This window comes from Clupea harengus, chromosome 2 (genome assembly GCF_900700415.2).
Source record: "Clupea harengus chromosome 2, Ch_v2.0.2, whole genome shotgun sequence".
In the NCBI taxonomy this organism is placed as follows: Eukaryota; Metazoa; Chordata; class Actinopteri; order Clupeiformes; family Clupeidae; genus Clupea; species Clupea harengus.
The window spans coordinates 18,916,222-18,968,942 of NC_045153.1; the positions used below are offsets into that span (position 1 = coordinate 18,916,222).

The 52,721-nt window shown below is 43.6% G+C and overlaps 1 protein-coding gene across 9 annotated transcripts; it reads right to left on the reverse strand.

Moving 5' to 3' along the window:
- Positions 1-969: 969 nt before the first annotated feature.
- LOC105899388 (R3H domain-containing protein 1) lies at positions 970-36,886 on the reverse strand. 9 transcript variants are annotated; one of them, XM_031585504.2, is made up of 27 exons: positions 36,719-36,886; positions 22,875-23,104; positions 22,298-22,508; positions 20,551-20,583; positions 20,085-20,177; positions 18,435-18,570; positions 18,204-18,282; positions 17,924-17,983; positions 17,403-17,543; positions 17,202-17,310; positions 16,958-17,053; positions 16,816-16,844; positions 16,639-16,692; positions 16,275-16,492; positions 14,770-15,033; positions 13,124-13,266; positions 12,002-12,127; positions 10,810-11,190; positions 10,344-10,476; positions 7,816-7,973; positions 7,564-7,715; positions 6,473-6,576; positions 3,607-3,782; positions 3,191-3,335; positions 2,865-2,962; positions 2,496-2,580; positions 970-2,369 (listed from the first exon to the last, which is right to left on the reverse strand). In XM_031585504.2, exons 3-27 carry the CDS (start codon positions 22,466-22,468, stop codon positions 2,287-2,289), a joined length of 3,267 nt encoding a protein of 1,088 aa, XP_031441364.1. In that variant the 5' UTR covers positions 22,469-22,508; positions 22,875-23,104; positions 36,719-36,886; the 3' UTR covers positions 970-2,286. The 9 variants fall into 9 exon arrangements, with proteins under 9 accessions (XP_031441364.1, XP_012682020.2, XP_012682017.2 ...); XM_012826566.3 differs by having other exon boundaries at positions 10,810-11,127; positions 20,551-20,586; XM_012826563.3 differs by having other exon boundaries at positions 20,551-20,586.
- Positions 36,887-52,721: the final 15,835 nt, after the last annotated feature.

Sequence of the window (52,721 nt, forward strand, 5' to 3'; positions counted from 1 at the left end):
CACTGTAGATTTTTTGATTGTGTTGTTAAAATGTTGGTGCCATTATGCAGAAACCACACATTTGTGCATATCTTGTCACTAGGCAAGCTATGTGATAACTGTACTCCACTGTGGTATAATGCATCTGACGGTTAGATCTACTTTCTTACCAATGCAACCTGTAATAGGCCTAAGTGTTTTAACACCTCCATATTGATTTCGCTCAGAACTCAATTTCGCTCACACAAGCATACCACGCTGTCAGAATGTTTGACACTGCCAAATTTACTACATAAATAAATAACTCAGCAAAGACCACAATTTCACAGGTCTAGGTCAAACCGGGCAGAATGTTCCAGATGTTGACTTAATTAGGCGTTGATAATTCTGCGGCGAGAGCAGCAACCCATCGACACCAGCGCTGGATGCGAAATAGGCTCAGTGTGAATGTGCAGATGAGAAGATGAAGTCATCCATTTTCTGGAATCACCGACTCCCTCAGGCACCACACAAAACCACAAGGCAGGTGGGGAGATTTTTCTTGCGGTAAATTGCTTTGATGTTATTAGAGGGAGGAGAGAAAAATCTAGATGAACTGCAAGGCATTTCACAAGATGAGGTTGGAGGGAGGTTAACGTTGCAGACAAATGGCCCAATAAAAGGGGAATTGAGATGAATAGCATCGACTGCGACATTAGGTAAGGCCGGGATGAAATTGACTCCCCACTGCTCCTAACCAAGCCCTGTGTCTTCAACTCACCATCTGCGACATATGCTGATATGCGCTGTAACAGCGACCCAGCGCCAGACTACCAGACCCTTGGCAATGGGCCTCCTGCTGAAACGACACCATCTACGTGTGGAAAGGAAACGCTTCGGTTGCAGTAAACATTTATTGGTTTTAAACTGAAATAAAAATGACTTGTGTTTGCAGACACAGCCATTCAATAATTCACACACATTCTTTCAGAAATAAAAGGAAAAAATATATATATTTATATATATATCTTTAATATCTCAAATTGTATAAATGTGCAAACATTTTTTTTCCAGTCACCCAGAAGGTATATAATTTATAAAGACCTCATAGTGAAGTGTTTGACACAATACACACCGTCTAAGGGTGGCATGTGTCAGGGCAGATTGAAACTGTTGAAAAATGACCAATAATATGTGCAACGCAAGGAGTCGATGGCTTTGGTGAAATGAGGTTATCTAGCGGCTGCTCCACACAAGCTTTTTGCTTGTGTTCGGGCGATTTACAAACATTCGTTGAGAAACGAAGCAATTATCTAGACATTTTTTTTTATAAATTATTTACAAAAAACACGACGTGGGTCTTCACTGTAAAACAGACACCGAGGTGTCTTCGTTTTCTTCTGTGGAGAGAAGAGAAGCAGACCTCTGGTAGAAGGCACAACAACAGAGACCCAACGTGCAGCTGCAGGCTACACTGTGTGACCACTGGCTAGTGAGATGGCGTAATCATTGCTCAGAGCACCTGTGGAGGGGGGGGGGGGGGGGTGAACGTGGCTGGGGGGGTACAGGATTAAACAATCATTGAACTGAGGTTCAGGTCTGAAAATATATTTCACAAATAAAATTTAGAAATAAAAAACCTCCTTTATAACAAACAAACAAAACAATATATGAGGCTGCATTTTGACATGTTCCTATCATTTCTGGAAGGAGAGCTGAATATTTCAGGATTCACGTTTTTTTTTTCCTGTCTATTTTTAACATTCATGTGGGTTCAGTTTTTTTTATTATTTTTTGTTCCTTTTTCAGTGGGTAGAGAAAAACCTCAACCTAACACACATCTTAAAAAAATCAAAAGGGGATAAATAATTACAAACTTATCACAGGCTAACTTTAAATGGAACAGAATGTAGATAGTCATGGCAACAGAGCATTAACAGGGCAGAGGGAGGGATCTGGTGGCTGTGTGTGTATATATATATATGTGTGATGTTGTTGTTGTTGTTGTTGTTGTTGTTGTTGTTGTTGTTGTTGTTGTTGTTGAAGGGTACTGAGGTCCCACTTATTGGGAAGCTGGCCTGCTTGAAGGTCGGGAGGCTTGCCGTGTCCTGTGCTCAGAGCCAGTCTGTAAGGACACGGGTTGGCGTGGTGAGACAGTGCCCCTCTGTGCCACCTGTCTGGAGCGACAGGTGGCCCCGACTGCTTCAGAGGTGGCCAGGGCTGCGATGGCTGGAGGACCGATGCACTGTGCTGGCCGCCAGAGCCCCCCCCCCTGGGACTTAGAGGGCCAGTCCCAACTGCCTGTCTGCCCGTGTCAGAAGTGTCAAGTCACAGCTCCCTGAACATCGGGTCTGCCTGCGTCCTGCCTATGCCTGCCGGCAAGTTCGTCACCTCCAGGACTCGTTCGTTTACTGTCAAATACACAGAGCATATAAAGAGATCAACTTTTAACAATCACAGCTGAAAAACATACAGTATGTTCATAGACTATGACAGTTGTGCTAAAAGACGGTCCAGGACAAAACCATCAGCATTACCTGTTTCACCTACACTGAGATCTGCGGAAAGCGCTTTCCTTGGCTGCTTCCGCCCCCGTCCTCCTTGCCGCATCCCTCCAGGCCCCTGCAACAGAAGACAAAGTCCTCAGCTCAAATCCTCAAGGTCTCTACAACCCAAAATTACTAAGTATGCATGACTACCACATAGCACACTTCTATTTCTGGTCCAGATCCTAACTGATGGATGAAAGCCAAAGAAGTCTGTAGACTATTCCCTGCAACTATACAAAAAGACTCGCACTACAATAGCTGTACTTTAACAGCGTCTAAACCGTACCAATCACTTATTAATTAAACAATGCTCATGCTGCAGCCACATTGTAGGACTACAGCTCTAGGTAGCCTCACCTGGTGGTTGGACATGACAGGTGGAGCGTGGAGTAGAGGAGGACGGACTTGAGGGTTGTACTGGAGGGGCTGACTAAGCAGGGGATACCTGGGGTCAGCTGGGAAGAGAGAAACAATCCAGATCTCAGGATACATCCTTACGGCCAGGTCAGCAGAATCACTGCAGACTGCTTTACAGAGCTACTTCTACAGAGGCTTGATGCCTTTTGGTTTAGGGAGCATTTATGCATTTTTTACATTTTTGTATTTAAGTATACAACGATTTGGTATCTGTTTATTTGAGATAAACACTGGTTAAGGGCCTTACTTCCTGGGACAACACCTACCTTGACCTGGACCAAAGGGTCTTGAAAACTGCTGCATGATGGGAAAGGTGGGGATGCCTGGGCGTATGCCCTTCATGTTGGTTAGGTGGGCTGGGCCAGGGGACTGGGAGGGAGAGGAGGAGGGGCTGCCCAGCTGAGGGCTACTCTGTTGGGGGAGAGAAGGAGGAAGAGCATGTCAGTATGAGTTACCCGTGCATCTTTGCTTCTTTTGGAACATGGCTATAATATTTTGAAGAGTGGCAGCTCATCTGATCAAACTAAGTAAGTCCTAACCTCAGAACAGTTAGTGCATCTATGGAAACATCTAGTCAATTTGTCACACTACGCAACAATATAGCACGAGACATGAGAGCAGCAGACTGTGGATGGTTCCCGTGCAGGTGAGTAAGCACCATCAGTGGGTAGTGAAGGCCCACCTGCGAGGTGTCCAGGCTGGAGAGGTCTGTGGTCTTGTGGTTCCTATGGTGGTCCAGGCTGAAGTACTTGTTGTTCTTCCACTGGGGAGGCGAGTGTGCCTTAGGCTGCTGGCTATGGGGCATGGTCAGCTGCATCATCACCATCCCACTGCCCGGGGGCGGAGGATGCGGCACACCTGGGCATAACAAGAACATACAGGGTAAGATTTTAGGCTAAAAGCAAATACCCATATATGAGTACAGGCCATTAATAGAAGATTTATGAGGATTTAAGACTTGATTATATCCAAATTCAAAAAGTCAGGTTTTCAGAAATACTAAAACTGTAATGCACTGTGGAACCTGTTACAACCATGGCTTGTGGGCCACACCATAAAATGAAGAGAGACAACAGAGATGACAAAATAGGGGTTTTATTTCAACAAATACATCTTTGGTTAAAATCTAGGGGCTAAAGTACCAAAGGACAATCAGCCATGAGAGCTCCAGCAGCAAGAGACTGGTGAGAATGCAAGCCTCCCCCTCTGCAGGCAAACAGCATGGCTTTTATCCACACCTTCTCAGGTGCGGACAGCCAAGCAAATTATGCCCATGCACCACCCAAAGGTTACTGCACTGCCACTGCAAGGGCAGTGGGGGTGCAGCTGGGCGTAAAACAAACCATTATGAGATGAGGGTTTGACTAGGAATTAGAAATGTCCTTGCCATTATTTCATGCGTGCTTAACTAGCTCTCTCTACTGAGACACGATCATATAACATTCATCTACCGTTTTAGGATTCAGTCATCTAATTATAAGATTTCACTTGAAAAGCTGCATGGAACACAATAGCAATCAAATTTAATAATTCAACAGAGCTTCATTGTTAGTACTCGTAACAGCATGGACATGCTGAAGTGCTTTCAGAACAGTGTAGAGGCTAGGTCTCATATTAAATTTTCACACTTGAGCATCAATTAATTAACTGAGGCTGACAATTTCTGAAGTGTTGGCAGCTAAGCCTCTGTTTGACAGGAAGGTCTCCGAGTCATACTGCAGTTACTAACGGCATGTCAAATATCCACAAATAAAAGTGCTTATTAATTGGGGTTAAACCCCTGTCCGGATAAGTGTTCTGGTTAGAATGGTAATCTAGTTCAGACTTAAAATGAACCTTTTGTTTTAACTAACCCTGTTTGTTTAACTAAATTGATCTGAAACCCTTAACATTTATTTTATAATATATATATGTATATTTTCATTTAGTCATTGTCTAAAACTGTAAAATTAAAATGATGCGCCAGATTTCAGCGCAACGATATAATGCTGATGTGCCATAATGGACAGATTTAGTATGGTTTAATAACACTTAAATTGTTCTGACATTGTAGTTTCATCAAAATAAAGACCACACAAGGACTAAGCAGGAGTCTGGAGGGTTCATTATCATCCTGTGCGTCCGTGTGTGTGTGTGTGTGTGTGTGTGTGTGTGTGTGTGTGTGTGTGTCAGTGTGTGTGCATGTGTTTATGCACGACTGTGTGTGTGTGTGTGTGTGTGTGTGTGTGTGTTGGCTGAGGCGGTGAAAATGATAATCCCAGCATGAAATTAAAACATTTCGGCCACTGACTCCAGAAGGTTGGGGGGGCGGGAGGGGTGGAGGAGAATCTCATTTCAGGATTTGAAAGGCCACTTTTGTCTCCTCTTTTAATTAGTTATTAAAGGAGAGCAAAACAGAGGAGCTTCGCCGAGACGCCTGATGATCAGAGGGACGGGCCGCGAGAGGCGATTCACATTAACCGAGGACACACATAACGGCAAATTAGAATCTGAGGACCCATGAAGGCCCTCTTTTTTTCCCAGGAAGATCGCCATAACTGGGAACAAAGCAGCACAAGGAATTACTTTTTAATTACCAGCCCCGCATCTGGCCAATAATTGGATCGTTGAGACTGGAGAGTGTAATTTTAATTAGCACCTTGCAGCCTTATTGAATGGAGGCTGGGGGAGCAAGCGAGAGGGCGTGAGTCACTGGGGCTCTTCAAAGTGTCTCTGGCGACTGCTATTTGCTCTTCTTGTTGCCGCAAGACTTGGTTTCGGTTCTTTCTCATTTTCCAGATTGAATCGGATCGATCTATTTTGATTTGTGGAGGAAACGTAAGAGGAAGTCATCCCTCTCTGCACCTCCTGGGCTTGGGCTCATTCCCCTGTGTAAATCAGCGGAGGTGGAGTGGAGTGGAGTGTGTGTGTGTGGGGGGGGGGGGTGAAACTGTGCTTAGTGGGTAAGATGTATTGTGTGGAGACGGTGAGGGGATTAAGGACGACAAAAGTGGAGGAAAACAAAACAAACTGAGAAGGAATTCAGACATATGCTATATGGGTGTTCTCAACAGAAATATATTTTAGTTATTTCTAATATCATTTTTAATATTTATTTTCATAATGGAACTTAGGGTGTTTTTAAGAGACAAGGTATTGCTTCTCAAGCATATAAAATGTCATATGAAAAAACGGCAACTTTAGGGCTGATGGCAACTTGGCTAATCACGTCCACTGAAATATCAAGGTATCTTGAACAGGCCATGCAGGAGGGATCCGGAGTTCACTCCAATTCATGGTTATGGTTATGGTTTGGGTTAGGGGATGTTCAGTGAATAATTAGAAAGACTGAACTTGAATTTCAACAAACCATCTGTAAAGACTCTGAAGGCAGACTATCCAAAATCCAAATAAAGTGTTACCAAAACACTACTGAAATGTATGAGGTGATTGCATCATGCCTTCAAACACATCTATAGGCATTCTGAATATTAAAATGACAGCTGAGGTAGAAGCTCTCTGTGGTCTGAATGCAGATTCTAGCAGTGACCTGATTTGGCCTGGCGTACCTGAACACTGCTGGGCAGGGATCTGCTGAGAGCTGCAGGGGGACGACGTGCGAGGGAAAGGCATCTGCTCTGTTCCTGGAGGAGGCAAAAACCCCACAGAGGAGCTGTGGACACACACACACACACACAGACAGAGAGAGAGAGAGAGAGAGAGTCTTTAAGCATCTCTGGTTCCATTTTTCCATTTCATACTAGAGGATCATGAAATGCATGTCCAAATTCTCCCACTCTTTTTTAAGGAGAAGTAAAAATGACAAAATACTGACTATACAAAGAGATCAGTACTGTGCAGTGGGCAATTGAAAGCAGATAAAAATCCTGTTAAAACAAAAAGAAAAAAAGACAAAAATCACTTTGAACAGATTTTTCTTTTCTCCACTAAAACATAATCCAATTAACAGCCACACCGGTCACCTGTCTCCATGGCTTACACTAACACCTGGAGACCAACGGTGCCTGCCTTGGCATTTAATAAGGGCCCGCGTGAGGCCGCCGGTGCAGGAGGGTACAGGCGATGTGCCAGAAACGGGTTCTGCACCCGCGGGACAAACCACACACACACACACACACACACACACACACACACACACACACACACACACACACACACACACACACACACACACACACACACACACACACACACACACACACACACACACACACACACACACACACACACACCACCCTCCCTCCCTCCCTCCCTCCCTCCTTCCCTTCTGCGGCGCAGCTCCTATGACAGATGATGTGGAGACAGTGAGCGGCCCTTGTGGGACCAGCACTGTTATATTAAGACTCACTGGATATCTGGCCATATAAATCATCTTGAGCATGGCCTACTAAAGTCAATGCCGCTTGGGAGGGAGGAGGTGGGGGGGAAAAAATGAAGAAGAAAAAAAAAAACATGTCAAAGTGACCTCTTCCTTATTTGGGCCGTGGTGCCCCAGCTAAAGGCAGCATGGCAAGACTGACCTGCTTTGAGATGAAAGATGGATATTTTTAACAAGCGCGGCAGAGATGCTCCTGAGGTCTTACATTTCGCTCTAACAGCAAAGAAGGGTGGCGTTCTTTAACTTCTCCTCTGTACGTACCTAATGGTGCCCTGTTGGCTTGGTGGGATAACGCTGTAGTAGACCTGAACCCCCGTGCCAGGCATGGGACCCTGGCAGGACTGGTTGGGGATGATGATCTGCTGTTGATAGGGCTGCTGGCCCACACTCTGTGAGCCTTGAGGAAGAGATACCTGGTGGGGTGAATACACACAGAGGTCAGAACTCCACACAAGCCTCATACACTATTGTAAAAGAGCTGATGGGTCGAGACTTTTTTCATGGAGTATGCACCTGATAAGATGGCATGGAGGGATACTGGACCATCATGCCCTGCATTTGGGTTCCCATATTGCTGTGCTGGCCACTGACCAGGCTCTGGCTCTGGGGCTGCTGCACCCCGACCATGTTCTGATAGCTCTGCGGTTGATTTGGCATCACAGTTTGATAACCTACAGAAACACAATTATGAGGGTTTTGTTTACATAAATATGAAAATGCCCAGTAAAATTAGTTTTCAGTTTAGCTTATCTTCAAAAAACTAGCCATCATGTTTACATGCATCAAACACAAATTTCCACTTTAATTCCTAAGATAAATAACAAAAGTCCTCCATCCATCCAACTTGCACTCCCGAGGTTGGCAGCAGTGTGGCGAGGCCGTGATGAAAGCAGGGCTGCCCTGCAGGCGCTGCGCGGGAGAGCGGCCGGAGCAGCAGAGGTGGCTGAGGGCCGAGTGCTGAGAGGCTGGGCAATTTTCAATTTCTCCTGGCTTTTGGCCAGAGCGACAGCAATCAAATCATCCCAGATGAGAAAAGAAGTGGGACAAAAGGAATGGATGGCCCGTGGCGGGTGGGAGAGGAGGAGGAGGGAGGAGGGAGGGAGAGTGACTGAAGCAGACTATTTTTAGCCCAATTCTCTCACCTCCTCTGACAATTCGAGCATGAAGGGAATATAATATGAAACACTTTGGGTTGTGGCTGGCCGAGCGCACGGAGGAGGCGCAGGCAGGAGGCGCAGGAGAGGGAGGCACGGGCCCCTGCTCCACTCGCATTGAAAAAGGTGACAGGCCTCATATCGTGTTGTGAGTTTTACATGTGCTAAACTGCATTAACTATAACAGCAGACATTTACTACAATAATGTCTTTATATTTTGTAGTGCTTGACTATCAGTTCTACAGGGCCACCATGAACCAGTCATGCATTTTTATTTGACAAATGTAACATTTTATATATGTAACTTGTCATGTAATTTATGTTTGATTGTTAATGTTTATTACACAGTTATAGCAACAAAGAGCATTTCCTTCAGTTCATACTCTTACAAAAGCCAGTGGAGACTTGACAACAAGGAAAGGGGAGAGAAGGGGCTTTCACAGGTTGCTGGAACTGTGTGGAAGATTCACCTAGGCATTGATCAAACACCTGTAGGTACGAATCTGGAAACCGCACTGCTAACAATACGTTTCGAGTGAGGTGTGTCACGCAACAAGTTCACACAAGTTCCACCAGACTGGTCCATCTCTGGCCGCCGCGATGGCTCTGAAACTCATCCTAGTCGCTCAGACGGACCGTCCTGTCGTGCCGCCAGACGAGGAGTGAGGGGCTGGAAAAGAGACCGGTTCACTGTGAGAATCATAGAGCCTCTCAGACAGTGTCCCGGCCCCACATTCAGCCACTCTGAGAAGACCTGGACACCACGCCGCGCCGCCCGCCATCCCAGGGGACTCATACAGCGGTCATCCTGTCCACCTCACTTCACATCAGGAGGACATTTCCAAACAGCTTTTTTCCCCCAGGTCTGTAATCTCCTAGACTCACCTTTTATAAGGCTCTATGAAATAAAAAATAAAAAAACACAAAATGGCCTACAAGCACAAAAGCACAAAATGGTGCTTGCTCACTGGCGATAAATGGGGCGGACTTTCACACTGAGGGGAAAAAGTGTTTAGCCTAAACATCTGTTCTTACAGTGGGGGGGAGGACCCTGATGCTAATAGTGCGCTTGATTATAAATGTTTATTGTGTGTGTTAAAGGGTGGGAGAGGCATACAATGTCCGAGCCCACGCTGGGTTGCCCCCGCCGCTGTAATCATCCCCCAGCCCCTGCTGCTCTTCCAGCGGGGAGCCTGACGCAGCACAGCGCTGTGCTCTGCTCTGCATCTGGCTCTGATGAGCGCATTGTGTGCTCAACACAGCAGCAGAGGACGGGAGAGAAACATGGTGCAGAGAGAGAGAGAGAGAGATGGGGAGAGGGAGGGAGAGAGAGAGAGGGAGAGAGAGAGAGGGATGGGGAGAGGGAGGGAGACAGAGAGAGAGAGAGAGAGGGATGGGGAGAGGGAGGGAGACAGAGAGAGAGAGAGAGAGGGAGGGAGAGAGAGAGATTGAAAAAAGGGAGAGATAGAGAGAGGGACAGATGATGAATAAGAGAGGGAAAGAGAGACAGAGAACGGGGAAAAGAGGTAGACAAAGAGAGGGAAGGGACACATTTAGAAAGGAGGCAGAGAGAGGCTGGAAGAAATGACGAGAGAGAGAGAGAGCAGAGGAGGGGGGTATATAGTTTTTCTCCCCTGCAGCACTGAGTGAATAGCTTCTAAAATAACAACACATTTAACCACAGAAGGAGGCAAGAGAGGGCTTTCAGACTAAACACTTCACTTCAATCAAGAGGCAATAAACGGTCGCTTCAGAAATCCAGGAGGGACGTCTGAGAAACAGTCGAGTCAGGCGTCTACAGTACACTCTGCTGAGTTGAGTTGAGCGGAGCGGAGTTGAGCAGAGGGAGGGTTTGGTGTTGTTCTCCTCTCCTCAGATGTTTTTACCTGGCTGCTGGGTGGGTGGGGGTGCGGCGGCCATTGTCTGGTTCTGAGGGCTGCTGTACTGCATGTTGCCCACAGGCCGGTACTGCTGGCTGGAGACGGGGTACTGGGCCGGAGCACAGTAACACGAGGCCATCTGCACATGACACACCAGTGATGAAACAATATTACCACCATCATCATCATCATCATCTTCATTATTATCATTATTATTCACACCAACTCCTCTGTGGCCAGGTAGGCACCACCACTATAACATTAAATAAGAAATATTATGTATTCTTTTCTATAACCCTAAACCTAATCCTTACATACTCAACATATATACTATATACGGTATACTACCAGCTATACGGTCCACTAACAGCATTCATACTGTACAACATCTAGCCATCCTAAAGCAGGGCGTTACCGTCACACCACTGGCTGAGGAGAATGAAACAGACGCCTCTATGAAGCACATCCCCACCTGCTGCAGTGCCTGCTGCATGTAGCCCTGCTGCTGCTGCTGCTGCTGCTGCTGCTGCTGCTGCTGCTGCTGCTGCTGCTGCTGCTGCTGCGGCAGCATGGACTGGGTGAGGGGCCCAGGGCCCTGGGCAGGGTAGGCCGCGGGGGCCACTCCGGGGGGCCCTGCTTGTGTCACCATGTAGCCCGACTGCTGCGGGGAGCCCTGCAGCATGACGGACGAGGGGTACATGGCAGTATGGGGGTGCGCGTCGCGGCCGTTGCCCAGCGGCTGGTGGTGTGCCAGGCTCATGTGGCTGAAGTGAGCTCCCAGGTTCTCTTGCTGGTGGAAGCGCAGAGGATGGACAGCCATCAGAGCATGCGTGAGAGGCGGCTTAAAGGCAGACTGTTCAAAGGCAATACGTTTCATGAGAAAGAAATTATGGTTTTGGTGAAGACATGGCACAAATATGACAAATATATCGAAAAAAAACTTTATGAATCTTAACATACAAAAAAATCATTTCGGTCCTCAGTGGGAGTTGAAAACATCGACTGTATATACAATGAAAGGTTAAGTGACTAAAGACATAAAAAAGTGCTCAATACATTCAAACCAAATCTTTCATTGTGGGGGAACAGACGAAACTACCCCCCCCAAAAATATGCTAATGGTAAGAGGCATGCATGGCTGAGCATTTAGAAGCCACTATGAAGTCAAGACAGGACTGGGGAGCTGGCGAGAAAAAAATGTCCTAGTGAATGCAAGATTAACTGAAGAGCAATGAGCACATTAAAGGAAGCAACTCGGCACCATTTGTTCTGCCCGACAGCTTCTCTATTTTTTAGTAGCTAGACCCATCCATCATGGAGTCTCCATGAAATGGCCTTACAAGGTTTGAACTTAAGCTGCTGGCATCCATCACACACTTGGCTGTCTAGTGTTTCAGGACTGAACTAAAAGGAATATACTGTATGTGTATATTATGTACACATGTATCCACACACACACACACACACAATATGGGAGACAGTAAATATATATAAAATAGAGGAGACCAACTGAGAGCATTTCCTGGAGCAAGCTGGAAATTGTTAATAAAATGACATGCAAAGGAAAACCAAAAGGAGAGTAGAAGAAAAGAGACAAACAGAGAAGAGGAAAAAGAGACACCACAAAGAGAAATAGATGGAGAGAGAGAAGAGAGAGGAAGTACCACAGTGTAGTGCTGGTTAGGAGAGGCGGAGAGGAGCGGAGGCGGGTAAGAGGCCAGGTAGTGGACAGGCTGAACGGACGGCGGCGCGGCCATCTGCAGGGGCCGGACGGGCGGAGGAGGAGCAGACTGAAGGACAGGACAGAGGGAGGGAAGGAGGTTAGACCAGAGATGGAGACACCAGCTGAGGAGGTCAAAGAGAGCCTGTCGGAGGCAGAGAGAGTGTTCTTCTCTGTAAGATGGAAAAGTAAAAGGGGCACTTGAAGACGGAGAGGCAGAAAATTAAAACACTTCAGGGACACAGAAAGAGTTTATTAAAAGCTCTAAAAAAAAGGAAAAACAAGAAGCACAGAATGAACAGTGGAATGTACGGAGGAAACTATCATTATCAGACTTTGTACTTTTTTTTTTCACGTCCTTAATAAAAAATATACATATAGCACCCTCAAGAGCTGAACTCATTAAAATGATCACATGCAGTCATTTCACCACATAGTCCTCAGAATTAGTATCATGTCTTCACACACATCCACACACACTCCATCCCAGAAGGAGAACGTACCCGCGTCTCATTTCCTGTGACCAGCGAGGGTCAAATCAATTTCACATGTAGCCCTTTCATTACGGCTCCTGAGCCCTTGTGAGGGGCGCGCCGTGAGGACTTCTAATGGCTGTGCTGGGGTTTAATTTGCTGATCAGCAGCGCTGTTTACAATTAAGGATTGGCCAGCGGTGGGACCACACTAAGGGAACCACAAACTCATTAAGCGGTGACTGGGCCAGAAATTGCATTCCTCTGGAGCTCTAGCGAAGTTTAATCTCCTTCAGGCTGCAAGGAGATGTCTGATGTTCACGGGGGGGGGGGGGGCATCTCTCTAACCATCCTTCTGACTCTCTACTGCACTATGGAGTGTCTTGATGTTCACACCCCATTACCTAAATCAAATGTATAAAATGTCTTTTTATTTTTAACCTTGCAGATAGTTTTAGCAGTTCTTGGTGTGGTCATAAACTGATCTCAAACTGAGCCTGTTTCCCCAGTGGGGTTTCAGCTTGTCTTTTTAAGCCTGAAGACAGTATCCAGTAGCCTTGCCGACCTTAGAGTCTAGACCCTTTGAGTACAGACCTGGGACATGACGTGGTTGGCAGGGCCAGACGGTGCTGGGGGAGGCGGATGGGAGAGGGAGGGCTGCTGGGCCCTGCCAGGCTGAGTGCCCAGGGTGGGGCCGTAGAGCAGAGCGCTGCCCTCCGCATTCACAAAGGGCTGGCCTGTAGGGACGGACAGAGAGACAGAGAGAGACGCTCAAAATAAGACTTGCATGCTGATGACTCATACAAAACACTCAATGGAAAAAAATATTCATACGGTCCACAAAAGAATACATCTCTGAAGGTTCCTGTTGGTACAGAAAACTTTACTTTCACTCGGCAATGTCCGCAAGGCATGGTTCAAGTCTGAGGCAATGATTGAAAAGCTTTTATTTTGACTGTCTGATCTATGGAGGAAGGAGAGAACAAGAGCGGGCGGCCGGTGTGTTGGAGAGACAGTGGACTCCAGCCCACACACAGTAGCACACAACTGACTTTAGGGCAAAAGCAGGCAATGTCAAGAGCTCACTAACAAGCAAGACATAAAACACAACGTATCTCTTTCGTGGAGAGCACTTCACTATATTCTCAGTGGGTGAACTTCCACATGTATTTTCTTGAAACCATTTTTATTGGTTATTTCATGCATTTTAAATCACATTTTATTTTTTAATAGGGTTAAAAAGTTACCAAGAAGCAGCATATTTCAGTTCAGTTTCACTGTGTGTGCAGTCCCTCTTCTAGTATGCACTGTCAACTTGCTCCATGTCCATTACACACAGTTGTTAGCTACACTATAAAATACTTATTTGCATACATATGGTAATGTGTAGACTTTAAACAGAACTCAACTTGAACGTGACTTTGGCATTCAACCCACATCAGCCCCCTGGTGACCCTATAATAACTGCCCCTCCTTGGGTCATGTGACCCTGTAATAAGTGCCCCTGTAATAACTGCCCCTCCTTGGGTCATGTGACCCAGTAATAAGTGCCCCTCCTTGGGTCATGTGACCCTGTAATAAGTGCCTCTCCTTGAATCATGAGGCAACTGGACCTGGACAGACTCCTGAGGCTTCCTCCTTCACACAGGGACAACAATTCACATTTGCCAGCTCCTTAGAAAAGGTCAATAAGCAATTAGCCACCCTGGCTGCTTCTCTAACATGTATCAGTGTCAGCCCTGTAGCCTTTCTGATTAGATGCATGCATATTTAAAAAGCCAGAGCAACGTGAATGGGGAGAGAAGTATTATGAATTAGACTCCACTATGGAAAGTTTCTACACTCAAACCTCTTCTGCATCCCTTTATCAAGCGTTCCTGAGAACTCTGGGTTACTCTGGTACTTCTTGGGACATTGGTCATTGGTTCTACTGATCTCATGTTAAAATAAGATGCTTCCATAATTCTAAGCACAAAAATCAAGACATGTCTAACATGTGCAATGATATTTTCTACCATTGCTGTACCTTTATTTTTCAAACGAGATCCATATTAAACCTAACCTTCACTTTAAAATCCATTACTGAGCAACACAAGAAAGAAGACAAGAAGACTGAAAACAACACAGGTGAGTGAAGTTAGTTTCTCAGTTAAAGAATCACAGAAACAAGACAGTTCACACACATACACATACACACACACACACACACTACAGTAAGACCCTGGCTGAGGGATACCAACCTGTGTGCGGGTTCACCAGGAAACCGCCGGGGGAGATCCCGGTGGCTTCCAGAGGAAGAAAATAGTAGCTAGGGCTAGCCATGGGCGGCGCGGAGGAGCCCCCCCGGCCTCCCTCATATGGCACGGGGCCACTGGGGCTGACGGTTGGGTAGCTGAGGGGCGCTATGGGGCCCGGCTGAGTTAGAGGCAAGGCAGGGAGGAGGGGCGGCTGGGAGAGAGGGAGTGAACCCGTGGACGAGCCTACACTACTAGACGAGTCAGAACCTGAGAGGCAGGGAAGAGGAGAGGAAGAGGAGAGGAAGAGGAAGGACAGGAGGCTTAGCCCACAGGTGTGTGTTAGACATGCAACACTATTCATGCACTGATGGTGGAAAGTGAGGTAGGTCAAAGGTCATGCTGTGTTGAGGGAAGGGGATAGGGAAGAGTGGTGCAAAAGAACATGGACAAATGGCTAAGGAGACCTTTGTACAGACGGTAGCTGGAAACTGAATTCACTGGTTGTTTGTTTTTGTTTCACTGAGCAAAATCTCATAGAAGTCCTAAATTTTTTTTAAGAATCTTTTTGAGGTACTGTATGTCTAACATCTCTGAAAGGTCAAATATAAAGAAATCAGATACATAACCAATTTTCAGCTTTAATTACCTAAGGGATCAGGGAGAGACAAAGATAATGATTTTATTAGCAATGAATGGCAATTTAATTAGCTCCTTGATTAAGATCTTGATTAATTTAGCTTCTTTTCTCATAAGTGGATATACGTTGATTGTCATTGAGCCCAAAGGACTTTAAGAGAATTGCTCTCAGTAATGTATAATATAGCACAGACACTTGGTTAAGTGTTTCTCTCACATAGATTATTATGCCTAGTACCCCAAACTAAATTAAAGATTTAAAGTTTTTAATATTTAGAATTAGAACAATTAAATGTAACAAATGCTTGTTCAATGACACCTTGAATCAAAATCTCTGCTTAAAAACTCGAAAATGGAAGGTGCATCTCATCCACTTTGCGGTTGCTTTGGACCAAAGTTTGGACAATCAGTGAATTCATTCCAGAAAAAGTACAGAAAGAAACAGGGATCTGGTAATGCGGTTGTGAGATGAGAAGACAGCACAAGCACACAGAACGCTGATGAACGCATTCAGTAGAAATAAAACATCTTCTGTTGCCCAGTAACGAGTGCTTTAGACCAGCTACTCAACACTACACATGAGCAAGTCAATACTGATGATGGCACTGAGAAGCCTACCATAGAGCCAAGAAGAGGACGATAATATACTGAATTGCCCATTGCAGGTGCAATTGCAATTTTCAGGGCATGGGTATTCATTAAGATAAACATTTGCATGAATGCATTATTATTATTAATTTTTTTAAACTCCAAATTCCTGTGTGTGCAGGTGTGTGATTCCAGACTGGGTGGAAGCTGGGGATGTTGCCTTGCGGAGAGGTGACGCCAAGCACAGGGGGGCAGTGCTGGTGCTGGAAGGGGAACGCACTCACCGGTCTTGGAGAGGCGCCCGGTGCTCCTGCTACTGCTGCAGCTGTCTCCGCGCATGAGCACGGGGATGCCGTTGAAGCTGTTGGCCTTGGTCATGGCCGGCCTGAGGTTGCGGTTGGAGCTGTCCGAGTCGGTGCTGCTCCACGGCCGCGGCTCAGAGTACTTGGGCTCATTCTCCGAGCTGCTCTGCCGGCTGTTCACAGACCGGCTGTCTTTCAACCTGAGGAAGGCATGTTTTGCAACGTCAGTTGAGTCCACATCCTCAGCTTGTACGTTAAAAGATAATTTTCATATGATGTAACTACAAGGGAATGCTGTTAGATCTAATGTAATGTGATGTGATGTAGAGGAACAGATGGTCTTCACCTAAATATCTGCCGTCTCTGCTGTATGCTGTTACAGCAATCATCTTCTTGTATCCTGAGACAAGTTCAGAGGGAGACAGGTCAAAATGACAAAAAGACAAAAGCATTTCAGATATTGGATGAGGCTTTTGCACGATAACCTTTTTGATAAACCCAAAAGACATGCAGAAATATTTACCTTTTGTCAGAAGGGAAGCTATCAGGACCCTGCAAAGGATGTGCAGTGTATTAATTGTGAGGCAATCATCAAAAACAGGTGGCAATCAAAGCAAACACTACTGCACTGCAGGACATCAGTTTCCCATCAGGCAAGGCCTTACATCTTGAGCAAATATCCTGTCCCTGGCTCGCTGATACTCCTCCTCCCGCTCTTCGATGGACTTACTCCTCCTGTCCTCCTTCAAGCGCATTCGCAGCTGAAAGACAAATGTCAGGTCCACAGAGGCCCTCAAGGAAACATAATGCCATTGACAATCAACAGCTTATGGCCATTAGGTGTATGGTTAGGTATGGCAGAGTGGAAATACGGACTAATAGTGCTGAGAGATAAGTGCTGTTTATTACCAAGTTTTCCTCTTTGTCTATGCTGGAATTGTCCCTCTTCAGAATGTAGCGTTTCTGGAAGTCATCCGTTTTATCGTCTTTGATATGCACTGAAAATTTTTGATCTGGTCTGTTGAGACAAAAGGTTTGATGAGAGATGTCATCTCCTTTCCATCAAAAATAAATCAAAGCAGCGATAGAATGCCACCAAGAAAGACTCACATTCTTGTATTGCTAGTTTTGTTGATGATGACAGATTTCCCGGTCTGGTCAACATTGTGATCGAGGCCAAAGTATGCAGCAACCCGGTGTAGCAGCATTCGATGATATGAGGTCATCGGAGGAAATTTTCTCCTCTGGCTTCTGGTGACAAATGGCAGACCCGAAGCAAATTAATAATGCATGCAAGTCGTGATTAGAATTAATCTCACAGCACATCACAGCCCACCCATGTCCCTATTAAACTTGTACATATATCCTAAAATGTCACCAGAAAGGCCTAGAGTACATTCTGTGACACATGACCACCCACAGTCAACTCTGGCGACTACGAATTGGGAAAGAACTTGAAGGTGGAGCACACGGAAATTCATTCATTCATTCATTAGATCTGTGTGTGTTTTATTTATTTGGTGTGCTGGTATGGAAGCAATGCATTAGGATTCCGTCCATGACACTGTTTTTTTTGAAGAAAGGATAACTCTAATGTAGATGGTAGACAGGTTAGTATAGTGTGTACATACTCGTTATTACTGATGAAGTCAAGAATGTCTTGTTCCAACTTTAGCAACATCATTCGGTCCCTGTAAAGGAAATGTAGAGATAATGGTTTTCTGAACAATTTGAAATCAAAATAACAACAATAATAATAATAATAATAATAATAATAATAATAATAATAAAAGAATAACATCTAGCAACCGAGTATTATCTAAAACCAATTTTCCTCACTGATGACCTTAAAGATCATATTAACGTCAGCAAAAAAAAGCAGTGTAAAGCTTATTTAGATCGATTGCAAACCTGGGATTGTTTTTCAGTGTGTTCACCAAGAACTCATGGAGATCGATGCCAGTTGAGTCTGTGTATTCTTGACTGGAATCTGAGGGGGAAAACAAAGCAAAGGGTTGTGTGAGCTGACTGCTCAAGCATGAATTCCTACATCTTTGGTCTGTCTGTATCTTCCTTTGTGCATCCCTTTGACATACCACACACAGCGCAAAGAGCAACACACACACACACACACACACACACCTCGAGACAGCATCTTCCGTGGCGTTTTCTCAGACTTCTCCAGCATGTCAGGGCATTTGTCTTCGTCGTCCTCATTCTTGGGTGGAGGCGTCTCCTCTGTGTCAAATGACTGGGAAAGCTGGATCTGGATTTCCCCCTGTGGACAGAGGACAAACACACGCTGCTGATGGCGCTCTCTGATACCCTATCAAGAGTGTCCAGCCAACCCGTTTAATGACTAAGGACATTCATACAGTGGGTCCAAACGGACCTGTTCCAATTTTAAGTTTATTTTCGGACGCTGTTCCACATTAGGGCTGCTTCTTGCTGCCCTCCTTTAGTTTTTCTACAGCACGTTTCTGTGTGATTATATAAGGTTTACTCTAGGTTCAAAAAATATATGTATTCTTAGTTAGCTAGAATAAAAAAATGCCCTCTGAGTATTGCACCCCATATTTGATCACATTCTTCCAGTTGAGGTCATTACACAGGCTTAAAATACAAAACACCATTTGGATTAACAAGACTATACAAATGTTTATGATATTCCGTATAATATTATACAGATATTAAATTCACTGGTCGACGACATGTCACTGAGTAGAAAGGAGAGCATGTTGGCAAATCAAACACACTGGCACTCAAGGGCCTCTCTTCCTAAAGCTGGGGAGGGTTTTACCAAACATCATCATCATCATCATCATCAGCCCACTAGACCATCGATCAGTTTTTGTTATTCAATCTATGTATAGCAAGAAACATCATTTGTTTTCATGTTCAGTGGTTAGAGCAATGGGCACTCGTTCAGATTCGCAAGACAGTGAGATCTCTGGAAAACTGCATGTTGCATTTTTACAGGAATTACTTTTCTTTGATTTACTCAGTAACCAGAAGAATCGACAGAGGCCGTCAATGTCAGCATGGCTACTAACAAGGGCACCCTGAGGAGAGACCTTCGGGGGAAACGCTTTTTCTTTTCAACCTTGAGCACTCTGGACTTCAGCCCCCTCCGGTGCCTAAAGCCAGACCTCCTTATTCTCAGCCTTCACCACTCTCTTTCATTAACCACGAGAGAGGACGAGAGAGCCTTTAAAAAAAAAATAACTGGGCTAAAAGCATGACAAAAGTAAGGCCTCCGCACACCAACAGGCTCACAATGTGACACCACAGGCACGGCACAGGCCCCCTCCTGTTTGCCAAATGAAGGGAAGGGAGGCCCCAACTGTGTGAGAAAGAAGCCCGCTAGAATGTCACTTGCTAATACCTCAGAGAATACCATTAAAATGGAATTGGCAGACAGAACATTGTGGGACTCCTCATTATGTTCTGCTTGCTAACGGCTTTAATTTGATCAAAGTTAAGTTTAAAAAATAAATAACATATATATATATATATACACATACACACACACATACACATACATACACACACACACACACAAATTTGAGTGTGTGTGTGTGCATGTGTCTGTGTTTCTGCTTTTGTTGTAGAAGTCTTACACAAAGCTAAAGGGGCTGTGGCGCTAACGAACAAACAAGAAAATCAGTGAAGTTCAGCTTTAAATATTAACATACACAGAAAGGATGGGGGATAACCATTTAAAGGCCAAGCTCATAGATCAGAGTGATTATTTGGTGGGTGGCAGTTAGACTTGCTGCAGTGGAGCTTTACCTGAGGTTCTCCAGGCGTTTCTGTGGAAACAGAGGGAGGAGAGGGCTCTTCGCAAATGGCCAGGCTCCGAACTAACTTAAACTTTGCATTCGACTGAGAAAGAGTTGTGAAGGTTAGAGGGACAATCAGGTTGAATGTGAACAAATGACGTGCAGAACTACTCTTGGCATGACAAAAAAAAAAAACAGCAACCAAAAAAAAGGATGCGAGATATCGGGAGGTATTAAACAACAAACCGTGCAAACTCTCATAAAAAATAAATTAAAAAAAGCCAACCAAAGGCAGGCCATGACAAAAACATAAATTCTCATCAGAAAAAAATGCTATCTGAAAAAAAAAAAAAAAAGACAGAACAAGTAAACGAAAAATGACAAAAAAAATGATGCGTGCAAAAATATGAGCGTCAAACACATGTCAAACAGGAAACCAATCAAACACATTTCAGACATGCCTCTTGCCACTGTACCTTAGGCCTGTTCTCTGTGTGTCCAGAGCCTTGCTGCTGTACGGTAGGCAATGAGACAGAATGGACGTGAGAAACGGCATTTTACCAATGAACAGACTGCCTTTCTCAATAAAAGACCTGGAACAGAAGGTTCTTTTGAGGAACACACCACAAGGCATGCATATGCAAGGATGTTCACACTTACATATTTAGACGTGAAGATGAGACACAATACTATGCACCAGAAACTATTTATTGCCAAACAGCTCGCCCAGCTACTGCACGCTGTTATTCCAGGCAAGATAAACTGCTAAGAGATGCGTCATTCATTTTTCTTGCTCATCTAACGCCTGGTAAATCTATATTGTTCCGCAAGTGAGCAGAACTATTATGGGTGTAGAGGAAGACATACTGCCTCATACGGTCGTGACAGCAACCATATAATTTTCATACAGTCATTTCTGACAGCCAACAACTTAAAAACCCTGCACTTTCATCATTTTCAGTGAAACACCTCTTTAAAGGGTTCACATATATATCATTCCATTCCATTCCATTTCATAATCAAATATATTTGTATACTGCAAACAAAACACTGAGGACTTTGAAAAACAGTTTATTTATGATGAAATAGTGCTTTAATAAACTTGTTATGAATAGTATGAATAAAAACCTCAACTTAAGCAATAGATATCTGGAATACCTCCATCTACATTCATGCCAATTTTTATAATTAATGGCACACGCACGCAGACGCACACACATAATTTGCATCTTCTAGATTAATAGACATTCTACATGAGCTTGTCAGGTAAGCCTGTGTGTGCGGTAGCGGTGTGCAGGTACCAGTGTGCCGTGTGTTCAGTCAGCCGCAACCATTTGCAAAGCAAAGGAGACAGATGGCAGCCATGGCCACTCGCTGCGCCTCCGCTCCCCAACCCCCCCCCCCCCCCCCTCTCTGCTCCTCGCTCCCTTCCCCACCCCCCTCAGCGCTCACGGGCCACACACAGGAAGTCTTGTGGATCAGCTCAGATTGCCAGGTGCCCGGCTGTTGCCTAAGCCCACAGCTTCTCGGCAAGCAGTGCATGTTGTTGGGATTTCTTTTTTATTCCACCTCACCAAACGGAATGAGTGAGAAGTGATTTGTGGAACGACATAAAAGGAGGACTGTGGGAGCGTTGCTTCAAAAAAAAAGAAAAGAAAAAACCCGAACAGGCACTGGAAAATGTCACCCGCCGTTGAGAGCCCCTCGCTGTCAAGTAACAGGAAATAAAGACACACTGGGCCAGCTTTCACAGCCCTGACCTTCACTGCTGCACAGGTGAGGCAGGACTGGGGTGCATCCACCGCTGCTTCGCACAGCACACCTATCTGACAACTGATTAGCTGTGCTAGACTAGAAACTCCCTGGGGCTTGTGCTGCTGTTCCGAACTGGCATCGCAGTTTCACTGATGCCCTAGCTGACCCCTACCTGAGCATCTGAGGTTTAACATTCGCTGTTCTGTCTGTAATGATAAAATACCAACTCCCCTGCATCTCCATTCAAAGCTGTTATTCTTCACTCCAGTCACCACACTGGTTTCAACTCCAGAGCTTGTGCAAGAGCTTTCCCTAATACGGCTCATATCAATGCATTATTTTTCACAATGTCCAATGTACTTGAAATGTGCACTCATTGCATTCGCCTGCATAATCAAGCATAGTGCCACTGGATGGTACCCACTCTTTTGGCTGAAGTGGTTGAGTGGAGAGGTGTGGGGGGTTTACCTGCGTCTCTTTCTGGTTGTCCTGGCAGCTCTCCTCCTTATATGGCTCCGGCCGGTCCTGGCTGTCGGACGAGGTCGGGACCTGGGGCTCTGGCGCAGAGTCACTCTCCTCCTCCACGACTCTCATACTTTCACTCGTCTCCTTGACAGTGACAGGATCAGACATCCTCATCAGAGAAGGCTACTTAGAGCATCTACCAAGAGCTCGGGACCTACAAGAGATCAGCATACGGAACTTTGTGTTACCAGGGTGTACTTAAAAAAAAAAAAAAAAAAAGATATTTCGATTTAATGACATTACCATACACCAAGTCTCTACTCGTGTGTCCTCATTCAAATTATCAACTGCTTCACTTAAAGAGTTTATTGGATACAACCCTCTGTTGACTAATATATATATATATGGAAATACAGTCGAACATGGTACAGGTATATGTAGTTCCTTATGTAGACGTTTTGATATTGGGATATCAACCTATGTTCTGTCAGCCATATCTACGCCATACTGGTTGGCCAACCTAAAACACCTCCAATGGTTATTACGGTGGAGCAAGTTCCTTGTTAAGAGCTACCTTTACCCAGTGCTGAATTTGTGGATGGGCCTGCGGTAGCGTGTTGTCGTGGTGACGGCCGGACCAGGCGTCCCAGTGAGCGAGGCAGCAGTGGAGCTGGTGGTGGTGGTGGTGGCGGTGGCGAGTGTGGAGCGCGGTGGAAGCCCTGAGGGAGAGGCCCATGTCCCCGTCACCAGCACTGGCTCCTGGCCGTAACAGCAGCGGGCGCCAACGAGCCACTCATGCCTCTCACGACCCTGGAGAAGAAGAGGAGAGACGGCAGGCTAGGGTTAGAGAGGAGGTTAGCTGCACGGTCACTTGTTGAGAGATTACGTCACAGTTATCGACCGATGATGCTATCTTTGTTTGCTTTTAGCATTCAACGGTGCTTCTGAAATTTCCATTAATGATCGGACTCTGCCCCTTTGAATCTAGCTCTCTCAGGGCAGAGTGATGTTGATTAATCAGATCCAATTCAAGTTTCCAGACAGAATTACAAAGACGGAAAGAGAACACTGTGGTCAACATCAGTCTTCATCATCTATACATCTATATATATCTACAAACCCTTCACAGTCTATAGCCCATCATGTGAAGGTCTTCTAAAAATCTGTCAAATCTGGTTTTGGCAACAAGAGCTGATATGCATTGAAATTCACTGTTTCCAGCACATTTGTACCAAACAAATCCTTCTCTGGTCTGGGTGCCACTTTTGACGCGCTTCAGCAGTAGAGCTTCAGTAGTCACTGTGATGTGAGCAACCCTTAATGATCAAATTAATCTTCGAACTAGACAATAATGTGGAACATGCAGACTGTCAATGGGGAACAAATAAGTGGAAAAACAAGCAAGCAAGCGAGTGAGCAAGCGACAAGGTAGTTGGAGAGAAACAAAGAGAGAGAGAGAGGCAGCGATGTGCAGTCTGGGCTCTCTGGGTACTGGGCTGGGATAAGCAAACACGGGGCCTGTGTCTGTAACGCTGTAGCGCATTTATCACGCTAATGGAGCTGTGGCGGGGGCTGCTGCATTATTTAAGCGGCTGATGGGCCAGGCTGATTGGGATTCATGAGGACTGGCACTCCAGGGTGCAGCCACGGGCTTGTCATTGGAGGGGACATCACACTCACTCTCTCTCTCTCACACACACACTCTCCCACACACACGCACAAACACGTATTTCCCCACGCACAGCACAACACTCATACATACACACCACCACACACTCTCTCTCTCAAACACACACACACACGCCACCTGACACACATGTTCATCTGTCTCGCATCATCATGCAGCGGCAGGTACCAGTGGACCCGCTCCTCCGCTGGGCCTCATTTCACGACTTCCCGCCGTCTCAGCACAAGCCTCCACCATCAAAATGACAGCCTGCCAGACCTCCGCGCACCCTCCCCCCCTCACACACACACACACAGACAGACACACACACACACACCTCCACCCACCCCCAACCTCTAAATGAATTCTGCACACTTGATCGCTGAGAGCCGCGCTCTGGACCAGCCACAGGGTGGTGAGGCGCTCTGCATATTCTGACTGCCTACGAGGAGAAAAAAAAACAAAAAACACCACTCAAGAGTGATTACGCTCTTAATGTGAAGGGAGAAGAGCTATTCTCGCCATGGAGAGAGAAAGATGGAAGATTTGCTTTGTTTCTGCGTCACTTTCAGCCCCTTGAAGTCCACCCACGCTGACCTGCCCCTGTTTGCTCCCTCTCTCCCCCACACTGGGGTCCCTGTGGATGGAGCTCCAGCAAGCTTGCCCAGACGACTTTACTGCCAAATCACTTCAGAGCTGTGCGCTGTGCGCTGTGTTGTATAGTGACTTGATGTTGGCTTGGCGTCGGTTCATCACCACCAAAAATCTATTTTGAAGAGGATCTATTTAAAAAGATCTTGAGGGGTGGGGGTTGTCAAGTAAACAGTCGGTTGGAAGCGCAGGCCTAAATGTTGTTAAAACGCCACACATCAATGTTTTAAAAAAAAGAAATCCTCCTTTTTTCTCAGCATCACAGAAGCTGAAGCGGACTGTCAGCGCCAAGCTGTCTTGTGTTTCTCTTCAGTCCCAAGGGGTATGTGTGCTTGCATGTGCGAGTATGTGTTTGTGAGTTTGTGTGAGTGTGTGTTTGCGAGTTTGTGTTTGTGAGATATGGAAACGTGTGATGTGTGCGTGTGTGTGTGTGTATATGTGTGCGTCTGTGAGATGGCGGCAGTGTGGTTTGTGTGTGTGTCTGTGAGATGGTGGTGTGTGTGTGGTTGGGGGGTGGCCGTCTCTCTTCGCTCTCCAAGAAACACGGTGCTTTTCAGTAGGCTGAGGAACAGCTGTGGTTCTGTGTCTACACTCACAGCTAATTGGGCAGTTTGTGCCAGGAGAGGCCACTGAGTTTCAGGAGAACGGCGGCTCGCCATTCACTGCCTCGCAGCCAGCAGCCCGCGCCGCTGGCAGCCAATGAAGGCAAGACCGACACATAGCCCGGCACCGTTATTAGTGCCGTGTAGGATTTTAAATCAGCGTCCCATCATTCAACATAGTACGGGTTTCGTTTGAAAGAGTACACATATTGGTGAAAAATATGTAGGCTTTAGGTTTAAGGGGAAATATCAAATGAAAATTAAAAAAAAAAAAATCACACTAGGATCTTTGTGATAATGGCAATAGACAGATGCTATGACCAAACATTATTACAAGTCAAAATAACATTCTAAATGAACAGCCCAAAATCAACAGACATTTTTGAATTTGCAAAAGAATTGCACATAATTCAAATAATAGTCATAACTTCACCGGTACAACTTGTATACTTCAAGGGCAGTTTTTCAGGATAGATAAACAATGAAAGAACAAAATGAAACGTAAAGAGAAACAATGCAAATAAATAATGAAAAAAATTCAATAGCACAAAAGACCAGATGAAGCGTCTGTTATTCGTTTTCTCATAGAGCCGCGGCTGCATTTACACACTGGGCTGGTGTCTGCTCTAATATAATCCCCATCACAGTGTTATTATTATTACTTCACAGCCAATTATATTTGTAGATGATTGACATTTGGCTAGAACGGGAGCTGAATATTAATGCTAAGGGGCGCTTAGATACCTGCTGCTTAATTCATCTTTTCATTTAACAGCAACAGAGGGACAGAGAGAGGAAGAGGGAGAGAGGGAGTGAGAGAGAAAGAAAGAGACAGACAGACAGACAGACAGACAGACAGACAGACAGACAGAGAGAGAGAGAGATAGAGAGATAGAGAGAGAAGGCAGGACACAGGATAGCGAGGTTGTTTGCCTTGACCCGTTGAATATTATGGGTAGGGAATTTGTCTTCTGTCACTGCAACTTTATACTGCTGTGTTTTTCTCTCATTCATCTGCACTTAAAGCACATGGCACCATTACAAAACACTCTCCCATCTACAGCCTTGTCCCTCCCAATCTCTATCTGTTTCTGCCCTGAAGTTCACAAACATCTCAAACTCCAAAACCATGTTTTTTATCACAGCATGTGAACACGGCTGTGCTTTTAAGGACTGCACAACAATGACATCATTACACAGCCCACTGCCCAGACTGAGGAGCACAGGAAATATGATTATTTGAAAGGTGCTCAAAAGAAAGAAAAAAAAACCTCCCCACCCCTTTCCTTCCCCTCTGAGATCCCTGATCCCCCCATTGTAAAGCCCTGCCATCTGTCTCCCGGCAGGACTTCTCTCCCATCGCTCCCACTCTCCATCCCTCAATAACACACACACACACACACACACACACACACACACACACACACACACACACACAAATGCACCCACTGCAGAAAGAAAGAGGAGAAAAAAAAATAACACACTTGCAGAACCACAAATACAACGAGATAATGAATACCGTGGCCTTTGGCAACGCCCATTTGCTAGGCTTAATGAATCAATCCCAGGTGTAACCTTGTCCCACTTTTTTTCGGGCGTTTCGATTACCCCATTTTTACAGGGCTCTGCAGAGCACACCGAGGCTACGCCAGATAATTCTACAAAGACTCGGCACAAAAACAATCCTAATCGCCCCTCAAGGTAGGCTACAGGAAACGCAATCAGGGCAATTAGCAGCGAATTATTAAGCTATTAAGAAAATAAATGCGAGAGTATAAAAAGGGGGGTTACCAGAGAGAGAGAGCGTTTTAGGACTGGCACATTAACAAGAGACCTTAATTAACCTTCGTTAAACTCTCAACAATGAGAAAGAGAAAACGTATTCATTTTTTTTTTTTTTACCTCACGAAAACTCAGCAATGCTATGAGTAACAAAAACAATTACTGTCAATAAAAACCCAGGAGAAAATCCCTGGCTCACTCAATGAAAGAAAATCTGATTTCTGCAGAACACACACACACACACACACACACACACACACACACACGCACATACACACACACAGACACACTTCACGGATCCATTTTATAATTTCCCACACCCTTGCAATTCCAATCAAACGCCCAAGTTTAGTGGAGCTCTGTGTGTGTGTGATTGAAAACAGGATAAACACCACCTTGTAGCAGCATTCTCCTCCACCTTCAAAGAACCTCTCCACCCCTACAGTCGGGAGTGGAAAGGGCAAATAAACCACGCAAAAGGAAGCCATCCGGGGGTCAGTGAGCTGCGCCTGCTCAATAGAAAAATACCATACCATTCAGACACCACAGCGCCCGCAGCAACCTCACACACACACCTCCACAATGCGTCTGCAAAACTTTTAACGAGGGCTGTCAACAGACCACCTGCTGACAATTTCTATGGAAACCAGGCTCAGGAAGAAAGAAAACTATTTAAAATACAGTTTTTGCATCTCAAGGTTTTTTTTCACTATGTTGACAAGACAGCAGTACGAAGCCAAGCCAGTACAAGATGCTGTCTTAGTTTTATTTAGCCTATTGCGTGCAGCAATGACCTCCTCACCTGAGGAAGTGCTGGAGAAGTACGGATAGGCACGCAGACAAACCATCACTCACCTGCAACATAGTCGCCTCCGTCATTTTCATTGGTCAATGCTTTAGTTTCCATAGTACCAGACGATGCATTGGCTGTAGAAGTTATTGCTGCTCGAAAACAAAAACTCCCCAAAGCAGCTTCCCCCTCCCCCCTTTTTATTGTTTCACCCTTTCTCTCTCCTCAGTTTCTCTCCCTCTCTGTCTTTATTCCTCTACCGCTCCCGCGCTCTCTTTCCCTTCCTCTCTGCAGCGGCTGCTCTGTCTGTAGCTTAACTGCCGGAGCCCATGGCTGAGACTCAAACCCCCCCAAAAAAGCTCGGAGACGGCGGCAAATCAACGGCCAGGGAGTGTGATGTCAGCAGCACTCTCAGCCAGTCAGCGCGCGTGGCTATGCTGCTGGCGCGTCACTGGCTAAATTGAGCTCTTCATTAGCGCCTGAGCCGCAGCCCGAGGCGCCAAGCAGCGGAACTGTGGGAGGCTTTACCTTCCCACCCCCATCAGAGTGTGTGCATATGCGCGTGTGTGTGTGTGTGTGTGTGTGTGTGTGTGTGTGTGTGTGTGTGAGTAGATGGGGGCGCATTTGGGAGCAGTTTGGGTCACACATGCACGCACATTCACTCTCACACACACACCCCCTCACACCTCACACCTCACAGCCAGCAGGCTTACGCAGGGTCAGGGTGCGCTGAGGCGGCTGGCTTAGGCAGGGCTTCTGAAGACACACCGCTGTGGAGTGGTCTCGCTTTCAGCTGCACCAAATTTTGTTCAGGAAACCTCAATTTCGCATTGATTACTCTTGCTTCCACTAGTCTTTTGTGTAGGATGTGCACTGAATGACCTGGAGTTTTATGAAACTAAAGGCGGGGTTTAAAGAGACAGCCTAAAGTCTAAATGTTCCTGGTTATTGGTCTTCTCTATGTTCTTCTCTTCAACAGAATCGTCTTGGATTTATCTACCAACACAGCACTTCAAGTAGCTTTTGAGCAGCTAAATTCTCCACTGAGGTAAATTTTAGGTACCAAAACAAAAAAATGAATGAACAAATGAACTAACTAGTGAATGCATGAATGAAAAATCACACCAGTAGGAGGGTTCTCTTCAAAGAGAAAAGTAAGGTGTGATTGTCATTGCTTGGACAATCGATCCACTTTTGTTCTTGTGGTATCCCACATGGAACGGCAATCATCTTACACACACACACACACACACACACACACACACACACACACACACACACACACACACACACACACACACACACACACACACACACGTATGCACGAATGCACAAATGTTGCACAAGTCTCCTGAATCACCACTTCAGCCACAGCATCCTCTCCAAATAAAGTGTCGGCTCAGGTCCTTGACACAGAGCAGCCCAGGAACAGCGCGTTCATTAAAAGTATTTACATTATTCGCCGGCAACACAGGCCGCAGAACGGGCCAGCAGAGATAGCACTCAGCAATTATGAAACGCATCGTTTCGCTGTAATAAGAATGTTTGAGGAGACTCGATTTGAGATGTGACGGTAATTGAATCGAGAGGTGTTCACAATTTCTCAGACGCCGTTTCTGCAATTGTGCTGTTGAATTAACCCAGACAGGCGTGTGGGTTCGATTAAAACCTACCCCTTGGGCCTGGCAGGAAGCATTAATATTTCGATATTACTGTTTAAATAGTGAAAAAAAAGAAAACAACATAAACCCTCAAAAAACGCATCCTAGCTGAATATTCCAGAGAGCCCTGCAAGGTTGCAGTATGGCGTCAGTTGGAGAACAGCTGGTTGAGGACTCTTCTCTGAGCGACAGAGAGGTCCACTTGTCTGAGCGCTGCCTGGGCACTGTGTTTCTGAGTTTTCTGGGCAGCAGAAGTGGCACAGCAGCCGTCTCTCTCTGCCGCAAGGGCCTCGGCGGTGAGCTTTCTCACCATTCCAACTCTGAAGTTTAGGTGACGCCATCACACTGACAAGCGGAGGCGTGAACAACGTGCGAGTGGGTGAGAGGTGTCAACACACCGAGGCACACAGATAGATATCCATCGCACCACAACCACCCAGACACTGTGTGCTTCTGATAGGCATTGCACATTCAATGTCAGAAGCTATTCACAGATGATCTTTAAATAAATAAATAATGAATTAATGAATGAATGAATTAATGAATAGAAAGGCACACCAGTTACTCCAGCACCAACACACACACACACACACACACACACACGTACACAGACAGTGAAACCACTAGCTCATTGTTACACACAGTATACACTTCGTGTGAGAGACATGCCATCACTCTAACACCATCCAACCTGTGAGATTCTGACAGTCCAATCATAGTTCTCTGGAGAGGTGTGATGATGGCGAGCAAGAAACACAGCAGATGAGCACAACTTCTCTAATTGCCCTCGCCTACTCCACCAAGAAAATGAACCTCTTACTTATTCAATTACAAAGACCAGATGTCAGAGGCAATGTAAAATAAATGTAGTCACAAATGGCAGGCCGTTTATATTGATCATCATAAATCCAAAGGAGGTGTCATGCCAGAGCTAATTACATGTCCTCTAAATCAGACACTGAAAACCTTGCAGTGAGAAAATGTCGAACTAATTCATGGCGTGACGTCCCGGCGAGGATGGAGGCGTTGCAGGCCTGCCGTTTTGCTGGAACTCATGACACCCATGTCTCCACTTGGCAAGACAAAGGTTCTCAGAGTAGGAAAGGTTCTCATAGCGACTGAGCAAGGTAAACGTTTAAATATAGATGCTTGACGTCAAACAGTTCCACCCAAAGAGTTTGTGTCCAAATGATAATCATTTGGCTGGAATTGAGGTCTGGAATAGCTCTCACAATACTTCTAAGATTCTGTCCAGTGCTAGAAGCACATGTCTTTAGTCCTATGATTTAGCAGTTCAATGATGAAAAATGGATGAGAATTATAGTGTTTTAAGAAAGTACCTCCTCCATATATTTCCAGAACTTCCACTCTATGCTCTAGCCTACTTCATGGCCCCATTGCTAAGTGTGTGGGTGTGAGTTATGTGTAAGTATGTTACTACTGGGGGCGACGCATGTGTGTGCATTTCTGTGTCTACTGTTGGGGAGGTAGGAGAGGGAGGGGGTGTACACATCAGTGCCCAAAAGCGTTGATTTCCTCCAATCCTGACGACCCATCAACCTGCCAATATGAGTGTGCACTGTTGTGTGTGCACTGAGTTTCAGTATTAATCAACCGTTAACGCCCAAATACTCTCTCACTACGTACATAGTGCACGTACAGGTTTACACAGATCCATTTCAGACAGTCTTCCCGCGGTAGCTCCCCTGAATGAGAAGGGGCCGGAATGACGGAATACAGACTATGCAGAGAGCTGTGGCTGACAGCCGTCAAATTCCCTAAATCGCCCAGCAGTTTCCATCCTGAAGTCGCGACAAAGAAAATCAAAGTGGCCCCATCACTCATGTCTCTCAGACTCTAAAGCTACAGATCAGAGAGGGGGTGGGGGAGAGGAGGGGGAAAAAATCTCAAATAATTACAGCTTGCCCTACGATTTCACAGTACAGTTGTCTTTTCTTTCTGCAGAAAGAGAGAGAGGGAAACAGAGAAAAAGCAGAAGAGGAGAAAGAAAAAGAGAGAGAGAGATAGGAACCCACCCAGCATTCAGGCAGCAAACACCTGGCACACGGCTGGTGAGACAACACTTCCAAGCACCCGTCCGCCCTACTCCCCCCCCCCCCACACCCCTCAACATTTGCATAATAAAGAAAGCGTAATGGCAGCACTTACTAATTAAGCCTCGCAATGCAATTTCTCTTCTTTTCTAGAACAAAACGGGTGGTGCATAGAGTGAAAGCGAAACAGAGAGAACGGACGAACGAGGGAGGGAGACAGAATAAGTGACAAATACGTTTATTTACATTTTTCCCTAAGGGACTCGTCGATTCCTCCACGGAGAGGGGGGGGGCCCTAATGAGGTCCCTGGAGGGGAAACGAAGGCCTGCAGTCTTAGTGCACTGAGGAACATGACAGAGCCCGTGAGGACACAAGTCCATCCTCATTAGAGCACAGGCAGGGGTGGGGAGGCGTGGGGAGTACAGCCAGCCCGACATAGCAACGTGTTACTGAAAACTTGCGCCATCAGGTAGATGTTTGTTCAGGTGTGTGTGGTTATGGGTGGATGTCTGTGAACAACAGTGGTTCTTCAAAGGTGCTCGAGAAGTAAAGCGGTTCAGTTCCAAACCCATCTGTCTATTTGAAATTACTGCCTACACCATGTAATAATCCCTCCCGAGGAGCTCAGGTTTTCCACTTTTCCACTTTAGCTCTCGCGCACATTCAATTTTCAGTTAGAGCCCTTGTGAAACAAGAGGAGAGATGGTGACAGCAGATATCATTTTTTTTTTTAAGTTCTTTGAAAAAACAGACTGTTGTTGTGATACATAAATGTGCAGCAATTGTGAGTTGAGGATGGATTTGTCAAGGATGGCTCAAACAAAGTCATTCATATATTAGACTAGGCTACTAGCCTACTCTAACATGACTAAACAAATGAATGTTACACAAGCAAATACAACTAATTTCAATGTTTTATTGGTTTAGAAAAAAACAGCTGCCATAAAAAAGAAATCCATCTTGGACTACTGTAGCATTAAAATAGTGTCCTCATCATCCATACTTCATGCGTAAGGTAAGAGCAAGACTTTTATTCAAATCATATAATTAATTTTATGCTTTGTTCTATGTGTGGAGACCAAGCCCATCACAGTTGCCTAGTCTTTTAATGGATAGACATCTCCCAAACAAACTTAACTAAACCCAAACTCCTTGGCTCTTTACAAGTTTTTGATTCATCAGTAGACACTTTTTCTTTACAAATACAAGCCAAATCATTTAAATTACTAGGCAACCTAAACTAACACTACCTACCTGTTTTTTCCGGTTTGATTGCCGCATTGTATTTAATTCCAAAAGTCCCTAATTCAGCCCAGACTCGGCCCTGGCCCACTCCATGACCAAACCGAGGCTGTTTGGGCCACAGCCCCGGTCCAGCGATGTGATGTAAACAAAAAGAGTTTGAGGCTTTCGGAAATGTGCCAATATATGAACCGCTCATGCCAAAAACCATGCCATTTGCTACCTTTGTGGCTTACTAACTTAGCAATTGTCAGCAATAAAGCCAGGGAACGTGGTGTGCAAATGCTATTACAAATAATTGATTAATATTTATTTGTTATAGCATTATAATATGTTTTTAGTTTTTCTGTGTTCATTGTACTGCAGTGGTCAGCTGAGGGTCGTAGCCTAGGAAACAAGTGTTGCCGTGCTCTCCTTGGTGGACAATCTACGCAATTACAACACTGGTAATAAAGGTGAAGGATCAATTCTCGGCTCTCCATTACTTTTTTATACGATCATTTATCTGCTTTTCCGATTTATCTGAAATTACCTCATATCGGCCGATATTATCGAGGGGGGGTGGGGGGGGGGGGGTCTTACAAGATCACACAAGACAGGCCTAGAGGTGTATTTTACTGCTCAGAAACCCTTTAACTGAAAACAGCCTATACAACACAACCACAAATTAAACAGTTTTGATGTGTTTATAAAAAATTTCATATTTCTGTTAGGTCTGTGCTTGAACTGTGGTACTCTTTTACAACATAACTACGTGTGGAACAGTGGAACGCAGACGTAATCCCAGACAAATGAATTAGAGAGAAAAAAGGGACAAGATCTCGGCAACAGAACATAACCTTTGGAGGACACCTTGTCCCATTTTTTTCCCCCAAAAAAAGAATGTCATGAACATGGCAACAGACATCTTCTGACACACAGAGCTCAGTGGAGCACAGCCTCCACCCGCTGGAAGTGAGCTTTAAAGGGATTGAACTCACAATGCTAAACTCCCTTAGTGATTGACCTTTCCATAAAGAGACATGAAAAGCCTTGCCATCACCACTCCAGAAGAGAAAGGGCAGTGGTGTTTGAAGTGTGCTACTGAACCCTGCCAGTACCCCTGTGTCTCACTCCACATATTAAACAAATCACTGATTAAGAAACTGTGTCAGGAAAGAGACCTACACTTACATACACAGGCCTATATAAACGAGTGGAAAACTTGGTCACCCCAATACTGCCATTATTATGACCAGACAGCTTCAATATTAAATATTAAGGGTCCGAAAAGACTATAAAAGAAGCAGATGAAGCTGTTATCAAGCAGTGAAAGCAACATGACGCCTTTAATTTAAACTGGCTTCTTTTTTTCAATCATCTTTTCTATGCACTGGCTGTGAGGTTTGATGCTGGAAGTCATGCTTGAAGTAAGCAGTGAATGAGCACCTTAAAAAAAACAGTGCCTTTTGTTCATTGATGGCTGAATATTTGCTAAGATGCATGTGTATGTTCAGCTACACTCAGGGCAAAGACCGGCGACTTGTCATCCACGATCGTATAATCAAAACTAGTGGTGGATCACAGCACTGACAAAAAACAGTGGTTTAGGTTGGGTAAGACATTTCTACCTGAAAGACCATTCAGTTAAATGATAAAAAGAAGTGACCTACTTGCTGGAAGCACGTGTATTAAAAACAGCCTTCTGCATTTTGTTGAATAATGTAATTGTGTTTGTGTTGGCTAATGCAAATGGTGCTTCTATCTCTTAAGCAGGGAGAGTAGGCTAGCTCCTGAGGGTGTTGATATACACCGCCATTTGTTCACCTCTTGCCAGCACTAATGCATCACCCTGATGTTATAAATATTACCTGTGACAGATACAGGCCAAGCACAAGCAGAGATTGCCAAACAATACCACATATAAAATTAGCCTTAATGTGATTAGATGGCCTGAAAAACCTGGTCTGGAAAACATTATAGTTTGACATGTTGGGAGAACAGTAGATTGTAGTTGCTAGGTATTTTTTCCTTAACACTTGGCTGTTTTTTGGCACGCAATGTTTCCCTGTGCCCCTGACCATGCCCTTATACAGACTGTACTATGTTAGACTTATTATGTCTAGCTGTTGTATTGGTGAGAATTTTCGCACTTGTTTGAACACCTTGTAGCTGAGCTGTAGCTGAGTGTTTGCAAATAGGCTTAAATCCCTAACGTCAAGATACATTAACATAGCGGCCCCTGGGCTAAGGACTTGAGGTTAGGACTGAAGCAGAAGAGAGCCTATATCGCCTCCGAAAGAGCCAAGATCTCAATCATAAACAATGTGAATTATGTTCAGGATGATTCGTTTGTTTATAAGAATGAACCTAACCAAAAGAGGAATCGTGCCACATGCTCTAACCAAGTGGAAGGACTGGTCTACAGACTTGTCCAACCTTTCACTGAAGGCAATAGCCTATATGCCAGGGACAAAGCAAAGCAAGTGGAAAGTGAATGAATAGAAGGAGGAAAGAGACTACTGTATAAGAAAGAAAAGACAGCTTTTCAAATATTTACAGGCTATTCACCAATATACACCCAATTAATATAATATGTTGTTTCAACTCTTTCACGGGAAAACGTTCTTCCGTGGATATGAACTTTACTATTAACATTACAAGGTGTATTATGCGTCCTCTAGACATAATTTCTGTTTAGACAGTAAACGGTAGGCCTAATGACGAAAGATGCAATTTTGTAACGTCAGACCCACTTGTCGAGATATGAGTGACTCGCGGTGGCTTGCTATACTAGCTAATTTATGTTGGTGAACTAACCTTAAAATAGTAGACGCTGCAGCAATGGTAGCTAACGTTAACTTCATAAGCTATGTGATTTACAACTGCCATTGATTACAAATCATCTTTCATTGCTGTGATACCACATCATAGGAATTCAAGTTCGTTCAATGCTTTGGTCTTTGATCCGATTGAACTTTATCCGCTTCGATGGCCTCACATCACAGCGTATAACCAAACTTGGCTGACGTTAGCCAGTTATCGATAACCATGAAACTTGAATTAATTTAGCAATTTAAGATTCACTAGAGAGGTTATTACGACTCACTGCAAACATGCAAGTGACTTTTCTCGGCACTGAAAACTTGTGCATGAGAGGTTTGGATGGCCGTAAAATAACATCATGAACTAACGAGTTGCACTTTAATTAACGTAACTGAACTTTAGAAATGTCCCCGGGGAATAAGGGACGTTATGGGCTCACCTTACTTGGTATGACTAGCTAATAAGCCAGACACTGAATGCAATACCTTTTTTGAATCAAATGGGAGGTGACATTAATGTAATTTACCCTCATGCTGACTTGCTTTAAAACGCGTAACGTTACGAGATAACGTACAGGCGATTCCCTGCAACAATGACCGTAACAATGAGCCATACATTATTAGCTAGCCATCTTACCTAGGATTTAAGTAGATAGAATGAATGTCATACTAGATAAGAGGGCCTCGTGAGACGGCCAGCTAGCTTACTTGCTACCTAATTTAGCTGGTGGGTTTACATTTAGCCATTCAACCTGCTAACGTTAACTAATTCGTATAGCTAACTACATAGCTATACAACTGGTTGAGGCGGTAATGAACACCATTTCCACATGAAAAGTTATCTACTCACTGTCATCAACTAACTGAATATGAACCATATATTAATGACAAGAAAGGATGCGCTTGACGGCTCAAATGTTTCATTGGTTTTACTAGGATAAGTTAGCCAGAACTACGTTGACCGTACCCAGCGGCCTGGTTAGCGAGCTAGCTAACTCGGTCATCTAATGTCTGGATTGTCATGGATTAGCTTGCTAGCAGAATGCTAACCTGTAAACTAGCAAGCTAGCCAGCTGGCATGGGATTGGTCTCGCAAATTATGCTTAAAATGATTTCATTGAAATTTCGGAAACGTCATCAAAGACTGAAAAATGACCGTAAATCGTCTTACCTTGTCCACAATAAAGACAGTAGCTTCAGCAAACAACTATTGTGACACGGTGGACAAAATTATTTTGTTATTCAATCTAAATAGGAAACATGAGAGCTCGGCGAGAGAAAGAGCGTCCACAGACGGGACCGAACAGCATGCTACACATCGACTGACAGGCCATATCGTCCAATCATTGTAATCACCTTAAAATATCGCCAAAGTCTTCCTCGAGTACCTTTGATATTACGCACCAGTTAGATTTGTTTAAACTGACAGACTTTACGAATGACAGCTAGTGTAATGAGTAGATTAGGATATAGTATGATGTTCTTCTTGGTGAAATCTTGTCAGGTTTCTGTGAAATCTATTTGCCAGTGATTAGTGCGCCATGCGACAACCATGGATAACTATTGTCTTGATCGAAGAATTTTAACGCACGTAGAGAACTAACGTATCCCATTAACAATGAAATGTGTAAAGTTAGCTACAGGAAACTGTTGGCATTCACTTCGCACAGCTGTTTACCAGTCTTGGGTCATTTTGGGAGGATGAATCTAATGTTCATATCATTAGTATGGCACTGACCATAGTCCTTTACTGAAACAGCAACTCACGAAAGATTAGGGCACTCTTATTGTTAGGTTATTGTCATATTTTAATTTCAACAGGACCAAAGATGTGACAGCAGCCTATTTTGACACTTGTCAGTCAAGTGCTGACATTCAAAAAATCAATAAAACCAGATAGACAGCTGTGCAACCTGAATTTCTGTCAACAGAAATTGCCTATAAGTCGCAGGCCTTCAAGTCACATCCTCTTAATTCTTAAGGCATTTAATTGTCATTTAGAGACAGAGAACATAAAATCCATTCAGAACAATTAATAAAGTGCTTCAACAAAATAATTTAATGTTAACTAGTTAGGCTATTTAGATTTTAAAATGTTGGCATGCCACCGACAGTTGGTTCTGCTAGCCCATAGTCATTTTTCACCTTAAAGGGCTTCTAGTAGACTGCCATGAACTTCTGTTTAGCGTCTGATATTTTAAATAGACTATGCCAAGGATATGACTTTAAAATTCCAGGAATTGCTAACATTTCATGTTGTTTTCTTAATATCCACTCCCATTTAAACTAAAGATAATGATGGTCTGAGAGCTTACTAGAAGTGGCACACCAATGGTGTACGGACCAAAACCACTGGTGGACCAATGTATGCTTCCTGTCCGGGCAGCCAAACCAGGACGTTTGGACACCCAGTTTCACGTAGTTGACTGTAACTAAATGGGTTCTGTTTTGTTTCAGTTTTTACTCATTGATGAAACTACTGACTTCACTTGTTACATGAAAAAGATCAGCAGGGTTCTTGTTATGCAAGCTGTTTAGGATGAGCCTAATACATTTCCACCTGTCCGTGCACAGAGATGGGCAAAAATACATCAAAATGTATTTTGATACAAAATACAAAATACCCCTCAAATAAATGTATCAAAATAAAATACAAAATACTGGTGCCAGAAAATGTAACAAAATACAATACATGTATTTTGTATTTAAAATATAGGAAATACTTTTTCTGGATTTTCCGTTTTCTCACAGTTTGGTATAGCAGAGCATTCAGGTTTGGGCTACATAATGTACACAAAGCTCTGGGGAACCCCACAAATAGGAAAAACAGTCACAGAATATCAGTGTAAGCAAAGCTATTAAAAGACAACAACTTGATTGATTATGTATGTATATATATATATATATATATATATATATATATATATATTTGCAGGCAGCAGCTGTGTGACTCATGTTTTCACTAAACAGGGATCTCAATGCAATCTCTATGGCTTCCGGGAGGGCTCGCCCCACCATGCTTTTGTCATACGTAATTGTGTATAAGGACGTCATACGGCTTTGATCAAGTCACAGGCCGTGTCTATCACCGCACACTTGCACACTTCAAACACTGACTTTCAGTGCTTAGGGCGTTCACACTGACAGAACCAGCAGAATTCAGGGCACTGAAAGTACCTGGATGGCGCACTGCAAACGGTCAAAAAATGCAGTGTGAAATAATGGACACTACTCACTCTAAACGGGCGCCATCTTGGCTACGTAGCGGAAGAGGAGGAGCCCTTTCCGGAAGCTTTTCAGTTTGGAAAGTTGGCTGACTGACGCTTCGCAAATCACTTCAACCATTATTGCTGGTTACAATAACTGTGTTATCTGATAGTACAGTGTCTATTTCTCTGTAACTTTTAAAAAATCTAAGCGAGAAAACGCTAAAAGATGTACATTTACATACAAAACACGGCTGTCAGCAGAGTTTTGGTCCGCCATCTTTGTTTTTCGCCAAATTTCCAGGTGGCCGGAGCACAGATTTACGGGTTAAAGGCTCCCACATTTGTGTCTCTCAGTGTTCCATTTGAGACAACACTAATCAGCGACAGAACAAACTACATATGTAAGTGCACTGTATTGCAGTGCACTGTATTGCAGAGTAGTAAAGTGTGCCGTAATACATTCTGTCAAGATGGCTAACGTTCGGTGCAACAACTCGATTCTCTCTTTGAAAGAACCTCCTTTAAGTCGGCGTACTAATGAAGATAAATTGACAAGGATCAAGACAGCTATCTAAGTTTTCGAACACAGCCCTCTTTTGTGAAAAAAATGGATTTAACGTGAGAGTCAATGAGAGAGATCTGGGCGATTTCCATTTCGCCCCAAAAAGGGGCGGGGTCATTTGAAGCACCACTTTTGCCTGACTGTTGCCTGATTCGACAATGACATTCAGAGGCAGATCAGATGGTCTAGTGGTAGAATCTGACAGAAAAAAAATCTCCTTCTGCCTTAACAATGGAGAAAGTATTTTGAGTATTTTAAATACAAAATTACTCTACTCTAAAGTATTTTGATACAAATTACGTTAGATTTTTTATCGGCCCTATCAAATACAAATTACAAAATACTCAAAGCAGTTGAAATATGTATTTCAAATACAAGTAATTGAAATACTGCCCATCTCTGTCCGTGCACATATCGGTCTTTGGGGGAAATTTCAGAATTTCTGGGTTGTGTGAACGAAAACTCTCCCCCTTTCTTCAGGGTTTGGCTACAGATGACCGATCTTTGTTGTGTTTCAGATTTAGCTAAAATTGCTCTGCAAAACAAATCCCTGAGGAGACTGCAGAGATTGAGGAAGATTATCAGATCGACAGCATTGGAACCAATGCTTGAAGCAAGCAGCGTTGGAAAGGGTCAGAGAGTCAGTTTGGAGAAAAGAGTATGGGCGCATCATTATGATAGAGAGACTAGAGTCTTAAGGGGTAGTCAGCCATCCGGTGCAAATCAAGCAAGTGACAACCTGGAGTATTGATCACAGATGTCAGATGGTGTCTTCTTCATTGTATAACACTGTGTTTCGGAGTCTTTCATAGTCTACTTTATGAAAAGACCAGCTTCTATTCAACCATATGGCCATCTGCCATGCATTCAATGAACAAATGGCTGGAGTCTTCCAAACTCTTGGCAGTGACCTACACATCACCTACATGTTGACACATACACAAACATTTTTATTGTATAATATATCACGTAATGCAATCACACTTCCTCTCTCTCCGTCTCTGAATCAGACACTGGTTGGCATCTGAACTGAGTCATTCTAGGAAGCAATGTTACATACCACTGCTGAACACAAGAGAGAAACTTTGGGTTCATCCGAGGGTAACATCTCCCTGCCACCCCGTAAAAATAAACTGGTGCCTTTGCAAAGGCTGTTGCTGGTGCTGCTGACGTGTGTGCCCTGCTAAAGAGATGGCTGATCCGTGGCCCCGTTATTTTTACATAATCACTGAGTGGGAAGCCGGCACTGAGAGAAGGGGGCTACTGCAGTGGGCAGAAGAGAGAGCTCTGTTTGGAGCCGCTGAGATGTGTGGGCAGACACCCTCGAATGGATACCAGCGCCTCAGTATCTCAGTGTAGTTGAAGAAGCTGTAAAAAACAAAAAAAATGAAATTATGTAAATACCCTTCAAAGCAATGGTGACACACACCGGATATGGTTATGAACTCCAGCACTGCAAAAATATCCACAGATTTGAAAAAAAAAAAAATCAGGCTATTGTAGTTGTGAAAGGCGAAGTAGATAAATAAACAAGTAAATGAATGAATGAATAAAGACAGTGTAACACTCAATATACTAAATCATTTCAAGGAGATGTACTGAATTAAGGAATGCAGCTCACTGTATTGACAGATTTTTGGTCCTTATTAATAGATTCATAGTGGTAGATTGAGGTAGGATGAGAGGTACTGACCGCACACTACAAGTGATAGGCTTACCATTTTGAAAATTAAATCAATCATGTGAAGGTCCATCCAAGCTGGTTTGATTGCAATCAGTATACAGACACCATTTAGGCCATCATATTGCTTTTTCCTTTGAGTAGCAGTGAAAAATGGATGAAGCATGACATACTAAATCCTCACAGAGCCTCCTAACTTCTTTCACAGGTAGAGATAGCACATTTTGGATGCTCCTGTCTCAAACATATAGGCCTTTGGGGCATACCTTTTGCCACTTTCTTGCTTTTTTCCTACCATGTGCTATCACTGAATGAGTTTTTTATCTGTAAATTGATCGTAAAGACAGACGTCTGCCACTTCTTTTCAGCTGAAATAGAGGGGTCACGTTTTGCCCTCACTTATTTAGCAAAGCTGAAGTGCCATATTGGACCAATCAGGTTCACACTCGGAGCTCCATGAGGTCCCATATGGCCTCTGCCTTATTGTGCAAAGCTGGGTTTTTACCCCCCACTTTATTTGGCACCTCAGACATATTTTAGAGGGTAGTTGACTCCAATATTCAAATTCATCTGAATGGTCTTCGCTTTTTGTCTTCCATAATGTCAGTGGTGTGTTTTTCTTCCAGTAAATAGACTTGGAAATCATTTCACTTTATCTGTGCCCCCTCTTCTTGGGTGCATCACTCTTTGATCAAGCTAGCTGAAGCTGCTGTAAACAATAGGTATATTTTTAATCCAGCCAAATGTCCTTTATGACAATTATGTGTGCCCTCTACAATACATCAGGTGTGCTATATAATAGTCAGATATGCATGACTACTACATTATCTACAGCGCATAGACTGTGTGCATGTTTAGTCATCTCTGTGTGTTTGTGTGTGTGTGTCTTTTCATGCATGCGTGTCCATGTGTATGTGTGAGTGTATGCAACACGTAATAGAGAGAAGGAGATTGAGAGATAGAAAGAGAGAGAGAGAGAGTAAACTTTCTGTGTGATTGAAATTGCCCCTCAGAGTGAAGGGTGCATCAGAGAAGTTATTGGAGTCAGGTGGCTCTAGAGGCGGCGGCGTGGGCGTGAGGGAGCACTGCGGCTCTGAACACAGAGCCCCGCGCTGACTCACCCCGGTGGGTGAGGGCCAGCAGAACATTGGGACACCCACGGCTTCGCCCACTTGTGCTCCAGCTTTCCGCTGCCCTGGAGAGAGCACTGAAAGAGAGAGAGAGAGAGTGTGTGTATGTGAGAGAGTGTGTGTGCATATGTGTGAGTGTATGTGTGTGTGTGTGTGAAAGAGAGAGAGAGAGAGAGGGAATGAGGGGGAGACAGATGAAGCACTGTTTTTCACGGCTACTGACAGCCCTCTCTTATAAATAGTTGGGCTGATGTATCTGATGGTGGGTGTATGCTTGATTTAAAAGAGAGAGAGAGAGATCTTTGGCTGTTAGTGTAAGTCACAACCCAAGGAGACAAATGTCTCGCAGACCTTTCAAATCTTCAAGATCTAAAGATTAGATCTACCATTTAACTCTGCATTCCCCTGTGTTGGTTCAATTCACAGTGGATGGGAATCCCACACTTCAACACATTCCTTTACAGAGATGCTGCTGATGTTTCTACTGCATGACCACCTTTCCATCTCTCCCATATCGCCAGAACATACATTCTCATCCACCAGGATGGGAATAGGCTAATTGGCCATCTCCAATTTGGGCTCGGCCTTCATAATGTTATGGTTTTGTCCTGAGCCCCTTCAGCCTCGATGTATTTATGAACAGGGGCACCATACAAGCCAAAGCATTGGCGTCCATCCCCAGGGAAAAATAATGACACAATTTTAGCAATTTGACATATATATATAGACTTATTTATTATTTTAAATCTTCACTAAATCAGTTTTTGTAGTTCAGTAATCTCCCACACATATTTATTTTCATGTCTATTATTTATGCTGTAATGGTGATTGAAAAGGACACTCACCTCTACACCAGCTTCTACACTGCTGCCTCTTTTAGTGGTAAATCTGGTCTGCTTCACTCAAAACATTTTATGGGGCATAACTTCACATAAAAGACTATATCCACAGTGCAAAATCATTTAGAGGACATAGATAATAAAGCCTCAGATGGCAGGAACCTGCCAACTGGGTAATTGCTGTATTTTCAAACACAATGCATAGGAAGCACCATAAGTAGAGATGAGACTGTGCTGACATCACATAGCAGTGACTGCTCCACTGGCTATAACAATTTAGACTGAGCAGTAGTAACCTTTTTTCCAAACTGCTCAGCCTCCTTGAAAGATCCATCCTCACCACTAGCCTAAGCACATATAACCTACAACCACACCAACACACACTGATGGGGGAACAAGGTGGGGAGGGGAAGCTATAAGGATTTGCATGCCTGCCTTATCTGTCAATCTCCTGACTGAGGACAGGGCTGGGCCTTTCTGTCTTTTTTTAAAAACATTGTACTAACTGTATCTGGTACTAGTCAACTATCTTGTAAGGCAAACTATGTCTTAATTTCTCAAATTCAATTAAGTGTAATTTTGTAACAAATTGCATTTAATTTAAACACGTTTGAAAAAAGGATTGATGATCACCACTTCAGCAACACATGTTAATCAACCTCCCCCTGCACTGATGTACAGCAGAGTCCCATGTGCGTGCGACTTGCATATCTGCTGTTGTGAACTGATTTCATCCTGCAACTTTTGGAAGAAACCAATACCCTGGGAATTTTTGAGGTATAATCTATCTATGTCATTTATGACAATCTATGCATTAGGAGAATACGTTTGACTCATAATATAAAAGGTTCACTTCTACATATTATAAAAATATAATAGTAATAAAATAAAACATCTGATGGGGCACATGCCACACCAGCTTCAATGGGCATGACGCCACTGTTTATGTAGTGTTGATCTTCCAAAATACACTTGTGTATCCCTGGGGCGTCTCCTTAGATAACCAGTGGAATTTACACTTCCTTACCCGTACACAGTTCCAAAGCATGGTTTAATGGGTATCTGTGCACAATTACTTGGCAAATTTAATATTTATGTTATGAACAGGTGTTGCGAACTGAAAGAATGGTTTTATGATTTAGCACAGCCTACACAGCCCACAAGAGGACACTCTGGTGGTCTGTCATTAAGTGATCTTGATGGGGATTATTGCAGTTATTTTATTAGAGGCCTCTGTCAGAGCCAATAAGGTAGACTATAATAGTTCTGGGCAGCTTTAATTGAATTTCAAGTTAGAGTGATTCTTTGCACATTTAGTCATGCACCAAACAAAGTTTAGCTATTATCCTGGGTAATAAAGGTTTTATGAAATAATTGTTATTTGATATTCACACTGAAACTTTTTGATGTCATGTCAAAATGTTAACAGGAATATAAAAGGCTTAAAATTGATTGACATTTAATATCCATTTTACACCAAATGTATTTGCATAATGAGTGAACTTTGTTCTGTTGTGAAGGTTTAGCCTGTGTTTTTTTTAGACATTAATGGTAGATTATATATACCATGTTGAAATGAGAAATTAGTTGTGATGAATTGTAATAGCAGTAGTACTAGTAACCCTAGAAACCAGTCACACTTGTAATGAGAATGACAGTAACAATATGTAGACTGCCACTGGTGCATCTGAAGAATAATCCTATTTCACATCCAGATACATTCATGGTCAAGCAGTCTCATCAGAACTCCTGTCAGCTCTGCAAAGCAATAAGGGAATTAACGGGTAACACAGTTAATCCTTAAACATGATTCGATTACCCTGTAAGCCTCAATGAGATTAATAAAGACATCTCACCTGCAGTCATCTGATGACTACTTTAAAATATTAAGACATGGTTACTCTAGAGATAATGATGGTGACAACTCAGAAAACAATATGTTGATTTTTTTCAGTGAGAATGATGGTGTGTGTTTCCATCAAGGTTGACAATGAATTTAACCAAAATATCTTCAGTAGGGATGACGGTAACATGTCTTTACACTGTATCAGAGAGACAGTCATATGCACTATGCTACTGTCAGTCACTGAAACCAATTTCCATCTTTTGTAAGATGTGAGACTGGGGACAACATCAATATTTTAATTCATTTTGTTTCCTCTTTTCAGATTCATTCCTCAGATTTAAAATTAATTCAAAACAGGAGAATTCAAATGACTCCTAAATCACAACAAAATGAAACAATGCTCCTTTGAAAAAGGAATCATTTCTAGAAAGTATAGGAACTGATTATCTTCTTTTTTGGTAACAAGTGTCTTCCCCACAAAGAGGCTAGATTAGCTTATGCAGTTTGATGTTTCCCAGTCACCAGATGGGTCCACACTCCCTTCAGGTGGCGCGTCCTCCTTATGGACCGGCGAGATAACATTTAGAAGTCCTACATGCTGTTGTCAGGCAACCGCGACCCCAGCTGGCTTCCTTCTCCACCACATAGACAGGGATGATTAATGCACGAGAACCCAGCAAAGCACCTGACAGAACCTATGCCATTGTGTGCATATAGTCCTGCAGGGAGAGCCGAGTGTGCACAATTAAAAAAAGGGACACCATGCTGGCGTTGAATCGCACCGTTCAAAGACTAACCTGGGGAAGCATTGAAAAAAAAACAAAGATCAGTTGTAAGCTGAAACAAATGAATGTTGTTCTTTTTTTTTTGCTCTCCACACATCCTTTGGTTTTTATTTCCTACCAAATGCAGTTTCCTGTATGGCTGTTGTGGTCGCTCAGGAGTTTTATTAAGCAGCCTCCTCCTTATGTGGCTGTAATAAAAATGTAAGGTAATTATTCGGCCAATAAAACCATCATCATTGATTATTTGCTCTACTGCCAGGCAATACATTGCTGGCTATTGAGAGGGGAGACTGTGGCAGAGTGAAGCAGGATGATGGAGGTCCATAATGGATGAAATCTTGGAATAGTTGTTTCTCTCTCAACACGCTTAGATCAAGCCTCACTTCAGAGGTATGTGAATGTACCACATATAAGCCAGAGGTGCTTTGCAACTTTGTATGGAGTAACTGTGAGAGGGTTAATACTAGAGTGGTTCATATAAATACAAAAAATGTATAGAAAATATAAAAAAAAATAAAGATATATACAAGATTTTGTGAAAATCAGACATTAAGTCAAATGAAAACTAACGTGAAGACTACTATTAGGTACTTTTAGTCTCAACAGGAATAAAGTCAATCAAAACACATAGATATAAATGTCTGGGTAACATGTAAGGGTAAATTGCTATGACACTGTATTTTTCACTGTACATGGCATGTATTTTCACTAGTATATAAACAATTCCCTTTAAAAGTTTAAAAGTTAGTTTAGAAATTTTTTATTTTTAATCTGGACACACTAGAAATCCCCAAATTTCCAACATCTGGATAATACTCCAAACAAAATCATGTAATTTATGGTGACGACATGGGAGCTGTCTGCACTGAAGCTCCAGTTGTCACACATGAAACCATTTTCCTTCTTTTGACCTATCTAACCAAAGAGATCAATAAAAATGATATTGATCAGTTTTATGAATATCACCAGGTACATTTTAGGCTTACCCTCCACAATGTATTATGAGGAGAAATAAATTGCACTTGTGTCGTAACAACTCTGACCGTTTGTGATCCGTTCTCCACTGTTGTCAGGAGAGATGAAACAGTGGCACATAGTTAGCTGTCCGTGGCTAATAACCACGCATCCTCCTCCTCCCCCTCCCCCTCCCCTCCATATTGTCCTGCTGTTGTTTGCGTTTGATTAATTGTGTGGGCGGAGGGGGAGATGCTGAAGCCTTGGATCCAAAAATAATGTTTCGGTCCTACAGCCCACTGAAATCTGTTTGCTGTCCACACTGATTAATCTTACTGTTTGTGGACAAGTCTTTTTTTTCTTCTTCTCCTTCTTGTCTGTGAAGTTGAATCGTTCATTAAAGCTCACCATCTCAGTGTGAATTTAATGAGCGTGGACAGGTTAGGCTGTCTGCGCTCCTCTGCACATTACAGTGTAATCAGAGAGTTTTGTTTAATGTCTCCGATCAATGGAGGTCCTGACTTTAAATATCCTCTTCTGAGCATGTTTTCCCGCTCTTTCTCTCTTTCTTTCAGATGGACGGAATATGGAATATCTCCTTTTCACTTGCTAAATGGCCAATGCTGATCAAAATATCTCCACACTCCATATGTTGTGTAGACCTTTCATGAAGTGTTGCAAAGCTTCTGTTAGAACTGAATCCTCTTTCATTTTGCTCATTTTCCTTCTGCCTCCCAAGCCGCAAACTTCAAAAGGACAGAGTTCAACTTTGGATGTTTGTTTTAAATAAAGATCAGGAACAAGTGTTTTTCCTTAATGAGTATCTGCAATGGAGAAGATACTGGCGGTGGCTTACATGAGCAAGGTGACATTTACTCTCTCTGACTGGGGGTTTCAAGTGCTCTGCGACAGAGCCATCCTTGACACAGACTCTTTCTCGCTGTCATTTAATTAACCTCTGTGTGGATTAAAATGTTATCCGTCATTATTTGAAAGTGAGGGGTGAATATATATGTGAATAAGCTGAGAAGTAAGGTGTTCAGGTGCTATCTATTCTCTCCATGTTAGGATAAGATGCTTTGATATTTACGAGGAGCAGTAATTTAGAGGGGAAAGCAAACTGTGGTGGATGTTGTCAGCAGGCTTTGGGGAAAAAAATGAGCTGTTGATGTCAAACCCACCACATGCTGGGGTGTTGTTCTTTGAAATAATTTGGCGTGCTAGGGTATACCGATGTGTCATACTATTTAGATCATTCAGAAACTGACAGGCCAGGAAGCAGTAATCAGCAGCACCAAAAAACCCAAAAATAATGAATAATGTTGTGTAATGACTAAATCCATGCACGGGTCTGTGGGCACATTCATAAATCTAGAGAAAACCATTTAATTATCTGTTCCTTTAAAACCTGATGCAAGAGCTGATCCTTTTTGATGCTCTTCATGCGGGAAGGCAATGGCAATGCTTCAAGTAAATGCTGGTTTATATCACGCCTAATCTGAATGACAACTAAAAATTACTTTATGTGGCAGTCCAACCTGTCAACATTAAGACTGGCAGCAAATCTAAGAAATGTTGCTTTGATACTGTTCTGTGTAATTTAAATTGGCCTGCGTTGTTATATTACTGTTATACTGTGTGTATGTGCAATGTATGTATGAATGTGTGTGTATGTGTGTTTGCGTGTTTATGAGTCTATGTACGTGTGTTAGTGTGTATTAGTGTGTGTGTGTGTGTGTGTGTGTGTGTGTGTGTGTTTGTGTGTGTGTGCTTGTGTATGTACGTGTGTTCGGTCCTCTCCCCACTTTAATAAGGCCAATACCCAAGCGTGTCAGCCTGCGGAGTGGTGAAGCTGAGGATGTGCTGACCAACGGTTTGCCGGGAGGAAACTCACCTGGAGCTCATTGACACGGTGCATTCTGCTGAAATGGGCCACTTTTACTGCTTTGTGAGCGGACTGATGTTTCAGTGTTAGTTTACTCATAAGAGTGCAATACTGACGGAAGCCTGAATGACTAATGTAATGTAAATGTCATTTTTATAACATTTACATTAACTGTGCATATGCAGGTTTTGTCTCACATTCACAATGTTTTTATGTTGTCATTTGTACTTTGTACAATACAATTGCTTTGAGAGTAATATCCAGTAGGTTCACTGTCAGGAAATGTATAACATGAATTTATGCAAAGTGGTCACTGCTGGTCTGTGGATTAAAATAAGTTGCGTGTGCCTCAAGGTCTTCGGTAACACCAGTCCTCCCCTTCCCGTGCTGCTGATGTCAGCTTGTCGGGAGACAATAAGGGTACAAGCCTAGTTTGTATCTCCGAGAGAAAAAGCACTGACACACATGAAAGACTTTATGGAACACTGATATAGCAAGGAGAGAGAGAGAGCGAGCGAGTGAGCAAATGAGTGAGAGAGAGAGAGAGAGAGAGAGAGAGAGAGAGAGAGAGAGAGAGAGAAAGAGCGAGAAAGAGGAATAGCATTGGGTTACCATGGTAAAGTGTCCTCTGTTCTCCCTATGGGGTAAGGGGGAAATTAAAAAAGAGGAAGATATGGATGTCACATGAAAACCTCAAGGGCACCATTGTTTCAGTAAAATGAAAGGCTAAAAAAAATACCATTCAAAGGCAGTATAGGCAATGTAGGACATGACACCATATAGGTACTAGCACTTCATTATTGTTACAACATCAACCTTTTTCACATGGGCTTAGAAATGATCTGTATTGAAATGACAAAAAAAACTACCCATCAGCTGTCATATATTTCAATAGGAATGGACTACAGATGCATTACGGGGTGAACAACAGCAGGGCTGAAAGATCACGTAAGTTCCAAAGCACCTGTTAAAATTGTGACAACTCTGTTCAGGGGAGATGACTTGGTTTGAGACACCGGTGGATAAAGAACAAATCTTAGAAATTAATGAGATCTTGTTGTTATTGCAAGAAATGTTCCTCCCAGAGAATTACAACACCAGGCTTTGGTGACCTCTCTGTCGCTGCCATGGTAACATCCGAATGAATCTCTAATGTTGTCTGCCAAGAGATGATATTTATACCAATCTCACAATACGCCAGATTTATGTAACCTGCCTGCAGCAGTACAGTACATTTTCTTACTTAAAATATCAAAGCAGAATGTCAGACACCAATTTAATTACAGGTGTCATGATCATTATATTGTGGACATAATTAAACTTCCTCTCCTTAAAGGAGAGGGGGAGACAATAAAGTGTTTTCTGAACAGGAGAAATTGCTCAAAAATAACAGCTATTACAATTTAGAGTGTGAAATGGCAAGTGGGTTGTGACTGTGATATCTTTAAGGTACATGCATATTTTCAGTGAAGGATAAGTGCAACATATATATGCATGTCTATGACCTGTCAATGTAGCTAATTTAGTTTTTGTTCAGATTGTTGCATGATAATGTTGTCAGCAGTTGACTTTCCAAACTGTATAGCACAGTGAGCTAGATTCCATTTTGCACTGAATATGACTGTTGAATATTTCCAGAGATATATGTCACATTCCCTTCAATGTGTGTGTGTGTGTGTGTGTGTGTGTGTGTGTGTGTGTTTGTATGTGCGTGTATGCGCTTGAGAGTGTGTGCATGTATTGCCTATATTCCTCTCATTCCGTTGATTCATCTGTTAGTTGTCTCTTGATGTGCAGCTAACCTAACCTAAAACATTCCTTGGATTTGTGTCTCCTAAGCCTCCAGCCAGAATTGGCACGGCACACATTCCGGCTCCTGTGGACTGGTGTAGAGGGAGTATCTGTATCTGTCTGTGTTTGATCAGTGAGAGCCATGAGATCACCTCTCACTCCCCCCTGCAGCCCTCATGTGTCCTGCCACTCCACTGGAGTCCATCTGTGACAGACGGCTTCAACAAGAACAATCCCTGAGTGACAGAAGCTCAGTACGGAGCAGACCTGGCCCGGCTCTGGTCCCAATCCGCATATATATCCACACCAGATCAGGGACCGATCTGGTCCCTAGTGGGCTGCAGTCTGGGCCGGGTGTTTGTCTATGCATATGGGAGGCAAAACAAAAACTGACAGTCATCATGTCCCATATTCACCACTTATGTGTCATGAGCTATGACAGAGATAGGAGATGCAGCCATGCCTATGTGATCAGCTTCAGGGATTTGATTAAGTGTGAATTACAGATATGATAAATCTGGTGATGGTGACCATTGACCTGAATGGTGCTGGTCATACCTTCAGAGGTTTCAACTCCCAAATGATGACAATAACAACAACAAAACAAAAACAATAGAGGTAGTATTTTTTTTTTTTTTAAAGGATGTGGTATGGAAATGTACTTATTGCTGTCAAGAGAGAATGCTTTGTGTTTGAATGTGTCAGAGGTGTTAAGATAGAGTTATAGGGCAGAAGAAGAGAGGATAAGGAAGAGGCAAAGAGAGAAGAGAAGGTTGAGGCATTGTCTGTACTATTACGATGACTGATATATTAACATGCTGTTATTTTTGTTTGTTTTCTTGTTTGCAAACAAGTCCCTGTTTACACATATTTGTTTACTGGTTTGACAATATTCCTGTGAGGCTTCTCCACGCTTCCGTACATCAATAGGCATGCACTGAATTGAAAGATTAAATCTGCTCATTGAAATGTTTGATTTCACATGATGATGAATTTAATCTTTGTGTGCAATACAGTGCTCAGTCCTCAAACACGATTACAGACATGCATACGGAAGCCATGTTTGCAACAAGGGACGTCTACTGGATCCTCTTATGAATTCTTTCACAAGTCCACTTTAATGTGGCTGAATCAATGGCAATCTTCTTAATAGATGATGTGGCTCTGTCTGATGGAGAGTCTAATCATGTCCCAGTGACCTAACTGACATTTCACGCCTGCTCCTCTTCAGCTCAAGGCAATTACTAATGAACAGGATGTGTAATTTGTGGATGAATTAAGGGACTCCTTCATTCATGAGCAATTCTTCACGACTATTTGAGCCCTCAAATGCCTCGGACATTTTTACTTGCTGGGAAGCGCGAGAGAGAGAGAGACGGGCAGGGGAGCTTCTCTTAAATATATTCTGTACATAATGCCTATGAGCCTCTCCAATTTTTCTTGATTCTTCATAGCTCGGATAAATTCTTACAGCGACTAGAGTGTTGTCAATCAAAGTCGAATTAGTCGGTCTCAGTCTGTCTATCTATCATGCCTATGGCTTAGGTGAACATGCCGTCAGTGTAACTGTATAATGGCCTTTCATCATTTGTCATTATGGAAATAGAGATAAGAGCATGTATATTTCTGAAAAGGAAAAAGCAGAACCTCATCTTCGATGCCATGCCTTTGCTGACAAACACTAATCAAAACCACAGTTGAATCTTGATAATGTGCCATGACAAGTGTGTGTGGAGATGTGTGGGAGGATTGTGCCAATGAAATGAAGGAGACGCATGTCAACATGATATGTTGGCATGGCTTTTTATGAGTCTTGAAATTCTGTTTAACGAGCTTTGGAAATAAAACAGAAAATAAGACTTAAAAACCAACACAGAAATCTTTAAATATTTGTATGTTGCCCAGTTTGGTTTGCCCTACAGATCTGGGATCAGACTGATTTTAACAACACTGCCTTTAACCACACGGCCTTATTACAGTTTTCCCAGCTGGCCATCGTCGCAACCGTGCTCCATGTTCTTGAAAAGATCACTTTGCAGTATGGTGCGACCGAGAGGTGTCATCAGAACAGAAAGCCCCTGACCCACAGCCTCTGGGTAGGTCTGCCCACCCCGCAGTATCCCCTCCTGTCATCTCCTGGTTGACCCTTCTCTTCCAAGGAAAAAAGAGATCAGGTATGTGTCTTTCTTTCCAGAACAGGGGTAGAGGGTTTTGTCAGGGGGAGGGGAGAGAGGGGGCGGAAAGACAAGGGAGGATAAAAATAGACTTCATTACTCCTTTATTACAGCCTATCGTCTGTTGCTAGGCAATGGTATCAAATTAACACTAATTATCATTTTATCACACTTCTTCTTCCCTGATGTTTTTCTCCGCTCTCTCTCTTCCTCTCCCTCTCGCTCCCTCTCTCTCTCTCTCTCTCTCTCTTTTTCTCTCTGTTCCTTTCACTCTCTGTCTCTGTCTACTTGCAAATGCCTGAATTGTGAATTAGATCA

Excerpts from the sequence above, each read along its gene's own strand:
- LOC105899388 (XM_012826563.3), bottom strand. The coding sequence starts at position 22,468 with ATGAGGATGTCTGATCCTGTCACTGTCAAGGAGACGAGTGAAAGTATG. Across the intron at positions 20,587-22,297 it reads ACAACCAGAAAGAGACGCAG|CAGCAAGGCTCTGGACACAC; the intron begins GTAAACCCCCCA and ends CCTACCGTACAG. Across the intron at positions 16,693-16,815 it reads AGCTTCCCTTCTGACAAAAG|GATACAAGAAGATGATTGCT; the intron begins GTAAATATTTCT and ends AACTTGTCTCAG.